At 39.4% G+C, this 59927-nt stretch overlaps 1 protein-coding gene across 1 annotated transcript; it reads left to right on the top strand.

The window, feature by feature from the left end:
- The first annotated feature begins 33263 nt into the window (after positions 1-33263).
- On the top strand, positions 33264-58847 carry LOC129692605 (cytochrome P450 2J3-like). The gene is made up of 9 exons (XM_055629099.1): positions 33264-33590; positions 39424-39586; positions 40770-40919; positions 41336-41496; positions 44128-44304; positions 46856-46994; positions 51059-51246; positions 52987-53125; positions 58379-58847. The coding sequence occupies exons 1-9, from the start codon at positions 33381-33383 to the stop codon at positions 58555-58557; spliced, it is 1506 nt and encodes a 501-aa protein (XP_055485074.1). The 5' UTR covers positions 33264-33380; the 3' UTR covers positions 58558-58847.
- Positions 58848-59927: the final 1080 nt, after the last annotated feature.

The following is a 59927-nucleotide window of genomic DNA, read 5'->3' as shown; positions in this document are numbered from 1 at the left end:
TGAGTGGTGATACATGCAGATAATCCCAACACTTGGGAGGTGGAAACTGGAGTTTTGAGAATTCAAAGTCAGTTTGGCCACATAGAAATTTCAGTGCTAGACTAGACCCTGCATGAGACAAAATACTTGTTTCGCGAGCCCAAAGTCTTGGATTCAATCACCACCACTCTCCTCTAATGAGAATATTTTAAATCACAAAGTGCACCCGCTTTCTGGAGGTCACTTGCTCTTAGCTTCTAGGAGATACAAAAGCCAAACCAAACGCTATTGTAGGACTCTTGGAAAATAGACTGTCAGTGGGGGTTGGGGAGCGAGTAAGGGGGAATCATACAAATGTTTCAGCTGGGCTTTGAGGATACAGAGATATCCTCTAAGAGAGGTGCTCACATCAGGCATTGACACCACAAGTCCTTATAATCAGGAGCTTAGAGAGCAGGAAACAGGTAGCTTTGTTTGGAGAATAGGACAGGAGGGAAGGGCCGGGAGTGCTGCACTAGCTAATGAATCCGTGCCTTATCCTGAAGACGTTTCAGATAATGTGTTTTTAATAAACACATTGATATGGGCCAACCCCTTAGATCTGGGGCACAGTGTTTGGAGGAAACTAAGTGATATGTGTTGCTCTGTGGTTTCACATAATGAACACGTTGCGCTGTAGTTTCACATAATGAACACAAGAGGGCGATGTGAAGCCGTCACATCTCAGATGTGCAGGGGCTTAATTCAAAATTTCAACCGGATATGCCCTGAATTTTCCAAATCACTGCCGCTTGGGTGCTGTTCTGTGCTGTCTGAATGCATTTAGAAACAATAACAGCTCTTACTATTTCCCACTTCACAGGGAACTTCCCAGAGACTCATACTACAACCAAGGACTATTCGTGGAGATGACCTGGAACCCCTGCACAGGTGTAGCCCATGGCAGTTCAGTGTCCAAGTGGGTTACATAGTAATGGGAAGAGGGACTGCCTCTGACATAATCTGATTGGCCTGCTCGTTGATCACTTCCCCCTGAGGGGGGAGCAGCCTTATCAGGCCACAGTAGAGGACAATGCAGCCACTTTTGATGAGAACTGATAGACTAAGATCAAAAAGAAGAGGAGAACCTCCCCTATCAGTGGACTTGGGGAGTGGCATGCCTGCAGAAAGGGGAGGGAGGGTGGGATCGGCAGGGGAGGAGGGAGGGGCTTATGGGGGGATACAAAATGAATAAAGTGTAATTAATAAAAAAAAAAACATAAAAAAAAGAAACAATAACAGAACTTTTACAGTTTACACTATGCCTTGGTCTTCTCCAGGTCCAATTCAAATGTGTTCTTCTAGTTTTCAACTACACGGATTATTCACAGAGATAACATTGCCCAGGGCTGGGCAGCAGCCACAAACATTTGTTTTACGAAATTCTTCATATCACCTAGCGTAACCCCACATCCTTTGTTTTACAGATAAGAAAATAATTCCTCAGAGAGACAGTGACCAGAGTGAACACAGTTGTGAAATAAAAATAGCTTGATAGCGTTTTATCGAAATCCTGTCTTTGCCACTGGTTGGGTAAATAACTTGGAAAAATACTTTTGACCACCATGCCTCAGTTTTCCCAAGCCATCTTTTTTACACCGAATTCGTTTTTAAATTTTATTTTGAAATGCTTCAAAGGATTTCAGCAGTAAATAAAAACCATGTGTCTCAGATACTATCATTATAATTTTAAAGGCTAAATTGTCATAGTTAGGGATTGTGTTGCGGCAATTGAGACTAACTATAAAGGACAATTTTGTTAGTATAGACTATTTCATTTTTGCCTTATAAACTTTTATTTATTAAAATCTTTCACATACTATTTCAGTTCTTGTTTTTGTATACTTGCTTCTTAGACTGGTTTTGTTTTTGTTTGTTTTATTTTGTGTTTTCAATTTATGGGCTTGGTCAGCAAAAAAAAAAAAAAAAAAAAAAAATGACTCCTGAGAATTTACTGTATACAATCAGTAACAATATCATCAGGACCCAAAGCTGCTCTTGAGGAGCTAAGTTCCTAATGGGGAGCAGAGAGCATGCAAATGTGTGCTGGACTGAGGGTGAGGTTTGTGCAAGAGACTAAAGAAACCTGTTAAGATGGTTTCTGAGCAAAGCCCCTGAGGAGAATTTGAACAAAGCCACAGAGCTGTCCAGCTCTGCCAGTGGGGAAAGGATTATGAGACAGGCACATGTTTCCTTCCTTCATTGAATGAGAATGACTACAGGTGAATGAACAGCAAGTACTGGAAAGGTCTGGAGGATTATAAAGGCTCAACTGTAGCCCATGGCAGCTCAGTAGCATTCTTTATAATAGCAATACTGTGAAATTATCAGAGCACTTGTTTGAGAAATATTAACAACATAAAATGATTGATAAACACTTAGCTCTCTTGATATATATTAGCATGGATGTCTTAGTTATTATTCTATTGCTGTGCTAACACACCATGATCGAGTCACCTCATGGAAGAAAGCATTTATTGGTCTTGAAGTGACAGAGGATGAGTCCACGACCATCATGGCAGGGAGCATGGCAGCAGGTGGACACACTCGGCGGCACTGGAGCAGTAGCTGAGAGCTTGCTTCCTGACCCAACTACATAGGAGACTCAGAGAAAGCGGTAACTGGATTCTAGCCCACCCACAGTGACACACGTCCTTCAATGAGGCTACACCTTTTTGTTTGTTTGTTTGTTTGTTTGTTTGTTTTGCATTTGGGGATAGCATTTTTCCGAGTTGCCTTGGCTGTCCTGGAACTTGATCAATAGAACCAAGGTGCCCTCAAACTCATAGAGAGACCCCTGCCTCTCCCTCCTGAGTACTTGGATTAAAGGCATGCACCACCACCCAGCTGAGGATATACCTTCTAATTCTTCCCCCAAAGTTTCACCAAACATCAAATACACAAGCCTTTTCAGGCCATTCTCATTCGAACCATCACATGACACAAATCAATAAGATAAGTATCAGCTACCCAGAAGAGAAAAATCTAGATATAAGAGATTTTTTATTAAAATAAATAATTGCAAGTGATTTTTTAAAAAAAAGTGATAACACTGAGGCGTTTCAAAATAACATAATTAAAATGAAAACAGAAATTAAAGTCAATGCCATAACTTTTCTTGGATTCACTCAGCAAATAATCACAAGGTTTAAACTGACAGCAGAAAAAGCACGCATCCTTGTAAATGGTGGTAGAGACTCTAATCTGGTGATCAGGTTATATTTATCAATACTTAAGTATATACACTCTTTCACCTAATTGCTCTACTTTGATGAATTTGCTCTAGAGATGTTTAAATTTTGAATAAAATTTAAATACAGATACTGTTGTAGTCTTGCTCTACAATCTTCTCACAAAGTTTATTCCTCCATTGAAGGTTTATTTCCCAACTGATGTCACTATTAGGAGCTAAAGGATTATTTGGATCACTGTTGAAGTAGGTAGGCTATTAGGAACACAACCTTTTAAAGATACGGTTTCCCTCTGAATGTTTTATCTCCGCTTTCTAATCAAAACAGAGGGAGAAATCTCCTCCAGTACCCGCTCCCGCTACTACATCATGCTCAACACGGTTTTCTAGGCAATGAAATCAGGTGACTGTGCACCAAAACCTCAGAAGACACAAGCCAACCTCTATCTCCCACCTTTTAAATGCTATTTAATCACCGCAATACAAAACTGACAGGACAGAAAACTGCTATCAAAAAATGGGGCTTCTCCTTTAGAACTGAACTGTAGAAGGAGCTTGGGAAAGTTTAAAAGCTCAGAATGCTGTAAATGGTGCCTCGTGGGTGATTCTTTAAGGAACTCAGGAAACCGGACTGCGGAGAAGAATGTGGGTATTGTAGACTGTGCTCAAGAGGTTCTACCTAGAAAGGAAAACTGCTGGATATTGGACTAGTGACCAACACGGTGTGCAGGGAATGTATCTTCACATACCCAGTGCTCTGAGAGTTACATGAGGCTGAGTTCACAAGTGGTGGACTAATAGATTAGATGGAGGAGAATGTCAAGGCAGCACATCAGTCAGGCTTCAGCATGAGTATTTCTATGTACCTTTAGCCAGGTTTGCACGGAGACTAAAGAGCAGAAATACACGTAAACTTGAGGTGGGGAAAGGAAGCTGTGGAAGCTAAAGAGATTGGTGACATTAAAAAGAAGCTACCCACTTTTCCCTGAAACAATAGGAATGATACAGGAATCAGCAAAAACGTATTCTCCACAGGATCGAGGATGTAAAGACAGAGGTTTGAAAGAGTTTTGCTTGGAAAATGAACACCGGACAACATGTAGTGCTGGATCATCTTGCTTGTACAGGGGTACCAAAGGGCATGGCTCCCGGGGATTCACTTCCTTGTGTTTATCTGCCCAACTATAGGAGCTCCTGTAGCATACACTAAGTGAGCCTAACTATTGTTCTCTTTACAAGGCCCCTCTTCACATGCCTCCTATGTGGTGCTGCTTTTGCAAGCAGGCAGAACACAAGAACTTTCCAGCCATGGAGGCTTCTGCTGCATTTTCAAAGACCAGGAGACCAGTATGCATGAAGCAGTGTCAGAGCCAGGAAGTAGGCCCATCCAGGGCAATGCATGGAGTTGCATTAGCGAAGCCAAAGCTAAGGAAACTCAAGAAAGTTGGAGATGCCAGGAATGTGGAAACCTTGCCAAAGAAATCTGTAGGCATCGATGAGATACATGCCAAGGTAACCAGGTGGCCTGCAGGTGGCAAGGCCAGAGACGCTGGGCATCCAAACCCCTTAGATATCAGAGAAGGCCATTCTGTGACCAAGATGTGAGACATAGAGATAAGAGTTTAATTAATATCCTGCTGGATTTGGGTGTTGTTTTGGCCTATTTTTTCTTCTTTTCATTTGCCATGAAAATGCTTAATTCATTTCATTAGACCTGGGAAATACGTACTTCTTTTTATTTTGTATGGGCTCATAACTAAGTTTGTCTTGACTGTCAGAGGAGACCTTACACTTGAACCTGTGAGCGATGCTGAATGTGTTCAGACTATGGAAAGTCTTGAAGATTCACTGAATCCATTTTGCACTGAGAATTTAGTATGTGGATCATGAGTCTTTAGGGGTTAGAAGTGAAATTCTTCACTAGGCACTTAAATGTTCCCTGTGTTGATTGCTTTGTCCCCAACAAAGCAATGCTTAGAAGCAGATCCTCTAGGAAGTAATTTTGTTGTGAAAGATCTGCCCTGCTCTGTTCTAATATGTTGTGGCTTAATATTTTACTGAGTGTACAGGAAGGGGTTTTGTTATAAAATTGAATTGTTGCTCTGCCTCACAATCACTGCAGCTTGTTACTCTCTGATGTGAGTCCACTGTGATATTATATCTTACTTTAGTCCGAGAGCAAAGATGAGACATAACGGTTAACAGTTAACTAAATCCCCCTAAGCTGTGGTCCAAAAAAAAATATTTCCTGCTTAAAAACTTCTCATCTTTTGCACTTTATTCCAGCGTGGTAGAGCAGGCTGGCATATATTTTCTTCTTCTTTACCCAGGTGAATATGCCACATTTTTATACTATCTAGCTCTTTTTCACGGAATCTGTCTCCTTCCCTTAACCTCAGCTAGCATTTCTGGATCCTTAAAATTCAAATAAGAATTACAGTTTGGGGTCAGAAAGACCTGTCTTGGCCACCAAACCTCTAGAGGTTGCCAGGAGAATTTGTCAAAACTTGCTTTATTTTTTTTTTCTCTCAATGTACTCAGGGTTGTCTAATTTTCATGTGTAATTTATTAGTTTATTGTGAGCTTCCTCCAACCTAGACATAAGTTTGAAAAGAGCCAGGACATTGTCCTCTTCCCTGTTATATCTACAGCTAAGAACATAAGGGTAAGATAGCCTTGCCCTTAATAAAGGCTCAATAAATGTCTGTGACAGAGGAAGAAAATATCCTTATCAGCTACAATTAACCCATTTATGATTTTGCCACTTACACTGATCTATGGCAAACTTAAAATAGCCTACACACCCGGTCACAAGGATTGTCTGTAGGTTACAGTTAGAGTTGCTGCAACAACCCATTTATTGACAAAAATTATCTTCTTACCTTTATTTGGACAAACACTGAGATAAACTACACCAGGACCTGCTCCTAGTCTTCCCTATATGCTTACCCACTATTCTGATTCCTATTGTCTCCATTCCCTTTCCACAGCTCTTATCAGGTCTAAGCTGGGATATTCGTGCAAAACAATATACATATGTACATACAAGTGAATATGTGTGTGCTCATAGTAAATTTGTATATGTGGTTGTGTAAATATACATATACATACATCTTTCGTATATTAGTCTGCATATGTAACATGCTTAATGTGTTGACATGGATGTAAATGTAATTTTAGATATGCTTGAGATACATACCTGACTACTTAGTCTCTTTCTTCATTCATATCCTAACAGTACCCTCGCTTTATTAAGAAGTTAACACATTTTCCACCGTGTGACTTTTTGCTGAGGTTACAAATCAAGCCATCTGTGATAGGTTGTTCTAATTGTCAACTGAATACAATTTAGAATGACCTGCAAAGAGAATCCTAATGAAGGGGTGTATAAATTAGTTTAGCTTACAGGGTGTCTTTGAGTGGTGATTTTTGATTATGTTAATTGTAAAGGAAAAATCTGGTCCTCTGGGTGGCACCATTTCCTAGGAAAGAGTTTCTAAACAAGATATGTGTGAAGGACACAAGCAGAACACTAGCATGCATGTCTTAATTCACTCCTCTCTGTGGATGTAATGTAACAAGTAGTTTCAAGTTCCTGTTACCTTGAATTTCCAAAAATGAATGACTGTACCCTGAAATTGTGAGCCACATAAGCCTTTTCTTCCTAAACGTGCTTTTGTCCAGGTAGTTTATCACAACCATAGGAAACAAAACTGACATCATCTATGTCTCCTGGCAGAGGAACAAACATGTAACCTATCCAGAAACTCCCTCCTCTCCTCTGATACCTGGAAACATTTCCTACTCTGGACTCCTGCTACTCACACTAGGCTGAGACTCAGGGAGGCAATTTTCACTATTATTCCTGTCCTCCAGTATGATCTCACCTGTCTCCAGGCCTGGCCTGAGCCCTGTAGCAACCTATTTGCTGGTACTTGTCCTCTCACACTACCACCATTCCCTGGGGACACTGTCATCCTTTTGTCTCTTGGTTCAAACCCAGCTTTGCTCCTCACAGTAGACCTTATCAGCTCTCCATTTTAGCCTATCCCCATTGCTTTTATTAGCCCCCAATACCTAGGAACACTGTCTACCTAAAGGCCCAGTGACCACACCAGGCTGTGAAACTGACTGCCATTGTCCTTCCTATCTTACATTTTGATCTCTCCTACCTCACTCCCAGTCCTGTAGAAGCCTGCTTAAAGGTTCCCCTCCACTCACTTCAATTCCATTCAATAGAGACTCCAGGTCTTGGTGTAGACCAAAGATCCCTCCAGCACTTATGTCCTTGTATCTCTAGACATAGTCTTTATCTCACCACACCTACATGCAGGAGCCCCTGTTACCAAAACTGCTACTCCCTAAGGACATACCCTCTTGCTGTGGACAAGATTGTCTTAGCCCTTTCCTGAAACCCCACTCAACTAGTCCATCTCCATTTCTCTTTGCTGCCAACCTGCAGAGGCATTCTTTACCAAAGACACATAAAGAGCAACAAAAAAATAAGGAATGGAATACCCACCCAACAAAGGCAAGACCAGATATCAACATCAAGAATCACCTCAATTATCGTAACTCCAGATACCTATACCCCAGCTCAAAACACCAAGCAGTAATAGCCAAGGCAATAACCTCCACTAGAATCCAGTAACTACCTCAGACAGTGAGAAATGCAGTATATCTGACACACAAGACAAGGATGTTAAAATGGCGATCGTGGACATGTTCAAGGATCTTAAAGAGGATGTGAAGCAATATCCTAATGAAGTTTATGAAGACAGAAAGAGTTGAATGAAATAAAAAAAAAAAACAGTTTAAGACGTAAAAGTATAATTTAAGAAGCAGAATCAATAAGGAAAATACAATGGATATCAACCACAACAGAAGTACATAAACTCATGGAAACTGAACAACTCGCTAATAAATAAAAACCGATTCAAGGCATAAATCAAGACGGAAATTAAAAAAAAGCATTTAGAATTGAATGATAATGACAACACAAAACATCCAAACCTTTGCCACATAATGAAGCAGTTCTAAGAGGGAAATTCTAAGCACTAAGTACCTACATTAAAAAAAAAAATTCCAAGAGATTTCATAACAACACATCTGTTAGCTCTAAAACAAAAAGAAAAAATAACAGCCACAAAGTGTTGATGGTGAAAAAAAGTCAAACTCAAACCTGAAATCAGTAAAAAAGAAAGAAAAGAAAATGAAGAGCTGGTTCTTTGAGACTGACAAACCTCTAGCTAAATTAACTAAAATATAGAGAAAGAAGATCCAAATTTTAAGAAATTAAACAGGAAAGGGAGATATCACAGCAGGCATGGAGGAAATGCTGAGAATCATAGGGACATATTTAAAAAATTTGTACTCCACTAAACTGAAAAACCTAAAAGAAACTGATGAGTTCTGTGATATACATGATATATCAAAGGTAAATCATGATGATGTAAGCAATTTAAAGTGACCTGAAACCCTAGTAAAACAGGAGTAAATGTGTCCCAACAAAAGCAAAACAAACAACAAACCAGGGCCAAAAGGATTCGGCAAAAAATTCTTCCAGACTTTCAAATGAGAACTAACACTAACATTCCTCAAATTATTCCACAAAGTAGAAGCTGAACATTTCTTAATTCTTTCTATGAGGCCACAATTATCCTTATACCTAAACCAAACAAGGACCCAACAAAGGAAGGCATTACAGACCAGTATCTCTTACAAACATACATAGGTGTAAACATTCTCAAAAAAATGCATGCAAACTGAATCCCTGAACACATCAAAAAATATTTCCACTATAATAAAATAGGCTTCATTCCAGAGTTGCATGGATGGTTAAATTTATATAAATTGATAAACATAATTTTCCACAAAAACAGACAAAAGAAAAATAAAACATGATCAGCTCATTATTTTCAGAAAAGCCTTTTGAGGAATATAATAACCCTTCATTATATAAGTTCTGGAGAGATTAGGGATATAAAGAAAATAACTCAACAAAATAAAGGCATTGTACAGCAAGCCTACAGCTAACATCAATGTAAACAGAAAGAAACTCAAAGCATTTTCACTAAAATTTGTAACAAGGTTGTCCATTTTTGCCATATCTATTCAATATAGTACTTGTCTAGAATAACAAGACAACTGAAGGAAATCAATGGGATATAAATATTAAAAAGAAGTCAAAGTATTTCTATTTATAGAGGATATAATTTTATACCTAAAAACCCTAAAACTATCCAGCCAGAAACTTCTATAGCTGATAAACACTTTCATCAAAGCAGTAGGATATAAATTCAACATGCAAAAAATCAGTAGCTTTCCTATATATATAAAAGACAATAAACTGAGAAAGGAATCAGGAAAACAGTACCTTACACAATAGCTTTAAAAAAAAATCTTAGAATAACTCTAACCAAGCAAGTAAAAGACTCATGTAATAAAAACTTTAAGATGTTAAAAAAAAAAAAAAACTAAACTGAAGCTATCAGAACATAGATCTCCAGATCGCCTTTTCTCATGGATCATAAAGGTTAACATAGTAAAAATGGCCATCCTACCAAAAACAATCTACAAATTCAATACAATCACCATCAAATTCCAACATAATTCTTCACAGAAATAAAAAAAAAGATAATCTTCAGTTTCATGTGAAAATACACAAAAAATAACACAAGGCAAGTTTAAAAAAATCTTGAGTGCTAAAAGTTATCCCTATTTCCAATTTCACTTTGTATAGCAGAGCTATAGTAATACAAAGAGGGTGCTATTGGCATTTAAAAAGATGCATTGACTAATGGAATGGAATTGAAGATCAGCACATTAATCTACGCACCTATGAACACCTGATTTTTGATGAAGAAACCAAAAATAAACACAGGGAAAAACAAAGTTTATTCAAAAATTGGTACTGATCAAACTGGATGGCTGCACATAGAAGGATGCAAATAGATCCATAGTAATCAACTTGCACAAAATTTAACTTCAAATGGATCAAAGGCCTCAATCTAAGGCCAGATATGCTGAACTTTCTAGAGGAGAAAGTGGGGAATAGGCTTGTACTCACTGGCACAAGAAAAGTCTTCCCGAGCAGGATGGGTACTTGCAGTCATTTATCTTCTAAATTACTTGTAGTTCATTGATTTTGTTTATTTGCTCTTAACTGTGTACTTTTTTGTTTTATTTTGATTGTTTATAAATTACAGTTTATTCATTTTTAATTCCAGCTCTGGCCCCCTCCCTCATCTCTTCCCTGTCCCACTCTTCCTCCCTCATTTCCTCCCATGTCCCTCTACAAGTCCACTGATAGGGGAGGGTCCTCCTCCCATTCTCTCTGACCCTAGCCTATCAAGTCTCATCAGGACTGGTTACATTGTCTTCTTCTGTGGCCTGGTAAAGAATCTACCCCATCAGGGGGAGATGATCAAAATCATGGAATTCATGTCAGGGACAGTCCCTGTTCCCATTACTAGGTAACCCACTTAGAGACTGAGCTGCCATGGGATACATCTGTGCAGGGGTTCTAGGTTATCTCCATGAATGGTTCTTGTTTGGAGTATCAATCTCAGAAAAGACCCCTCTGCCCAGATTATTTGGTTCTGTTGTTTCCTTCTGGAGCTCCTGTCCTCAACGGGTCTTTCTATCTCCCTCTTCTTTGATAAGGTTCCATGTAATCTGCTATTGGCTATGGATAAAGTTTGGCTATGGATCTCAATCTCTGCTTTGATAGCCTGCAGGGTAGGCCCTCTGTCGTAGGCTCCTGTCCTGTTGCTTGTCTTCTCCCTCTTCTGATGTCCATCCCATTTACTTTTCTGGGTCAGGATTGATCATCTTACCCAGGGTCCTCCTTCTTGCTTAGCTTCTTTATGTGTACAGATTTTAGGATGTTTATCCTATATTATATGTCTAATATTCACTTATAAGTGACTATATACCATCTGTGCCTTTCTGCTTCTGGTATAACTCAATCAGGATGATCTTTTCTAGATCCCACCATTTGCCTGAAAATCTCATGATTTCCTTGTTTTTAATTGCTGAGTAGCATTCCATTGTGTAAATGTGCCACAATTTTTGTATCCATTCCTCCACTGAGGGACATCAGGGTTGTTTCCAGTTTCTGGCTATTACAAATAAAGCTGCTATGAACATGGTTGAGCAAATGTCCTTGTTATATACTTGAGCATATTTCAGATAGGGTCCCTCTAACTAACTTGATTCTTAAAAAATAAAATAGTTAATTCTATTTATACATGTATCACATCTTATGTTTTTGTCTTTTTCCAGTTTTATCATTAAGTAATACCTTTTGTTCTCAGCATTCCTATCATTCTTGCTTATTTTGCTGTATTTGTTTTATATACTTATAATATCCACAGACAATGCCAACAGTAAACTGAACAAATAAAAAGCACTCTAGAATAAAAGGAAAACATAGGTAAGACTCTAACATATATATAATATAATCTCTTTTACTCTAGTGCATGTGTGTGTGCCTTTTGAACACCCAGCCTACTGCAGTTGAACACAGACAAGAAGATTAAATCTGTTTTTCTCCTACCATCTCTTTTTGATAGAGAGGGATAAAATACAATTGCCTGTCAATGAAGACCAATTAAATTGAGAAGAGGTGAAAATCTAAAATATCCAGTCTGTTAGCTTCAGCATTGTGCTGTCAGTTGTTAGGACTCTCTACCAAATGCACATGGCTACTTTTTTTTCTCACTTCCAATAGATTTGTCTCTGGAAGTGGAAATGCTCAAATTCTTACTTCTGTGTAATCAAGGCAGATTGAAAAGTCCCTCTTGATACTTCATGTCTTCTATATTCATAGACCAATGCAACCTGTAGCTTGAAGCTCAACAAGTGTCTTTTGCTCATTAGCAAATCAAATCACTGACTTACAAAAGCTTGGGAAGAATTTTGAGAGAAGCCTGAGGTAATCCATATGCATGTGCTGTTGCAGGGGTGTCTGCAAGCATCGGGGCCAGCAGGAAAACAATCCAAGTGAGGTAAAAATGAAACTTGGGTCAGCATGACTTAGCCAGTGTAAAAAACTTCTAGAGTATGACCAAGCATATTGTTTTTCTTACATATTTAAACACAGTAAATATTCAGGGAAAAGTTTCAAGGTGACAATTACCACAACGAAACTTCAGTCTGGGCCACATCTAAACCCCTACATCAGGGCTACATCTAAAAGTCCATCTCTTTAGTGAAGCACCTGTAACGATGATTTCAAGAATTGAGAGGTCCAAAAACTTAGAGTTAATTCCTGGAGCTGGGGCAAAATCACCAGACCACATTCCACTCAGAGCAGAAGGCCTGCAGCAGTCCCCCACCCAGATAAACCTCAGGGTGGGACTGGAGTTGCATAGTACCTAAGAAAGTCCACAGGATGTGCTAACCTGAACTTCAGATGTCCCCCAGGGAGCCAGGCCTGACCATTTGTGGTCTTAATGCCTAAAAACAGACCAATCCTTCTAAAGGTCAGCTTCCCTAGAGACCCTCTTACCCAATCCTGTCATGCCAAGGCTTGTACTTCCCCACTTATATTTTGTCCCTTTAAAAACCTTGTTCTCCTGGAGCACGGGTGGGGGGTCACTTGCCTCTTTGTCTTTGTAAAGGGCGGCCACTCAGCTTGAGCTTGTAATAAAAGACCCATGTGTTTTGCAACAGAGTCGATTCCTGTTGATCTTTTGGGGGCTCGCGAACTGGGTACAACAGAATGAATTCTACAGACTGATAACTGAGTGCAGGAGTCTACACCTCTGGAGAAAGGATTTGTTAAAACCTAAGGATGGCTTCTAATGACTGAGAGACAGTAGTCAGCATTCTGGGGATACAATGAAGGCTGGCTTTTCAGAAAGCAAAGATGACCGTGTGCAAACACATTCACAGCCTTTTGGTTTGAAAATAGACATGCACACTCCTTCTGTTGAGGAGGAAAGCTTGTGTATTTAACTACTCTGCTTTCAAAGTTGCTATCTGAAAGCCGTGTCCTCTGTGTTGTGATGAGAAATGGCCTGAGCACATCTTTTTTAATCCCTAATTAGAAATCGCCAATAAAATCCCTAATTAGAATGTCACAGCTGACAAATTTGTACTTTCAACTTTGGGTCAGATTTCTACTTAGTTGCTAAGTATTTAAGAAATTGTCTGACACTGGCACTGTAATAATGATTACTTCAGTTTACCTCATCCCTCTCCTCTCCTTTCAAAGCTGAGAGCACAAATGTATGAGTGGCCAAGAGATGTACAGCGGTTCCTCGGGCTGGAAACAGACATCTGTAATCCCAGATACTCAGAAGCCTATGACAGGAAGAGAGTGACTCAAAGGTTTCCAAGGGTTCCAAGATGAATTCAAGGGCATCCTAGGCAACTAAGCATGAATCTGCCACTAAAACAGCAGAGGTGAAGATCAGAATCAGGATATCACAGTGTATCATTTCTCCAGTTTGCTAAAGGTCCAGAGTTTCAGTTCCAACTTAACACTGAAAGAAAGAAAAAATTACAGAGGCAAGATGACCTATTGACTAACAAATACCCAATTTAATAACATTTTGTTATAGAACACCAGAACATACCAAAGTTTGCATATTCAATCTTTGCCTAAACTAAGCCCTGCCTCATTGCACCTTCTTTCTGGATATAGAGAAACAAAATAGAACAAAACAAACAAACAAACAAAAACAGGTCCCTGACTATCTGAAGTTAGGCTTTCAAAACTTTTCATTTTATTTAGTTGCTGGCTTTCCAAATACTTCTTTCAGTTTCCTAATAGTTAGTCCTCACTTCCTGGCCTTTTCAAAGCAGTGAGCAGATGAACTTAAATTCACTATGTGTGGTTAATGCTAGCCTGGATTTCCCTGAGCATCTTCTCAGAATTTTTAATGGTCTTTATCACATTGCTTTATTAATTAAATTAAAATTATGGTACAAAAATAAACATTTTAACTGTCCCAAAACATTATAGAAAAGTATTACTGTATTTCTCCAAACATTCTTCATCTATAATCATATACTGATATCTTCATTTTATATTAAAAACATTTTCATATATTATTTGAGAATCACTTGTAAGGTGTTTTCAACAAATTAACCTCTTACCATCCTCTTCTTAGATCCACATCCCCTTTTTATATCTACTCCATTTTGTGTTCTCATTTTTATTTATTATTTAAAAATATCAAATCCAGTTTGTACTGCTTGAGTAAACTTGGGTATGAAGCCATTCACTGCAGTATGTTTAAAGCAAATTTCAAGCCAAATCGTTAGAGAAAATTGTTTCTCTCTGTCTCTCCCACTCTCTTTCCCTCTCTTCCTCCCTCTATCCCTCCCTCCTTCCTTCCTCCCACACCACCCTCCCCCTGCCAGCAGCTATTAATTGCTATTATTCCTCAGAGAGAGTGTGATATTATGTCCACCTTCCCTCTCTATGCTGGAAATTTGACTGGCTTGAGTTTGTGCAGGATCGGAGCACATTGCCACACCTGTAAGTTAATACGTACAGCTGTATGTCCAGCTGCAATGCTTGTGTGCACACATTGCATCTGGCTCTGACCCTTTTCCACAATATTCTCTGAGCATTGCAAGACACGGCTTCATATAGGTTACCCATTTAGCGAGAACTCCGCAGTTTCTTATTCTCTGTATTCTCTCTTTATCTTTCCTCCCTTGAAAGCCATCCCCCCAAGTCCCCCGGGGTGGATCTAAGCAGTACATCACTTCAATACAGATGGCAAACCAATTGACAGAGGTTTTATTTCCTTTTTCTTGGGCTGTTTTTACATTGCTTCCCATAGATTTTCAACCATCAACATCTGCCTTTTTTAGGAAACCAAGGACTGAAGTTTGTAATTGCTTGTACAAAGTTACAGACTTTTGCTCTGATTTTTTTCTCTTTTAGATCTTAACAAATATATCAGTAGTTGTATAAAATGCATTGTCCCAGATGATGGAGAAGCATCCATATTAATTCCACTGTCTCATTTGAAGTATGGCTCCTTTGGTGAGAGGCCTTAATTTCCTAAATCCCTAATTTCTATTTAAAGAAGGAAGGGGAGGAAGACCTCCCCTATCAGTGGACTGGGGGCGGGGCATGGGTGGAGAAGAGGGAGGGAGGGTGGGATTGGGAGGGGAAGAGGGAGGCAACTACAGGAGGGATACAAAGTGAATAAATTGTAATTTAATAAAAATTAAAATTAAAAATGTATATTTGAAAAAAAAAGAAAAAAGAAAGTGGTTCCATTCACCTTAGACCTGGAACTTTATTAAGCACATGAAAAAGAGAATATTCGTGATTCCTCTGCTTTCTTGTGAAGTCATGCAGAAGATCCTTTTTCCCTAATGTTTGTTTCCTTTCAAGTTCGCTTCCCAGAATAAATATTCTCTGTGTATAAACAAACAAAACATTCTGGATAAATGATTACACACTGTCATTTCTAGTGCCCTGACAAGACTACGAGTTTCACTGAAGAAAACCTCCTCTGCAGGACTTTGAGCTTATTCTTTGCAGGAACAGATACAACATCCATGACACTGCTCTGGGCTCTGCTCTACATGGCCCTCTGCCCAGAAGTCCAAGGTGAGTCTGTGGCTTAACCTGTATGAGGGAGAGTGGTGCTCCTTCAATCAGTGTCTCAGCCGAAACCAGAAGACGGCAATGGTGCGGTGGGAAAAGTTGGAGCCGCTGTGATGCAAGGTGAACTTAGGAATAGACACATCCTGCACATGTCTTGTCAGGACGACGATGGCCCAGGGTACAGATATTACAGAGGCCTTTACCTTAAAATGCTTGGAGTCTAGGTGACACGGAAAAGTCAAGTGGCACAGTGGTGGGTTCCAGGTAAGAGTACCATTATCGAAAGAGCATCCACTGATGCCTTCCTTCCTTTTTAGTTATGCACTGGCATTTTCCCCTCAATACTGGGCAAACTCCCCAGCTTATTATCTGAAATCCTTATGAGGCAATTGCAATCCACTACTGCAATGTGTCATGTATTAAAGGGAAATAATGTGTGAATAATTCCAAGGACAGTTAAAAAGTGGATTGGTGAAAATGGAAAAGTTCAGGATGTGAAGAGTCTCGGCATGAGAAACTGAGAACCATTCTCATCTGAGTGTGTCCCAAACATCAAACTCTGATGCTTTGTTGCCTTCTCTAGGGAACCATGATTCTGACTAATTTGACTGCACTACACAGGGACCCAAAAGAGTGGGACACTCCAGATGTGTTCAATCCAGAGCATTTTTTTTTTTGAGAACGGACAGTTTAAGAAGAGAGAATCCTTTCTACCATTCTCAGTGGGTGAGTTGTGATGAGCAGGAGAGAGTTCTGAGCTCCTCCTTAGCTCTTCTGCCCTCTTCTCTCTGCAGTCCTCTGCTGCAGCTGTATTCACTCCACTGGCTGTTGCTGCTGCCAAACATTTTCTGAACAAGCACTGATCACCCTTATTTATCTCTGGCTTTATTTTGTACAATATGGGAAAGAAACCCAAACTCTGCCTCTGTTTCATAAAAACAAAATAAAAAGTAAAACAACAACAACAACAAAACCACTGGGTAACCTAACATGTTTATATAGTTTTTTTTAATTATTCAGGCTATTTTAAAAGAATGCTTTCCTACTTCTTCCTCAGAAACAGAGATGAGTATTAATAGCGAAATTGGATAAGGCTAGGGAGACAGACTCCCTACTTAACACAATGAACACATGAGACAGCAATTTTAAGTGGCACCTGCTGAACTGGGTCATGTTCTTTTTCATGCTTGCTGGTTATGGCATGAAATTCTAAGATTATTTTCTGATGTTTGCTGCAACAATGGTGAAAGGAATCTTGAACGCTTATGCCTTTAAATTTTTATGTATCTTCTGAGTTGAGTGGTACACACATGAGGGACCACACATACCACCACAGGAGTTTGAATTAAGAAGATAACATGCAGGAGCAGATTATCTCCCTCCATCTTGTGGTTGCCACATATTAATCTTATGTTCTTAGTCCTGGGGGCAAGAGCCTTTATCCACTGAGAAATTTTGCTGCCCCTTCTGATGAGGTACCTTTTAACATGAGGTAGAATATTTTGGGAAGAGAATATTAGGTTCTTTTTCTTCATATATTTAAAGTCTTTTTCTTATAGGTCCTTCTTTTCCCCTAATATATAAAGTTTTCCTCCATTCTCATAAGCTTTAAGATAAAAAGAAAAAATGAGCAGTGATTCACTGGTGTCATTTTACTCAGAACTGTGTTATATCTTTTGATTACATATTTATTTAAAAAGTGCATTCTCTTAGTTTGCTTTTAATACTTTAAAAAAAAACCATGACCGCAGAAACTTGGCTAATAATGGGTTTATTTCATCTTACATTTTATACTCCTTCACAAAGGAAAGTCACACCAAAAACTCAAGGTAAGAATCTGGAGACAGAAAATGACAACACATGCTGGAGAGGTTGTGGAGAAAGGGGAACCCTCCTCCACTGCTGGTGAAAATGTAAACTGGTACAACCACTTTGAAAATGTATCTGGCACTTTCTCAGACAATTAGGAATAGTGCTTCCTCAAGACCCAGCTATACCACTTCTAGGTATATACCCAAAATTTGCTCAAGTACACAAAAGAGATACTTGCTCAACCATGTTTATAGCAGCTTTATTTGTAATAGCCAGAACCTGGAAAAAACCCAGATGTCCATCAATGGAGGAATGGATACAGAAATTGTGATATTTTTACACAATGGGATACTACTCAGCAATCAAAAAGGAGGAAATCATGAAATTTTCAGGCAAATGGTGGGATCTAGAAAAGATCATCCTGAGTGAAATATCCCAGAAGGAGAAAGACAAACACGGTATATACTCGCTTATATAGACCTATACGATATGATAAACATAATGAAATCTATACACATAAAAAAGATAATCAAGAGGGCAGACATGGGGTAAGATGATCAATCCTCATATAGAAAGACAACTGGGATGTGCATTGAACATCCTGATTAAATAAATAGTAGACAGGAGCCTACTGAAAGCATCTGAAAGACTCTAACTAGCAGTGTTTTAAAAGCAGATACAAAGACTCATAACCAAACCTTTGGCAGAATACAGGGAATCATAAGAAAGAAGGGGAGTTAGTATGATGGGGAAAGGATAGTAGCTCCACAAGGACCAAATATATCTGGGCACAGGGTCTTTTCTGAGACTGACATTCAGCCAAGGACCATGTATGGATATAACCTAGAACCTCTGCTCAGATGTAGCCAGTGGTAGCTCAGTAACCAATTGGTTTCCCATAGTAAGGGGAACAAGGACTATTTCTAACAGGAACTCAATGACTGGCTCTTTGGCTTCCCCACCCCCCAAGAGAGGAGCAGTCCTGCTAGGCCACAGAGGAGCTTTGCAGCCAGTCCTGGAGATACCTGATCAAACAGGATCAGATGAATGGGGAGGAGGTCCCTCCCTATCAGTGGACTTGGAAAGGGGCAGGGTGGAGATGAGGGAGGGAGGGTGGGAGTGGGAGGGAATGAGGGAACAGGATACAGCTGGGATACGGAGTTAATAAAAGGTAACTGATAAGAAAAAAATAAAATTAAAAAAAACATTTGTTTTTGAAGAGTTTTAATGTATCTTAATATGGAAGAGTTTCTCTCAAAAGAAAAGCCTACCACATTAATAAATATAAGAACTGATATTCAAAAAAAAAAAAAAAAGAATCTGGAGACAGAATCTGAGCACAGACCATGGGGGAATGCTATTTTCTAGCTTGATCCTCATTATTGCTCAACCTGCTTTCTTATACAGCCCAGGACTACCTGCCAAGGAGTAGGACTACTGCATCAATCAATATTCAGGAAAATGCTGACAATCTTATGGAGACATTTCCTCAGTTGTGGTGCAATCTTGTGTCAAGTTAAAAAAAAAAACTAATCAGGACTCACACTATCTCATGTAATCTACTTCTTCATTACTGATTAAAGAGAAAATGGACTGGTACTTTCTCTCTTACTAAAGGCAAACTCCTAACATTCTAGGAATAGGTATTTTCATGACAGGGCTTAAGACTTGAGTTTTAACTTCTACTCTGCTTTTCTATTATAACCAGATTAAACGTGCCTGCCCATTTACAGATATTTTTATCTTTTTCACTGAGTTCGTATGTATCAGTTAGTACTTTTCTGTATAACAAGCAATCTAAAATAATATTACTCACAGTTCCTGTTTATAGCATACAGGTTAGTACAGTGGCTCTTACATGTGTAGAGAGTCAGCTATCTGACTGCTAGTTTATGTTACCCTCTGTGGAAAAACACTGTTCTTCTCTCATTGTCTTTATCCTTTCAGCAAACCAGCTGGTTCTTCATATGGTGCTAATGAAGTCTCAATTGGAGACCATAAACAAACAGTTGTGGTGAGGTCCAGGCTGGACAATGTAACACAATAACTTCCGCTGCATTCTGATGGCCTAGATAAGCCACCAGGTCAGCCACAACTCAAGGGGTAAGAAATTCTTACAGTCTTTAGTTGGAGTAGCATCAAAGTCTCAGTGCACATAAGTGAAACATAGGGAGGATGGTGACCAGATTTGTTTTGTTATCATCAACTCTGTTTTATATAGAGGAAGAAAATTTATTCGCTCAGGCAAGAGTAAAGACCAGTTGTATTGAGAAGAAATTAGAAATATAAAATGTCCATAGTTAGCATCGTGGAACAGTTGTCTGGATTTTCTACCTTTGGACCATAGCTACTTTTCCCATATTTTTTCTAGTCTTCCTACAAGCAACCTCCCTGGAAGAATGAAGTACAGCTAACAGATTCTTTTATCCTGACAGATATAAGTGGATATGTTTTTATTACCTCTACACTATCAGGGGGAACTGCAAAGTAATTCTTGAACTTTGCAGTTTCTATTTATAGCCCAAAGCAAAGGACAGTTTATGATATGCCAGACCTTCCTTCCTCATTAACAGATTAAAAATCCCTGCTTTACAGGGGCAAGGCCTGGGAAGAATGTTCAAAACCTGAGCCATTTCTCTTATTTCAGTAGTGAGGCAATTTATATGTATATTTTGGTTGTTGTTTTGTGAAGATGATCCAAGTATAGTTTTAATCAGGTCTTTCTACCATGCAACAAAATATATGATATAAGCAGTTGGAAAGAAGAAAAGAATTTTAGCCATTTAGACAATAATGATTTAGTAATTTAGACAATAACTTTGATATTGAGAATCCCTTGTTTTGTCAGTTACTTACTAAGAATATAGAATTTAGACATGACTTTGATATTAAGCATTCTTTGTTTTGTTAATTATTTATTAATAGTGAGTAACAGACATTCCACTCAGTAAAATTGGTGGAAGTATTTTGTCAGTTGAGATTCCTTCTTCCTAAGTGACTCTAGCTTCTATCAAATTGACATAAAATCTGATCAGCATAGACTTGTATCTGGATAACAATGAAAGGTGTGAAGATATGTTAACCACTTATGGGACACACAAGCACAAATTATGGCACAACATTATTGTGACACACAGTTAATGGACAGCTTTGCCAATAAAAACTAATTTTATTTCTTCAACAATTTATGGATGGTAGAGAACAAGATGGAAGCATAAATTCGTGGGCAACTTTGTCACATTATTTAATATCATGATTAAATACAAAGGTAAAAATCAGCTTTAGAGTTGACATAGTATAATGCCTGCCATGATGTTCAGGGGAATCCACACAAGAGCTCCGAAATTGCACTGAAAGAAATTAGCTTTTAAAGGAAAGCGAGGACTACTGTGAGTCTTTCCTCTCTAGGAGGGCTGGGAGTTTAAGAGCCTTTTGTGAAGTGGAATGGAGTCTTCTTCCCCTAACTTAGGATTGGCCAGGTGAGCAATGAATAAGTTGATGACCTCTCCACAGTTTGAAGTAAAAAGGCCCTGCTTATTTGACCGGTCAGGATCTGGAAGCCTGAAGGGGCAGAGGGCCTAACCAGTGGGATGAAAGCCATCCAGACCTTTATATAAAGCAGCCAGGCCTTTTTCTCTGGTCAGCAGTGTGCAGAAGCAGCTAAAAGTTTGGCATCTTTATTATCTGCTTGTGGCCTCTTTGTCTGTCTGCCTGTCAGGAATCTGTCTAACTTCTAGTCCTAATTCTCTCAGCTCAGAGAGCAATCACCTTAACTGCTGTCAGGGGTTTGGGGACAGACTCTAACTTCTACTCTAACTTCTTTGATCTGACAAAAGGAGAAACGAGGACAAGGGCTGCGGACAGAGTACCCTGGAAAAGGGTGATCTAAAAGGCCAGAATAAAGATTAACTCATGACAAAAATCCAAAACATGAGATAGCCACTTCTTGACCATATATGATGCTAGAGCATACTATGTGGGTGAGGCAGCAACTGTAGCATACAAAAACCAAGTTCATGTTATTATAATTCTAACTGAGAGGCTTTAAGAAAACTTAAGGACCTCTTACCCTATTATAGGAGCAGAACAGGCAACAATGCCATCCAAAGGACCCTTAGCAAGCTCAGTCATAGGTATCATCATGATTGACTCTTTTACCACCATTGTCTGCTGCAAGTATACAGCATGGAGGCTATTACTGTGAATGAAAATTTGAGAAGCTTCTTGTCAGCCAGTGGAAGTTAAGAAGTTAGCATCTAGGTTTCTGATATCATAGGTTCATTTAGTACATCCAGGGACAAAGTTAAGAAGAAAAACTCCTTACCTTTATAATTAATATAAATCGTGTTTATTAAGGTGAAATGCAGTGCTGTGGCTGGCTGAACCTTCCATCAGAGCCCAGTTAAAGAGTGAAGTCAGAGAAATGTTCTGCTTTATATCTACACTGACATAAATTTTGCTTGAGAGATCAAAGTGTAACTTTGTTGTGAAAATATTATAATAACATTTTCACATTTGGCCTTGGCATTCAAGGCCAAATTTATAGAATGGACACTGGCTAGTGGAGTCTCCATGGCCTCCCTGAACCAAACCACACCAAAACAAAACAGAACAAGTGACTCTCCACCACTCAAGATGTTTTGTATTGGTTTTCCTTTTAGAATATTATAAGAGGCAAGACACTTAATTTTATCTTATTTTTTATTTAATTTTGTTTATTTATTTACCTATTGCAATTTATTCACTTTGTATCCCCTCTGCAGCCCTCTCCCTCATCTCTTCCAGTCCCACCCACCCTTCTTCTTCTCCCTCTATTCCCTTTCCCTAGTCCCCTGATAGAGGAGGAGCTCCTCCCCTTCTATCTGACCCTAGCTTATCAGGTCCCATCAAGGCTGGCTGCATCATCTTTCTCTGTGTCCTGGCAAGGCTGCACCTTCCAGAGGGAGGTGATCAAAGAACAGGCCACTGAGTTCATGTCAGAGACAGCACCTATACTCCATACTAGGAAACCCCTTGGAAACTGAATAGCCAATGGGCTTCCTCTGAACAGGAGTTCTAGGTCCTCTCCATGCATGGTTCTTGGATGGAGTATCAGTCTCTGCATACCCTGGGCCTAAGTATTTTGACTCTGTTGTTCAGAAGAAGAGGAAGATAAAAAGACTTGGAGGGGACAAAACAATTTTAAAAGGTCATCCCCAATTTCTTTAAACTTTATAAGGTCATGGATGCATGGCAATTTCAATTAATGATTAAGTAATATGAAGCTGACACTGATATTTGTCACTTATTATTAGCTTATTGTGGGAAGGGTCTAAGTTCCCACAATAAACTTGGGGTAACCAGCTGCTGGAACATGTGTCTGAAATGAAGGCCAGTAACCTGAAACTTTGTAGATACGTTCTCGCCTATAAAGTGATCAAGTTGTTCACTTTTTCCTTGGCAAAGGGCCATTAGAGAAGTGTAACTAAGAGGGTTGATCTTGATTTTCATAAGGCCTCCCTTCCTCCTAGGCTCTACTAAAAAGGAGGCTCTGTGAACATGATTGGGAAAAAAATTCCTTTATCATCTCCTGCAAGAACAATCCCTCAGGGGATCATGTGGCCATTGCTTGTTGGCATAAAAACATTAGGTTATTTTCTTTTTTGTCTGCATGTCTGAGGACCTAATCTTCCCATTCTTTTTCATAATGAAAGCAATTAAGAAATGATCAGAGAAATTTTAGAGCCAGTTTGTCACAACTCAAAAAAAAGTAGGAAGAATGATAGAGGATTCTTGAGAAAAAGTCATCTCGTTTCCCACCTGTATCCTGCCTGTATGAAGGACAATTCCAGCCTTTTTATCAGTGGGAACAAGCTAGAGTGATCTATTCCATCCTAAAGAGAGGCCAGACAAATAAGAGCACTTACACACTCGCCCCATGGCTCAGCACCTTGTTCTGACTCAATTTCCTCCCATCAGTTCATTATCAGCCCACACTAAAGACAGATGGCGATCAATATCAATCAAGGTGGAAAAAGTCAGTGGGCATAAAAGAAAAATGACCTTTACTTTAGGCACACTTTGCTGACATACCTGTTTGTATTTCCCTTTATGGGTTGAAGAGCATTGATAATTGTGTCACTGAATCATGGTCTGTTGTATCAGTGATGTTTGTTAAATGAGTTCTGAAAGCTGTTAGGCTTCGTCAGTCACCTTTGGACTTCCATTTGCATCATGCTATACCCTGCTCTAGCCAACCACCTGTCCCCGTAGGCATTTGACTTGTAATTTTTTACTTTCTTATTCTGTGCTCTCAGGAACCAAGAAAGACGGCAGATATAAATAAGCAGTTGAACACAAAACAAAGGCTCAACTCAGAATTTGATAGATCCTTTAGATATCACTCCCCAGAGACACTAATACCAGCAGTAAAAGTGACTCACTTTCTGTTTCATTCCACAGGAAAGAGAGCTTTCTTGGAGAACAACTGGCCAGGTCTGATCTGTTCATTTTCTTCACTGCTCTTATGCAAAAATTTACCTTCAAGCTCCCAATCAATGAGAAACTGAGCATGAAGTTCAGAATTGGCCTCAAAGTTTTCCCATTCAGCTACTGGATCTGTGCTATTCCTAGACTATAATATCAGAGAAGGAAAGAGAAAGTGGAGCAGTGAAAACTGACATGTGCTCCTAAGCCACTGGGGCCTGCTCACATGGAGGGGGACAAGATGAAGGTGACTGAGAAATTATGAGAAGATGGTGACTAAAAAACTTGAGTACAGTTCCTAGACATTATTATCTCCATGTTGTCTGTGGGCGAGTCACTTATATGCCTAGTGAGATATCATCTAAAGGGTACAGAAAAGTGTTCTTTGCATAAGCAAAGTACTTATATGAGTCAGAGTCGGAAGAAATTGTTGACTAAAAACTCTCTGAATCATAAATACCATCATAGAAGCTATACCTTTATTTTTCTTTCTTTCAGTATGTCATAAGTGTGTACTTGCTTCTGGCCTATCAAAAATTTAAATTCATGAATGAGCTTATAATTTTTTAAAACAGAGAAGGCAAAAGAGGACACACAATGTCCTAGTGTTGCAAAGTATGTCCACTACTATACATTTAAAATTCATACAACATGGTGAGGTCCAGAATATGACAGACCTGAAGTGTGGTCTAGCCCAGTAACTAAGCATCAAAGATGGCTTCCTCTAATAGGAGTCAGCTCGTTACAACAGGAAACTCAAAAGCTCAACCCTTGTGGTACAGCCTTTGTCCTCTTGTCCTCACTCAAGCCTAATCATCTTTCCCCTTTTTTCACCAAAGGGGAAAGGTGAGGAACATTACAATGGAACACCCTGAGAAAAACACATGGGCCATTTGATTGCATGGAGACATCAAAAGCTTTGCTAGGCCACAGAGAAGAACATTGCAGCCAGCCCTGATTAGACCTGATAAACTAGGGTCAGAAGGAAGGGGAGGTCCAATATCAGTGGACATAGAGAGGGGCAGGGAGGAGATGAGGGAGGGAGGGTGGGATTGGGAAGGAATGAGGGAAGGGGCTACAGATGGAATACAAAATAACCTGTAATTAATATAAATAATAATAAATAATAATAAATAATAATAATAAAAAATAAAAATTATTAAAAAAAAAGCTGTAAAGTTCTGTTTCCTTCTTCTAGAATGGGATACAAGGGCTGAAATCTCACCCTTCAATAATAAAGGACAAGACTCATAGTATGAAATCTATAATGTGTTTGATTGAGCAACACTAAAGAGCAAGACAAAAGTTGCTCTATTTTGATTATCTCTGTCACGTGATATATCTGAAAAACCACAAGAAACACCTTTGTTTCTGAAACATCCAAGATAGAAAAGATACGAACAATCCACCATGGTGCATCTGTAAGCTTATCGCTGCTATGTACAGAAGGATGGAATATTCAGTGACAGCTTACCTTCAGGGAGTTCCTGCTTAATTGAAAGGCAATGTAGATAACATGAGGTCCTTGTGTTCACACATAAGCACTACAGCAAACAAAGATGTTAAGGAGCTAGTTTGACTCAAAAAAAAAGAGAGATAGATATCCTGTTTTCCATGAAGAAGGCTAGGTATGGATACAGTTAATAGTCTGCATACCTGACTCTCCCAGTCCCTTATGCTTACACAATCATTCTCCTTCAATTCTGTTCCTGAGCATTATTTCTCAGTCAGTAGAATCCATCTTTAAGAAAGCACTCACATGTTCTTTGCAAACAATTTGAATGTAGTCATTGTTAGGTCCGAAGATCCTTGAAAGAAGACTCCAGACTCACGTAGTATATAAAAACAAAGAGAATTTATTCTGCAGAGAAAACCAGCATGTTGGGTTGTTCACTCATACAAAATGACAATGACCCTAAAGGGTGCTCGTGGGACCCTTTTAAAGCTCAGAAGGGGAATTTTTACTATGGCTACATGATTTTGATTAGGATTGGCTAGCGTCCATGGAGGCTGCTTGACTCTGATTGGGACTGGCTGGTGCCTGTACAGACTATGTGACTGTGATTGGGACTGGATGGCTCCTTGGAATTAAGTCCTTTCATTTATCACCCTGCACAAAACTCAAGTCTAAGTTAATCAAATACCTCAGCATAAAACCAGATACATCAAATCTTATAGAAATGAAAGTGTGTGGGGGAGGGTAATTCTTGAACTATTTGGTACAAGAGACAACTTCCTGAAAAGAACTCCAACATCTCAGGCACTAAGATCAACAATTAATAAATGGGACCTCATGAAACTGAAAGGCTCTGTAAGGAAAATGACATCAATAGGACAAAACAGCAGCCAACTAAATGGGAAAAGCTCTTCACCAACCCTTCATTCCTTAGAGGGTTAATATTAAAAATATATAAAGAACTCAAGAAATTAGTCACCAACAAACCAAATAACCCAATTAAAAAATTGAATACAGAGCTAAAGAAAAATTCTCAACAGAGAAATCTCGAACAGCTGAGAAACACTTGAATTTTTTCAGTGGCTTTTGTCATCAGGGAAATGCAAATCAAAATGACTCTGAGATTCCATTTTACACCTGTCAGAATGACTATGATCAAAAACTCAAGAGACAGCACATGCTGGCTAAGTTCTGGAGAAAGGAAAACACTCCTCCATTGCTGGTAAGAGTGCAAACTTGTACAACCACTTTGGAAATCAATCTGGTGGTTTCTCAGAAAATTGGGAATAGTTCTGCTTCAAGAGCGAGATATAACATTCCTGGGCATATACTCAAAAGATGTTCCACCATACTACAGAGAAAGTTGCTCAGCTATGTTCACAGAAGCTTTATTCATAATGGCCAGTAACTGAAAGCAACCTAGATGTCTTTCAGTGAAAGAATGAATAAAGACAGTGTAGTGCATTTACACAATGGAATACCACTCTGTGATTAATAACTAGGACATCATGAAATTTGCAGGAAAATGGATGGAACTAGAAAATATCATCCTGAGTGAGGTAACTCAAACCCAAAACCAACAGGAGTAGTATGTACTCACTTATAAGTGGATATGAGCCACAAAATACAGGATAACCATACTACAATCCACAGATCCAAAAGAGCTAAGTAACAAATTGGGCCAAAGGGAAGATGCTTGAATCTCACTCAGAAAAGGAAATAAAATGGGCATTGGAGGTGAATAAAGAAAGGGAACTGGGTAGGAGAGGGGTTGTGAGGGCAGCAGGGGTGGGGGTTAGGAGAAAGGAGAGCAGAGGAGAAAGGGCTGGTCAAGAGAATGGAAATCAAAGATTGGGGGCATCTTTAGTATAGACGGGAGACCCCAGGAAGTCTATGTGGTCCAACTAGCTGAGACCCTTAGCAGTGGGAGACAAGGATCCTGAAGTGGCCATCTCCTGTATCCAGGCAGGAATTCCAATGGAGTGATAAGAACACAAAACCACCCACAAAACCTTAGATCCAAATTTTGCCCTGCTTACAAGATATGAAGGGACAAAGATGGAGCAAAGATTTAGGGAATGGTCAACCAAAGACTGGCACTACCTGAGACCCAGCTCATGGGAGAGAATCAATCCTTGGCATTATTAATGTTACCTTGCTATGCTTGTAGACAGGAGCCTAGCATAACATTCTGAGAAGCTTCATCCAACAGCTGGTGGAAATAGAATCAGAGACACCCAGCCAAACATTAGACAGTCCTTGGGATGTCCTAAAGAAGAATGGGGGAAATGATTGAGGGATCAGGAGGGATCAAGGAGTCCACAAGAAGACCTACAGAGTCAACTAACCTGGGCCCATGATGGCTCACAGAGACTGAACCACTATTAATCAAAAAGCACGCATGGACTAGTTTTTGGTCCCTTGCACATATGTAGTGTATGGGCAGCTTGGTCTTCATGTGGGTCTCCCAACAAAAGGAGAGGGGCCCTTCTCTGACTCTGACGCTTGACTTTGGATATTGTACCCTTAACTGAGCTGCCTGGTCTGGCCGTAGTGGGAGAGGATGTTCTTAGTTCTGCAGGACTAGGGAGGGTTATTACCCTTGGGAGACTTCCCCCTTCTCTGAAGAGAAGGAGAGGGGATGAAGGGAAAGGGGTGTGTGAGGAGGGACTTGGAAGAAAACAAGTTGGCTGTGATCAGGATGTAAACTGAATAAATAAGTAAGTTAATGGAGAAAAAAAAAACAAATAAAAGGGAGGAATTTTGTCTCTCACCCAAGTGTTAGCAACCATTAGAGAGAAATAAATATAGGTTTCAGTCAGTCCTTTGAGACAAATAATTTTATCCAATTATGGAGATACTTTTTAAGATCCAAAGAAGCAAAATATTTAGAGTAACACCTTTACAACTTTGGACAAGTAACTTTAAGTGGTAGAAGAGATGGAACAGGAACAACCTACTATAGAGGGTCCTCTGAAAGGCTCCACCCAACAGGGGATTGAAGCAGATGCTGAGACTCACAGCCAAACTTTGGGCAGAGCACAGGGAGTCTTATGGAAGAAGAAGGGATAGAAGGTCACAGAGGGGACCGTAGCCCAACAAAAAGACCAATGAAGCTAAAAAGTCTGAGCCCAGGAGGTCCTGCAAAGACTGATGCACCATACATGGAGGACCATACATCAAGGACCATACACAGAGAGGACAGAGACCCCCTGCTCAAATGTACCTGACTGGCAGCTCAGTCTCTATGTGGGTTCCTGAGTAAGGGGCGCATGAGCTGCCTTTGTCATGAACTCGGTTGCCTGCTCTTTGATAACTTTCCCCTGGCAGTGCGGCCTTGAGAGGCCACAGAGGAAGAGGATCCAGGCAGTCCTGATGAGACTTGATAAGCTATGGGCAGATGGCAAATGAGAACTCCTCCTTTCAGTCGACTAGGGAGGGAGGGTAAGACTGGGAGGAGTTGAGGGAGAGGGCTTCAATCGGTATATATAATAAACAAATTGTAAAAGAAAATAATTGAAAGTGTTTAAGAGATAATATGGAAGTAGCCCATGAAAAAAATGAATAAAAATACTTGTCAATCACTGTAGAAGCTTCTGGAGTTATTGATCATTCATTAAATAGATTCTCTTTGCTAGTTCATCCAGCCAATACTTAAGTGAGTACTTAACTTTCATGATCAATACACTAAAGAACAACATTTAAAAATCTGAGCCATGGCAGTTGGGTATACTCTTATCTTCCTATCACTATTGAGTAGACTTTCAGTCAAATTCAATAAGAAACATAACACTTGAAGAAGAGTGGTTGGTTAGCTTATTATATAATGCTCCTGCTTAATTGGTAGGATTAATTCCTTACTTCCTTATCAGTTACTTACCCTTCCTTCCTTTTCATTACCTACTGTAATTATACATCAACAGGATATTCATATTTTTCTCTTTTTAATTCACTTTACATTGCATTACAATTTACATTGTTGAAGCCCCGTCTCTCCTCCCCTCCAATTCCCATACTCCCTCCCTCCTTCCCTCCTCTCCCTTTCACCAGAAAAAGGAAGCTCCTTTTCCCATCCTCCCAGCTCATCAAGTTGCATCAAGACTGAACATGTCCTCTTCCCCTGTGGCCTAGCAAAGCAGTCCTGCCAGGGGAAAGTGACCAAAAAGCTGGCAACTGAGTCCTGTTCCATATAGTCCCCACTTCCCTTAACCAAAGACCATGTACAAATTGGACCTAGGCCCCTTACAAAGATTTAGCAGATGGTCAGCTTAATGTATTATATAAATTTATCCATGTCAAAATTCTCCACAATGATCTGTAACTACTTCTTTATAAGGAATTATAGACTTGATCATGATGGGAAAGGACATATTTTTGTGTGTTTTTGTTGTTGTTGTTTTTGTTTTTGTTTTTCAAGACAGGGTTTCTCTATGTAGCCCTGGCTATCCTGTATTCATTTTGTAGACCATGCTGGCCTCAAACTCACAGAGATCCACCTGCTTTTGCCTCACCGAGTGCTTGTATTACAGGTGTGTGTCAACACACCTGACAAAAGGACAAATCTTAAACAGCTTATTGGTCTGTGTGTGGGAGGGGAACAACTCATGGATCTCCCTGGGAAAAAGAAATGAAATAGATTTTATGGCAGATTGGGAAAAGGTAGGGGCAGGAAGCAGGACAGGAGGTGAGAGGACAATTTGTTGGAAGAAGAGAGTGCAAAGAGAGATGGAATTGGAGGTATCTGGAGGGTAGCATGGAAACCTGGGGCAGTGAAAACTTCCTGAAACCTATGAAGGTGATTTAATAGGAACTCATATTTATAGGGGATATGGTGTCTCAATTGGTCATCTCTTAGAGCTTGTTTTCTGCAGTACTAACCTAGAATAAACCATGTATGAGTAGATGGTCTGGATCTGAGGTTAAGAACGGGACCAACAGAGGGAAGGAGCAGATCTTAAGGGGGTTAGGGAAAGGGAAATGGAAAATATGCGCCCAAAATTCAGAAGGGAAAATCCTGGGAAAGGGCAGGACCTACAAGAGTAGTGTAGGAAAGGTGTGGAAGAGTGCCAAATATATATATATATTCATATATATATGAAAATAGAAAGACATGAAAGTGCTAAATGAAATCCATTAAATTACATACCAATCTTGAAAGTTAATAGGAAGGGAGAAAGCAAGAAAACAAATGGGTGGAAAGGTTGCCTAGCATGTTCAAGGGCAGAGTTCAGTTCACTAAGGGAAAGAACAAAAACAAACAAACAAACAAAAAAACAAGACCAGGATTTTTCTTCAGTGAATGTTAGCTAAGAATCTGTGGATTTACTTACTCACCTTGACTGGCAGAGCAAGTCAAGCAGGATTTACCTGAAAGAGAGAGTGGGAATGATTGGGGCAGAGACATGAAGAATGGAGTCAAGACAGGTCTCTGATCAAGACTCATTTATAAAGCACTCAAACAGGTGTTTTTTTTAATATTTATTTTTATTAATTACAATTTATTCACTTTGTATCGCCCCCGTAGCTCCCTCCCTTCCTCCCCTCCCAATCCCAAGCTCCTTCCTCTTCTCTACCCATGCCCATCCCCCAGTCCACTGATGGGGAGGTCTTCCTCCACTTCCTTCTCATCCCAGTCTATCAGGTCTCTTCAGGTGTGGCTGCATTGTCTTCTTCTGTGTCCTGGTAAGACTGCTCCCCGCTCAGGGGGAGGTGATCAAAGAGCAAGCCAATCAGTTCATGACAGAGACAGTCCCTGTTCCCCTATGGAACCCACTTGGACACTTAACTGCCATGGACTACATCTGTGCAGGGCTTCAAGGTTATCTCCATGCATGGTCCTTGGTTGGAGTATCAGTCTCAGAAAAGACCCCTGTGCCCAGATGTTTTGGTTCTGTTGCTCTTCTTGTGGAGCTCCTGTCCTCTCTATGTCTTACTATTTCCCACTTCTTTCATAAGATTTCCTACACTCTGCCCAAAAGTTGGCCATAAGTCTCAGCATCTGCTTTGATAGTCTGCAGGGCAGAGCCTTTCAGAGGCCCTCTGTCATAGGCTCCTGTCCTGTTCCCTGTTTTCTCCCTCTTCTGATGTCCATCCTCTCTGCCTTTCTGAATGGGGATTGAGAATTTTAGTCAGAGTCTTCCTTCTTGATTAGTTTCTTTAGGTGTACAGATTTTGGTATTTTTATCCTATATTATATGTCTAATATCCACTTATGAGTGAGTATATACCCTGTGTGTCTTTCTGCTTCTGGGATATCTCACTCAGGGTGATCTTTTCCAGTAAAGCAAAGTACACTGTCTCAAAACAAAACAACTGCCTACAGATTGGGAAAGGATTTTCACCAACCCTGTATCTGACAGAGGGCTAATATCCAGAATATATAAAGAACTAAAGAAGCTAAACAACAACAAATCAAGTAATCCAATTAAAAAATGGGGTACAGAGCTAAACAGGGAATTCTCAATAAAGGAATATTGAATGGTTGAAAAACACTTAAAGAAATACTCAGTGTCCTTAGTCATCAGGGAAATGAAAACCAAAACAACCCTGAGATTTCACATTACACCAGTCAAAATGGCTAAGATAAAAAACTCAAGTGACAACACATGCTAGAGAGGTTGTAGAGAAAGGGGAACCTTCCTCCACTGCTGGTGGGAATGTAAACTTGTACAACGACTCTGGAAATCAATCTGGTGCTTTCTCAGACAACTAGGAATAGCTTTCTCAAGATCCAGCCATACCACTCCTAGGCATATATCCAAAAGATGCTCAAGTACACAACAAGGACATTTGCTCAACCATGTTTCTAGCAGTTTTCTTTGTAATAAACAGAACCTGGAAACAACCCAGATGCCCATCAGTGGAGGAATGGATACAGAAATTATGGTACGTTTACACAATAAAAAACAAGGAAATCATGAAATTTGCAGGTAAATGGTGGAAACTGGAAAAGATCAAAAAGCTTTTTTTGAGGCAAAAAGCCACAAGCAAGTTTCTCATAGCAACAGCCCATTTGTGGCGCTTGACAAAACACCTAAGGATTCACACAAGGTTACAGGACGTTTATTACCTAGTTCTCAGGAACAGAGCACCCTGCAACTGGATCAAGTAAGGAGGTCAGTCTCTGAGAAACTGAACTTTAGATTAAACCAACATCTTCCAAGGCCAAGAGGCAAAATTCCATTACCAGACTCCTCCACCTTGCTTAGCACTGTCAGAGCAAGGTGAGCTGTTCTGAAGAGGCCAGAGTGCTCCCTGGGGTACAGTGCAGAAACATTGTGTGCAATGTTTTCGAAGACTGTAGTCCCTGGTGAAAGTCAGTTTATAAAATAGGAGTTCAGATACACGCGATGTTCTCTGGGATGCATCCAAATCACAAGCTGGATGAACAGAGGAAAATACCTTCTGAATGAGCCAGGCTTTCAGCCAGTAAGGACATTCTCAAGTGCCTTTTTCCTGGAATCCGCCCCAATGCCCCAACAGCAATAGGTGCCAAAGCCTGAGGACCGGACCTGGAACTTGGGAAGGGGCTCGACCAACCGTGTTGAGGCGGGGCCAGGGGCTTGTTTGGGTCCTTGAGAAGACTGGGTGAAAGTGAAGGGGCGAAGGGCAAAACGCTCTGCTGAAGCTTAGGGAGCAGATAGGCAAGTTTCAGGAGAGGTCACTGCCAAGCCTAAAGTGCGGAAGTGAAAGCAGATGGGCGGAGGAGTCCGCAGGGGGAGAGATGGGCGGGGCCATGAGGACTAGGATGGTTTAGCCAAGGGGCTGGCCCATTCTAGGAGCTGCAGACGCTGGCCCTTGGGACCAGCCCCAGCACAGACCATCATTTCCCAGGAAAGCCTGCTCAGGTACCAGCCATGCTCGCCGCAGGGGATTCCCTGCTGGCTGCCATCTGGGCAGCGTTCCATCTCCGGACTTTTCTGCTGGCTGCTGTCACCTTCCTGTTCCTGGCTGATTACCTCACAAACCGGCGCCCCAAGAACTACCCTCCAGGGCCATGGCGCCTGCCCTTCGTGGGCTGCTTGTTCCATTTAGGCTTTAAGCAACCCCACATAACCCTTCAAAAGGTAGGAAAGAGGCCAGGGTGCCTGGCTGTGTACTGGGTCGGGATATTGGTAGCAGGTACAGGAGGACGAGGCTGTAGGCTGATAGTGGCAGCCTGCTACCCCAGAAAAAAAGATGTTCAGATTCTAAAGAGTTTGAGATTTTCTTCCTATCTGTCGAGGAAAGAGTTCCAGCATGATTTTATAACCAGAAAACATATTGTGTGTAATTTTACTTCTTGTGGGTATGTCAAGATGGATTTGTTGACTTAATTTATCATCATAAATATGCCATTCTAGTTGAAGAAATGAGATGTCCTAGATGTTGGTTAGAGCACCTATCCAGTTTTAAAAAAAGACTATGCTTTCTTATTGACTTGCATCCATAGTTCTCTTATCTGCCTTATCGAGCCTCACTTGGTCCCTCTACATTCTTGCCATCTTCTCCCTTTCTGACTTTGTCAACTCCAGAGAAAGATTCACTGAAACTCCTGGCAGTCTGCCTTTTTCCACTCAGTTCTGGAAACTCTCCCCCTTGTATTAGAAAGATTGTTATGTGTACATAGGGCAGTAAAGAGACAAAAGACTGGCAGATCTTTCAGGTGAATGTCCATCTTCCTATGTAATGTTCCTCTTTATTAACAGTCATTTTCTCTGCTTAGATAGTAAATAATCTGGCCGTGTTTGATTATCCTTTTCCCTCTCCATTACAAATGAAGGTTGACTATGTCTGATTATTTACTGTTGTTTAAGCCATAATATTTTTTTTCCGTTTTCCCACCTATTTCTCTTTCATTTGCCCTTCCCATAGTGATTCTTGAACACTTTCCAAGTGATTGCTTTTGTCCATCTTCACTCTTTTGTTGCATCTCTTTTACCATCCTCGCTGTCACTGTTCCATGTTGCTCAATGCGCACAGGAAGCCTGTGAGACTTTGCTAACACCACTGTCGATGTGAAGAGAAGAACTGCAAGCATGGAGGACCCCTGTCTCCTTTCTATGACACAGCTGTCTCGGGTGTCGTCCTCCCTCACGCTGAGAACCAAAGGCAGAAGAGTCTGAGGCCTTCGCTCCTTCCTCATCCCTCATAATTCTGTCTTTCTTCTGACTCTTCAAGTTCAGTTTCCTTTCTGACCTCAAGCACTTTCCCCCATTCCTTAGAGGAGGCTATGGCACAAGGAAACTTCTTACCTTGGCCCCATCTCAGAATGCCTGTTCCTGCCATTCTCACACCAACTTTTCCCTGATGGTAGGACAGTAAGTTAACAAAATGTTGCACTTAACATTTTTTAGGTGTTCTCCCAGTTCATTCTGGCCTTTGTGGTTTCTGGTGAGAAATATTTGCAATCTCCCACACTGTGCTTTCAGTTTTTGTTGTTTTTAGTTTTCAACTTGACTATGATGTCTATTTTTTTCATTCATTGAGGATTTTTTTTGCAATTTGCATCTTTTTACATAGGGTTGTATTTTGCCACATTTGGAAGTGCTAGTTGTTAGTAATTCTTCACGTTTCTCATTGTCTACATCCCCACCCCTCAAATATTTCTCTGGAATAGTTGTTTTCTGTATACCCACCCCCTCTTTGTCTGGGACAACTGGACATTGATGGCTGTTCTAATTTTATTTTTGTTGCTGTAACAAAATATCCTGAAAATAAACAACATAAAGGAGGAAAGAATTTATTTGGCTTATTATTCCAGGGTGGAGTTTATCATGTGGAGATGTCAAGACAGGAACTGAGGTAGCTAGTCACATCATGTCCACAATTAGGGGATGAGAAAAAAAATGAATACTTTGCTGCCTTCATGCTTGCTGTGTTGCTTACAATCAGGAAGCTTTTATTCATTCTTAGACAGTTCAGGCCCGAGCTGTTAAAATAGTGTCTTCTGCTCACAATAGGCTGAGACTTCCTACAGCAATTAATAATCAAGACACCCCTCCATACTCATACACTATCCTGATCTAGGTATTTCCTCAATTGAGGTTCTTATCTAAAGTGATTCCATCTTATGACAATTTGATAATTCAAATCAATCAGTACAGTCCACCCTTTGACAACTTGTCACACAAATAACACTTTAAAGCCATAAGTTTTCACCCTTCCCCCCAAATTTCATTTTACTATCATTGTGTAAAATAAAGTTTTATTCCAAAAATAACTCAAATCCTCAAATGTTCAAATTATTTAAAATCTCCAAATCTCAGCCAGGTATAGTGGTGCACATCTTTAATCCCAGAACTCGGGAATACAGAGGCAGGGTAATCTCTGTGAGTTTGAGGTCAGCCTGGTCTACGTAGTGAGTTCCAGAGCTACATAGTGATGTCTTGTCTCAAAAACAAAAACAAAAAGACAAAATTTCTTACCTGAAAGTTCCTACAAGTAAAAATCAGGTTATATACTTCCAACTAATAGTACCCATCAGGAACTCATGTACAGCTCACTGCACAGTGTCTGTGAGAAACATTATTTTATGTATAAACCAAGAACAAAGACTAAACAAATTCTGTAGATGCGTAAGTTTTCCTGTGTGTGCATATTCATATACTGTGTGTAACTAATTAAAGAAGAGAAGGTCATGAATTTGAGAAAGAAATAGCAAGACAGTGAATACAGCTGTCTGTGTTGGAAGCAGGAGAAAGAAGTTTAGAAATGTAAATACATAATTACATAAATACATAATCATGTATGAGATCCTCAAACGCAATACAAATTTTGTATTTAAAAAAAGGAATTCAAATTAACAGATCTTGTCACCTCTACTGGTGGCAAGGTAAATTGGAACTCTCCTCCCTCCTCTTTCTGTGTATCTCTGTCACTTCTTAGGTTTAACAATGTAAAGTCAGTGGCATCTTTCAAAGTCAGGTCTCTTGGATTTCATGGCTCAATACCTTGTCTCACTAATCCTAGTTTTCTTACTTTCCTTCATTCTGAACATTCACTCTGCTGAATTTTGCCTCTTGAAATTTGTATGCTTATTACCACTGTTGCACTTCCTGTTTTCTACTGATTTTTGCTACATCTTGCACCCTCTTTTTCAATCTGTTGCTATTTTTTGTGTTATTATCGCCAATTCATACTTTATTTTACCTGTCTGGGCTTTCTTATTTTTAATCTGTTTACATTTTTAAATGACTAATGCACAGTGTAAGGCACAGTGAAAAGTATGCTCTGCCTTAAAATGTCTCCTGAGATCTTCCGGGCCATTTAATCCACATGAAGCAGTTGCAGACAGACCTGACTCACTTGAGAATCAAAGGTTAGAGCACCAGGAGACTTGGTGAGCTGACTATCTTGATTAAAAACAAACACACAAACAAACAAAAAACAACTTACTGTCTTATTTTTTTCTGAGCTAGGAATATACATGAGCAGAGAGCTTATATAGGTAGAAAGAAGACATTCACCTCAATACCTCATCTAGGTCAGTGGTTCTCAGCCTTCCACATGCTGCGACCCTTTAATAGAGTTTCACACATTGTGCTGATCCCCAACTATAATATTATTGTTGTAGTTACTTCATCTTTGTAATTTTGCTACTATTGTGAATCGTAATGTAAATATCTGTGTTCCCCAGTGGTCTAAGGAGCCCTTGTGAAAGAGTCCCTTGACTCCCAAACGGTTGAAGCCCTCAGGTTGAGAACCACTCTCTTAGATGCTGGAATCTCTCTCAAGAACAAGCATAGAATTCAGGTGACATTCATTGCCATTTAGGAGTCACTTAACTTAAACCGTATTTTCAGTTGTTTCTAGAACTTGTTTATTTGTCAATATGATAAATGAGTCAACATAGCTTTCTTGAAAGGCCTAAAAACTCATACAGACATTTATGAAGATAAACTTAAAAACTATCTATATTGCCACATGAACATTACTTCTATGTTCTAAAAGAAAGGACATGCAATTATGGAATCTTTCCTTACTAGAAACACTGCACAGGTTGTAGAGACAAAATGAAGTTAAAATAGGACTCTTGATTAAGAATTAAGGAAGATATGCATATAATCTCTGTCTTGCCTTGCAAGATTTCAGGATGAAACCAAAACATTACATTTGCTTTGACATGGGTCACACAAGTCTAGGGCTCTGTGTCCCGTTCTGTAGGTTTACATGCACAAACATGACAGAGTATGAGTTAAGCCCTTCTGTTTGATATACTGTTGAAGCTAGACATGATTCAGAAGTACAGAAGGCAGAAGTGGAGTCTTTAAAGGTGAACTCTTGAGCATATAGAGGGAAGAAACTTGGATATTGCCCACTCACTGTCATTCAACTCAATTTGCAAAAAATTTCACATTGTACATCACCATGAACGTTTTTCTTACATTTTCTCTGTTTCCCTCCTCTCTTTCACTCAAACTGTCCACCCCTCATGCTCTTGCCTACTTCCCACTCTGTAACTCTCATTAAACTCTGAGGTCATTGGGACATCTCAAGGTCATGTCTTTTTTTTTTCCCCCTCAAAACTTACATAATGTCTGGAGATTCCCTTTGCAGGCAACATCTTTGTCTTCTTGGCTACACTACTTCACATACAACTTTTTTGCCTTCTTAGGAAGATGAAAAATGCTCATTATGGTGAGAAGTTTTCAGGATGATGTGATAAAACATGAAAAAAAATGCCAATCCTTTACTAAGTGAATACTGTCCATGACCAGAGAGATTTAAGCTGCTCTTTTCTCCTCATCCTCATGATTTTATGCCTCACACACATTAAATATACAGCTTGCTAATTTTCCAGATATGCAGAGGGAGGAAGAGTGCCTACAATGGAAAAAACAAAGTGACTTTCACGTTTTTACTTTCATTCTTACGTATGGAACCCAACGTAGGAGGGTTTTGCTTTTGTTGTTGTTGTTGTGGTTGTTTGTTTGTTTTACCTTTCATAACTAAAGTTCAAAATTTCAAAAGATAGAGCAATTTCCCCAAGACTTCATAGACAGTGAATCTTAGAACATATATGCTTACATTGCTCTAGAACTACAGGGAAGTTTCCACTCCAACCTCCACCTTTTATTGTATTCTCTGATCTGGCAAGGTATGGGGAAGGGACAATCACCTCTAATTAAACAAATACTTTTACTTATTAATAGATCCATGGTTGGTACAATAGACTTTGAACACATACTTTCAGACCTTGGTAGGTTAGGAACATCTGCCTTCACTGGCCTCTGGGATGCTTCAGATTAAAAATGTTGATTCTTTAAAACACTTATAACCTCATAACCTAGTCTAGGGACACATTGGTACTTATTCAATTTATATTAACTGAATACATGAAGTTTTCCGAGGAAATTCTCACAGAGGAGAGGAGAAAAAATCAGAAACATTCCCATCACACCAAAATACCACCTTCACACACAAATGCCCACACTTCGCTCAGTGTTTGCAAGAGTAGTTACACATGAATCTATAATACATAGCAGATGTTGAAGGCATTATTTTCTGCATAAACACCAAAAGAGTACAGACCTTATTTGCCTTTCAGCTGTCATATATACTGTTTTCTCTGCCTTTATTGGAATTCAGGATACTTCAAGTTAGAGAACTTGCTTATTTGTTTATATATATATATTCTCATGCCTTCTGCTAGGGACACAAGGTGGCTGCATACCTACAAATTCACTGGAGATTTTCTGTAGAGAAATGTCTACTCTTACTGTGCTTTGAAATTTTGCATAATGTGTAAGAAAAGAAAAAAAACATTAAAACATTTCCACGGAGTAAGATGCTTGCTCCCATCTACGCACACATGGCCCTCACAGTCAACCTTTTGTCCCATCGGCTACATGCATGCCTGCCATATCTGGACACACAGACATGGGTTCACTCAATTGTGACTACTGAAATATTTTTCAGTTTGTGAAGAAATATGGGAATGTTTTAAGCCTGGATTTCGCTAACATCCCCTCTGTGGTTGTAACTGGCATGCCCTTAATCAAAGAAGTCTTTACTCAAAATGAGCAAAATTTTCTGAGTCGCCCAGTCATTCCTCTTCGAAAACATCTCTTTGATAAAAATGGTAAGTATATTCCTTGAGCAGTCTGTGGAGTGTATTTTAACTTTCATGATATGTTAAAGGTTACTATTACTTGCCAACACTCCCATAAACCAACCCTATCAATTGTAAAAGAAGCAGTATGCCACATTTCCTGAAAAAAAGCACGCATCAGAGGACTTACAGTGTTTTCTTTCTAGATTGGGAGACATCACATGTCCTGTACAGCAGCTCCTGATGCTTTAATAATGAGTCCAGCCGGGCACAGTGTGCTCTCACTTCCACTTTCCCACTCCAATCCTCTGCCCTAGGCAAATAGATGTGAATCGGCTTCTTCTTGCTGCTGCTCTTCTTGTTTATAACTTCTCATAGTCCATCATTAAAGTGATGTCATCATGGGTCTTTAGCCTTCTGGCCCATCATATAACAGTACTTATGTGAATACTTTCTATTATCCTGTCAAAAGTAACAATAAAAAAAGTTGAAATCCGAATTCCAGTGTATCAATCAATATCATGGGGATGGTGAAAGCTAAGTATTATATGAAAAGGGTTTGAGGATTTCTCAGAAAGTTAGAAAATTGACAGAAGCATGAGAGTCCAGATGCCATGATAGCTGGTGAATGCTGAGTATACCAGAATGTTCTTCATCCTTGCTTCTAAGTTCTCTGTGTGTGGGATACTCATCCTTTCTATCTTCTTGAGTCATTTCTTCATTCTCTACTATATGCTTTGGCTAGAACCTCCTCTCTAAAACTTTCTTACCTCATATGTCTTGTCTTCTCCATGAGTGCATTCCTGTTGTTCACCTTAACATGAATTATTAGACTTGGGTGATCAGAGAGTGGACTTTGGAACTGGAGAGACTGAAATAGAAAGTTGCTATGTACTGACTATATTTCTTTATAAAGCATACTTTATTCTCATGTCTTAGCTTTTGCATGGGATGGAATGGGCCCAGGGTTAATTGTTAAAAGTTTATGGAATTTCTAAAAGTACTAAATCACATAATACACAAGGAAGGCTAAATTGTATGATGCTCAAAGTAACCAGTGAACGTTAGTTCCTTTGCTTTGGGATTGTCTCTCTAGAGAACTGCCAAGAGACTTTTCAACCCTTCTCCCTTCCATCAGACACATGCCCATCCAATTTTCCAGGTAACTTTAGACCAAACTAACAATGCAATAATGCTGAATCTCCTTTTCTAGGATTGATCTTCTCCAGTGGCCAGACATGGAAGGAACAAAGAAGATTCACTCTGATGACACTGAGGAACTTTGGATTAGGAAAAAAGAGCTTAGAGCAGCGCATACAGGAGGAGGCTCACTATCTTGTGGAAGCCATAAGAGAGGAGGGAGGTGGGCATTTCACAGGGCAGGTGCAGGTGCTCTGGCTGTAGTTTTTTTTTTTTTTAACGGATTCTTATTATGTACCTAAGTGTTTATCAGCTGCCTGCTCTGGGATATGTCCTGAAGACTGAACAGTGAACTTTTAACTATGAGCTTGCCCTAGAGGGCCGTAACCTAACAAACAAAATGAGTTATTAAGCACTGTTGAATTTAAATCCCGGTCATCAATCTGACAGCCATTGTCAGAACTGGTTAATGTCAGCCACATACGTATGCTGTGGCCAGAGCCCATTATTCCATTCTCTGCATTCTCTAATATTTTTGGGGGGTGGGAGGGGAGAGTGCAGCTGTAGAATTGTTTTATTTATAGACAATAGAAGCATAAATACCTTTAATGCCCCAGCTCTCTCTTTTCCCCCCTCCAGGACATCCTTTTGACCCTCATTTCAATATCAACAATGCAGTTTCCAATATCATTTGCTCAGTCACCTTTGGGGAGCGCTTTGAGTACCATGACAGTCACTTTCAGGAGATGTTGAAGACACTGGATGCAGCCATATGTTTGGAGTCATCAGTTATGTGCCAGGTTAGCCCTCTACCTTCTCAGACCTCGGGGAGGGTATTGGAATGGGATTAATTCAAACAGACAAGCTCCTTCTTTGTGTGTTTTAGGGCTTTTGATGTTAAAATATAATATCCAATGTATTTAACATGAATGTAATCAAATCTCTCTTTTGTGTTCAGGGTTTTGGTAATATGCAAAACTCTCACATGAAAAAAAATATATGTCTAATATTTAAAAGAAGTACCAATATTTGCAGGACGCCTGCCTGTAGATGGGTGAATGCTGTTGCTGTTGCTGGTGTTGTTGTTGTTGTTGCTGAATAATCCCATCTCCAGCTAATCTTCCTTGACATTTCCTCTGTGTATGCTGATTTTTGTTAACTGCGACTAGGCTTTGCAAGATATGTGACTTTAGCAAACATTTCTCCACATTTGGGTTTTTGAGTTGGTTCCAGACTTGTGATGTCATAAATAATGTTGCAGTGGCTGTTCTGGTACAGGTGTTCATCTGAAACCAGTCACTCATTCTTTCTGAATTTGTATCTGCACATAAAAGATAACTAAAGGTTCAGAACTGGTTCCTACTTTCAATGCAGTTAATATTTGATGCTGTGAATCTTGTAGTACCATAACATAAAGTTTGATCTTCAAACTTCACCCCCAGCTGGGAAACCTATGTCCAAATTCTCATTCCTTCAATTCTTAGAGTCTCCCAAATATTTTCCACTGCTTACTGGCCTCTCAGCCATACTCCAATATATGAAAGACAGTTTTAAAGAAAAATTAACTACTAAGGTTACTCACCTTTGATAGAGTCTGCTTTTCCTGTCTAGACTGTGTTTGATACTGGTTCTCAAGAGCAATTGCTAGCATATCTTGTTACTCCATCTTTGTATTTTTTTTACAACATCCTTAGATAAATTTTAATGTTCTCTCTTCCTAGTTACAAGTGATATTTTTGTCTATAATTCTTTTCCTCCTTCAAGACTCTCATCTAATATGCATGGGCTGCTCTGCTCTCCTTCAGTCTTAATCTGTAAAACAACTTTCTGTGTCTTATTTTTAAACTCTCATGTGCTTCTATTTTAGAAGATTTTCTTTAAACCAACATCAATTAGCTGTAAATGCTGTGCCAAATTTGGTAATTGTTGCCTTTTTTATTAGTATGCTTATATTCCTTTATTATAAGTATTAAGGCATGGAGAGGTTAGAGAGATGGATTAGCAATTAAAATCATAGACTACTTTTGCAGAAGTCCCAAGTTTGGTTTCCAGCACCCATGTTGGGTAGCCACAACATCTGTGATTCCAAGGAGCCCAATGTCTTTGGCCTCTGTAGGTACCTGAGCTCGTGAGTTAATTTGCCTCCAATACACACAATTAAAAATAAAATAAATATTTTAAATTATTAAATTAGGAGAACTAATTTGTGATTATTTTGTGTAAAAATAATTTTGTGTAAAATAAATTATTTTATTTATATGAGTTTTCTTGTGTTTTAAGTTATTATTAAATGTTCTTATTTAACACCCCCAAGTATTAATTGAAAGGACTTGTATAATTTTCTATTACTTTAGTCTTTACCTTAAAATTTGACAATTATATGGAATGAGGAGATGGCCTAGTAGTTATGAGTATTAGTTGCTCTTGTGTAGGACCAGAGTTCAGTTCCCAGCATCTAAACAGTAACTCCCAGCTATCCATAACTCCAGTTTGAGGGAATCCAATACTCCTTCTGGCTTCTGTAGACACCAGACATGCAAATGATGCAGATGCATATTCAGGAAAAACATGCATACACATAAAATACAACAGCAAACCTAATAAAATGGACAGTTTTAAATATCCAGCATGTGGGATAAATAGTTTTATCCTTTCTGAAATAATGGAAGATCTTTAGCTCACTACTTCTGAGCTCTTCTCTACCTTCGTCCTCATGCATTTTAGTTTATTTCTATTTCAACAAGGATTTATACAGCTAACTGGTTTATATGTTCTCTTTTAATCATCCTCTCTTGTAATTAGAGCCTTTTCTACAATTAAATTTAAGGAGTTAAAGTCTTTACATGGAAGAATTGAAATGTCTGTGGAGGGTGGGAATATGGAGTAAGAGTGAAACAGGAATCAAGCTGTCTCCATTACCCCACTGTAAGAAAATAAGGGATAGACTAGGATCAGAAGGAACGAGAGGAAGACCTCCCCTATCAGTGTACTTGGGGATTGGCATGTGTGGAGAGGGGACAGGGAAGGTGGGATTGGGAGGGGTGGAGGGAGGGGGCCACAGGGGATACAAAGTGAATAAAGTATAATTAATAAAAATTAAAATAAAAAATGGAAAAAAGAAAAAAAAGGATGTTCAAATTCATCTGGATTCAATGTGATATGTGATATTTAGTAAGGTTTGTAGGTCAGATAACAGTATTTTTATCAGTGCTGAATTTATTGAGTATCACCATAATTTTACTGGTTGTTTAGAAGGGTGTCTTGATAAGAAAAGAACATGTAATCAGAATATATTATATGAAAAAATCTATTTTCAATAAAACAAAAAATTTAAAGATAAAAAAAAGGAAAAAGAAACAAAGGGAAAGACAAGGCTGTTTTGGAATGTGGCACCATGGAGTCTTCATGACTGTCTTATTTTTCCCAATCAGCTCTACAATGTCTTTCCAAGGATACTTCAGTATCTTCCTGGGTCACACCAAACATTCTTCAGAAATTGGGGAAAACTGAAACTGTTTGTTGCTAATATTATTGACAAGCACCGGAAAGACTGGGATCCTGATGAGCCAAGAGACTTCATTGACGCTTTCCTCAAGGAAATGACAAAGGTGGGGAGAACAACTGCTGTTTTGTCTTCTTGCAGCAGTTTAATGGTTTGACATGGCACAGATGTGTCCCCTCAGAGTACTGTATGATCTCCGTATGCCTGTTAGCCAGGAAAGCTTCGTATGGAAATAGTGAGGACTCATTATTTTGCCTGTTTTAGATTCTGCTGGACACAGATACCTTTTGTTATGTCTCCTTTCTTCATTTTCTATGCAATACTGTAGCATCTATTTCTCCCTGATCACTGCTTTCATCTTTATATTTCATCTCTTTGATTCTGAACCTTGAGCCATCTAATATATGAATAATTCAGCATAGTCTTCCTTTTTAAAATTAATCACAGGGTTTATTATAAAGTATCAAGCAATATGCGCAGAGATGAATAGAATGACATCTCTGTGGATCATTACTTAACACACTACAGGGAAACTAAATGAAAAGGGGATAATACTTATGAGGTATAGGATAGCATTAATTCAGAATTATTAGAGTCATTATAAATAGAGTTCATAGCCATTTCGTAGGAGTCCATGATGATGCCAGATATTATCTTGCTGTGTCTGTCTCTTAGCTTTTGTCCATATGTGAGTGAGCAGTATCATAATTGAAAGTAGCAGTTAAACTTCAGAATCCCATTTTGTTACAACTGGTTTAGGGCCAGTTACTGACTGCATTTAATCCAATGCTGCAGTACTTGAGCAATGTACAGCTGGATGATAAAGTTTAACTATAATATTAGATGAAGTCTTCTAACTCCACACAAAAACATCCAGTGATACACAAGAGGCTAGACAGCATCCTGTTGGATGTGTTTGTTCCTTTAACATCATTATAATAATACCTGGGAAAAATAACACAAGAGAAATTCATTTTGGCTTGCAGTTTTAGGAAGTTTGGTCCTCCACTGCAGAGAAGGAATGACAGAAAGCTAAGCTCATGGTAGCAAAACCCTGTGGTGACATCTGTTCACATAATGATGCATTAACAATCAGAAACTAAAGCAAACCCAGGGCCTTGATATAACCTTCAGAGTCCTGCCCCCTATGACTAGCTTCCTCCAGCTTGGTCCTCCTTCCCCCCAGTATTATATAACCTCCAAAAATAATTTATAAAACTAACATCCAAGCATTCAAAACATGAATCTGTTGTAATTCTGAAATTTCATTTCAGATAAAATTAAAAAAATAAAAACATATTGCAAATATATAGCCTGATCTCACTGTGCCTTTGACAGATAAACGTCATGGGATCAGTGGCATAAACTTGAATAAACTGGATTATGGGTTCCTCCTCTAAGCAGAGGAAGAATTGCAATATTTTTCCATCTTCTCTATTTTTTCCTTTTTCTTGGATAATATTGACAAAAGTAATACTTTTAAATTTTCTTTCAGGAAGAAATGAATAATTACTTATCATATACAGGTATTAGACCATCAATATCAAGAGCAATCTTAACAAACTTATGCTTCCAGAGGAAGCTAGTAAAGATGATGTTGTATCATAAAAAATAACTGATAGAATCATAAAAGTCTTGGCTAGGAAAGATGACTGGTGAGATCAGGAAATCAGTGAACAAAGAGGGATCACTTGATTCTTTCTGGTATCAGCAAAATAATTTGTTGAGTATTGACTGTTCCTGTAGTATATCACATAATTGATAATGACATGTTATGGTGCATTTCTTATTATCATTTTATAAAACTAAAGAAAAGAAATGTTAAGTGAGTGACTTAGGCCATTCAGTAACTTAGCGAGGTAGCTGATACTAAAAGCCAAATATAATTTTATCTCATTTTCTTATCACGGACAAAAGGTTTTCTAAAGTATAATTAGAAGACAATAGTTGTAGTGATTTTCATCCACCCAAGAGCCATAAGGTTTTGGTCAGTGTATAGCATTTGAGACAGGAGGTCAAAGAGAATATTACTTTATATGAATCTTTTCAAATTCCTACTCCAAAGTTGTTGTTGATTATTAATATTTATTATTGATTTAGCTTTTAAAGAGTGGTTATTCCTAAACCAGCTGTATACCCAAAACCACACAGAGACTAGGATGTTTTTAGTTAACCAAGAGCACAATGCTGGGCAATGAGTACTCCATCCTAAGCCTCCAAGCCCGCATAACTTCCTCCCATTCAGATTTATCACATTATGCTTGCTTCTAGTCATATATTAGGTCCGGTTCATTTCTCCTCCCGTGGTGGTTCCAAGTCCTCTCCTCCCATCTCTCCTCTCCAACTCCTTTCCCTTGCTTCCTTCTCCTTCCTTCTGGACTACAATGTCCCACCCTATTCTCTCCATTGCTCAGCATTGACTGGTTGTTTTATTGACAATACAGAGAACAAATGGTGGCATGTTTACACACAGGAGACAGGTGATGTTTAACATAAACATAACAATGCAATGTCTGGATTGAAGCCAGATAGTGGGGTAGAGAAATCAGCATTTAAATGAACAAGTGTAAATTGTATACATTCCACAAGAACATTATACCAACACAAGGTCTTAACTGAAACCATATGAATAAATAAGTACACACTTTCTTTTTCAGTACCCAGATAACACTACAAGTTTCAATGAAGAAAACCTCATCTGCAGCACTCTGGACCTCTTTCTTGCTGGAACAGAGACAACATCCACGACACTGCGCTGGGCTCTGCTCTATATGGCCCTCTACCCAGAAGTCCAAGGTGAGCATATGCTGAATGTACCCTGTACAATGTGGATGCTTCTGGAATCTGTGGTTCACAGGGGATCAGAACATGGCATGGAGAGTTGGGAAAGGGTAGAATGTATGTGAGGTGATGTGCACTTGGGAAGGGATACATCCTCCACATGTTCGGTCAGAATTGTGATGGGTTCATCAGTACCAACAATATAACATCTGTGTACTGACAAAGCATAGAGCCTGCGACAAAGTAGAGAAGGGAAGTGGCACTGTGGTCAGGTCCAGCAGAGTGGTTTTACCCTAGGAGCACCCAGAGACACCTGCTTTCCTTTTTAGCAATACACTCATATTTCCCCTGGATACTTGTGAAAACGTCTTCGTCTGGTTTCTGGAGTCATGTGATAATCTCCTCTCTGCCCATTCTCAACTCCACCCATCTTGCATGGTAGTCATCCTTTGTTACATGCCCTCTCTTGTCACTGTCTTTATTCGTGCATCTAAGTCATGACATCAAGACTTCCCTGAACCAAGAGTATACTGTTTGAATTTCTGCCACATCTAGAAGGATCTTCCAAGACCCCACCTTTCTAGGGTATTTCAAATTTCTCTAGGAATTTTCTGACTGGAGATTTGCTGTTGCTTTCTTCCTCCAGAGATGAAAACTCCTTCACTGAGCTTTGTATATTTCTTTTATGTCTCTCCACTGTCAGTTGAGATTTCTTTTCCTCCACATCCTAGAAGAGTTTAGCAGGTGCTGGTTAGGACCATTTTTCATACCATGGAACTTTGTTTTCAAATTGTGGATAACAGTTTATTCATTTATAAAGTCAAGTTAGTACATTTAGAAAACCAAAAAGACAAAGAGTTCTGCCAATGTGGTGAAGTCAGATTTGTCCATTATCTTTGTTTCATGTTTGTGTGAGTGACTCTCTGTGCATGTATGTATATGTGTATGTTTACATACACATTGAGTTCACAAAACAACTTCAGACCCTCTTCCTCAAGCACAGTTCATTTTTTTTAAGATAAGTTCTGTCATTATCCTAGAGCTCAACAAACAACCATTGAATCTCAGAGGGCCCACTTGTCTCTGCACCTCCAACATGCTAGTACTGCAAGCATTTGCCATCACACCTGACATTTTTACATGCATTCTAAGGACCAAACTTAGTTCCTCATGCTTACAAAGCAAGCATTTTACCAACAGAGCTATCTCCCAAGGGTGACCTTTATTTATTTATTAAATTGAAATGTATATTTAATGTGTACCTATTTTTACCTGTATGCATCCTGAATCACCATTTAAAATGCATTTTTATCTGAAGATTACATTTAAAATTTTGTTATATTCAAAGAGGTGTGGGAGAATGCCATGGTACAAGTGTGGAGGTCATAGGAAAACTTCTAGGAATCAGCTGTCTCCTTCATCATGTAGACCCTAAGGTTTTATTTCAGGTCAGCAGATTTCAACAATGTCAGCCATCTGCTGTCCCCAAACTAAATTATTTTTTAACTTTAAATCAACTCACTTAGGATATAGATTTGACTTCTGAAAATAAGACTCCAAACATATCAGTAGATTATAAATAATACAATCACAATTGTTTTTTGTTTCACAACACAATGGTAAAAAACCAGAGTGCCTGTGGGCCATGAATACATAAAATGTAGAATATACATGAGATCAAAAGAAAGTTTAGCCAGAGATAAGAAGTTCTTTTTGAGAGGATTCAAGATGGCGTCACCGATTGCACGATTGCACACCGTGCAATGCAGCAGGGCATCAGGGACTACACAGCAAACAACAAACCAAACTGTGGGCCCCAAGACACTAGTGACTGTGCTCTCCAGGTAAAAGAAAACTCCCATGGTGAGGGAAACAATTGAGTTCGACCTTAAATCATCCACCTAACCCCTTGAAAAGTTGCTGGGTTCCTGCAGAAGCCAGGTCTTGAGCACTTAGGCACATACCTGCATGCTTTGCTCACCTTTCCAGACTGAATGTGGGGTCCAAAACACCAGAGATTCATCTCCCAGTCCAGAGGAAACCCGATGGTGAAGGAAACAATCCAGTCTGACCTCTGGGCATCCAGTTAATCCACTCCACAGGGGATCAAAACAGATGCAGAGACTCAAGGCCAAATTTTGGGCAAAGCATAGGGAGTCTTATTAAAGAAGAGGAAGGGGATAGAAGAACCCATAGTGTGCAGGAGCTCTACAAGAAGCCCAACAAAGCCAGAAAATCTGGGCCCAGGAAGACCTACAGAGACTGATATACCAACCACTGACCATGCATGGAGAGGACCTAGACCTCCTGCTCAGATGTAGCTCATAAGTAGCTCAGTTTCCATGTGGAAACCCAAGTAAGAGGAGCAGGAGCTGTCTCTGACATGAACTAGGTTGTCTGCCCTTTGATCACTGAGGAGACTTGATAGGCTAAGGCCAGATGGCCAGGGAGGAGGACTCCCCCTTTCAGTGGACTAAGGGAGATGTTTGGGGGTGAGAGATTGATAGAGGGTGGGACTGGGAAGAGTTGAGGGAGTTGCTACAATTGATATACAATGTGAATAAATTGTAAAAACATTAAAAATACTCTGATTTTTTAATGTCATGTGTGTGAGTTCTTTGCTTGTATGTGTGTGCTTTGCCTATGTGTATGAGTACTATATACTTGTCTCCTACCTGCAGAAGTCAGAAGAAAGCATCAGAGTCCCTGGAACTGCCTTAAGCTACCATGTGTGTACTGGGAACCAAGTTCAAGGTCCTCTGCAAGAGCAACAAGCAGTCTTAACCCTTGAGCCATCTTCCAGCCTCAGAAAAGGAATTCCAATGTTACACTAATTCAGAATTCTGTGCTAAGTTAAAGCAGATGGTCCCAAAAGTACAAACACTGTACTATCAAACTGAAATAAGAGTCAAATCAAATGCAGGTAGAAGGAAAATAGTACTTTTCACACGTACCTAGAATTTTTTGCAAGGTGAAGTTCCAGCAATAACATGTACAACATGTAAAAATGGTGAGATCTGTGATTGGTCTCGCACACCATTAATCTCAACTCTTGACAGATATGAAACTGGAGTGTTGAAAGCTCGAGGAGACCTTTGCCATGTAGGGAGAACTCTGCCTGAAACTCTTTTCCACCATGGAAATAGTCATAGATTTTATATTATATACATTTCATATAAAATTAATTTGTAGAGTAATAATAAAGGGATTGGAGTTCCAAATTTATTTCCAGTGAAATGTGTAGTCAGATGATAAGATGAAATTAGTTCAACCTCTATTACTCTTGAGAAAGAGGAGCCATATTGGCAGAAAGCTTGTACAATTAATCATTTATTACTGTAACAGTTTGTGTAGACCTCAAAACATCCTCAAGATAAAGTAGACTTATTCCCACTAATCACAGGAGAAAATTCATACATAAAGAATGTAAGCACCTTCACCTGGATTCTGTCCGGCAACACATTGCTGTCTAAGCCCACACAGATATATGTCTGTAAGAAATTAGTTTACAGATGTGTGGTAGTTTGAACATTTGTGTCCTCCTTGCCAAACCCATGTTCAAATCCAATTATTAATTATAATTATGCAGAAGGTGTGAAGAAAAGTAGTGCCTTTCTAGAAGAGGTATCAGAGAAATTTCTTTCTCCTTATGGCGCCCATGAGACAGAAAATTGTCTACGCAGGCAAGAAAACTGGTAGTGCCTTGATCTCAGAAGTTCCAGGCTCTAAATCTATGAAGAATACACTCGTGTTTTTTTTTAACCCACTCATGAATGATGCTTGTTTGTAGAAGCCTGCTATGAGCTCACCTGTGGTGATCTGAAATATTCAGTTCAGAATATATGGAAATTTATGATTATGTTGTAAGCTCAAAGAAAGTTATTTGAATTGACAGTTTTATTATAAAACAGCCATTTGAAGGGTTGAGGAAAGTTTTACTTTTTTATAACCAAGACACTAAGATGAAATAAAAGCAAGTTCTCAGAGACAGCTTCTATATTGTTATGGGGAAAAAAGCAAAACATTTTAAAATTAATAGAATTTCTGTGAGTTTTTGTTTTGTTTTGTTTCTATTCTAGAAAAAGTACAGGCTGAGATTGACAGAGTGATTGGCCAAGGAAGACTTCCCAGCCTGGCTGACCGAGATGCCATGTCCTACACCAATGCTGTCATCCACGAGGTGCTGAGGATGGGCAACATCATCCCTTTTAATGTTCCCAGGGAAGTGGCAGTTGACACCAAGTTTGCTGGATTTGACCTGGTAAAGGTAAACATTTTCCCATCCTCAGATTCTCTAGTCCATTTCTGGCATCATTTTGGGGGTCAAAACTTAAAAAGTGACATGTATTCCTGACTTAAGAAATCATTTCAATGGGAAGAGAAGTATATTTGTGCTAAAAATCCTTTATGTGTCTTAGTAGATATTCATATGTATTATGAGGAGTCTAGAAGGGAAGATTCTTAGATCAGGTGTGTTTAGGCCAAACCTGGCTCTCTTTGCTATGGGACACCTTAGCAAAACTTTCTGTTCTAATGGTGGCAGAGGACCTTTGCTGCAGAGTCAGGGAGCAGTCTCTGTGTTTACTGTCCCCTTTATCATTGAACAGCTCATGGCTTGAAGTTAGGTCTGAATTTTTTAAGTGTTGCTTGCATTCTTTTTCTGTGCATTCCTTCATCTTTAGACAACCAAACCATCCTTTTCCACAGATTATAATAACATCAGCTCTCTGGGTACTGAGAATTGTAAATGACTATGTCCAATAGAGGCAGAGAACCATGGCCTTGAAGAAGATAGCTCTGCTCCATGCTGATTTCACATTCCACCACTGTACAAGCACATTATCTAACCAACCACAACTTCAGCCTCTACAAAATACATTGTACCCAGTTCATAGGCTCTTTATGGAAATATGAAGAGGTTACATATACATAATTTTATACTCATAATTGAAGTTATTATTTATTAATCAAGGGAATGTTCATTAAATGCCCACAAACTTCGGGTCTGGAATAGGGATACCTATATAAGAGGAGCTCCTGCTTATAAACCATGAGTACTGCTGGAAGGAAAGAATTCTGTTTCTCTGTGATGCTGACAAACAGGGGTGAGGAGCATCAGCTAAAGAAATCAGTAGAAATCTGGAGGAAGAGGCATTGGAGCTAAGGATTGGAGGAGAGTTAAGAATTTTATCTGCCAAAATGGGAAGGAATATTCCTTTCAAAACAAGAAGCATTGGAAACGTGGCCAGGTTGAGATCATAAAGGAAGAGGACTATGGTCAGAGCACAGTGAGAAGGGAAGAATGAACAGTGACTCTGGTGGTACAGAGCCTTGGATTTAAGAGTATAAGAAGCCGGCTTTCCAAGTTTTAATGAGTGGTTGGGCATTCAAACTGTGAAACAGAGTCATAGCTATTGGGTGATTTCCAGAGCCTAGAAAGAAAGGATGACAGCCTGCACTAAGGTTGCAGTTTGAAACTGGAATAGAGACAATGGAATCAGGAGATATTTGAAGAGTGGACCAGCTTTGATGATTAAGTAACAAGAGGGAAAGATTCACTTTGGTGACATTGGTTAATGCGGCATATATCTGCCTTGACAAGGGTGCTTTCTGATACATCCCTGTGTCTTTGACTAACTGTAGTGAGCTAGGTTGGCATCTCTTTGTTAATGTACAGGGAAAATGTAGAATCAGAGGTGAAGAAGACATTCAGTCATACAGCTGCTTTGGTCCTAATTGCAAAGAGCAACAGGTTCATTATCTTCCTATGGATGCTTTTAAGTCCCCTAATCAGACCTATACTAACCACTTTTAGTAAGGTAGATATATTCTTTAATAAAGCATGGTCTACCTACCTTTCTGGCTGGGATATGTCAGGCAATGACAAATCAATTGAGCAGAATGGGAAAGTTCAGGATGTCAAGATCCTTGGGCGTGGGAGGTTAAGAATTATCATCTGTCTGTGTGAGAGTTTTCATTAAGTCTTTACTTTCTGCTGCTTTTTTAGGGATCCATGTTTCTGACAAACCTAACTGCACTACACAGGGACCCCAAAGAGTGGGCCACTCCAGATGTGTTTAACCCAGAGCACTTTTTGGAGAATGGACAATTTAAGAAGAGAGAATCTTTCCTGCCTTTCTCAATGGGTGAGTTGTGATGAGCAGAAGAGAGTTTGAAGCTCTTACTTAGCCTTTCCCTCCTCTCCTTCCCACAATTATGTGTTCTATCTGGGATGTCTTCAGATAAGCATGTCCATTGTGGCTCCACCTTTCTTTTTACATTATATACACTATATTAAGATCATAGTGTCTTCTCTTGCAATTCCTCCCATGTCCTCCCCACCTTCTCACCCACTTTATGCCCTTTGTCTTACTCTTTAGAAAATAAGCAAACAGGAAAAGGTTCTCTCTTTCTCTCTCTCTCTCATACACACACATACACACACCACCCCAAACCCAATAAAAATTGGAAATCATAATGTACAAGCAAAAGACTTACACAAGTCAAAGACCAGTAATTAAAAAAAACCAAACAAAGCAATATGAAATAAAAATGTCGACAAAAATAGATTTGAGCTCATTTTATGTTGACCACCTACTTTTGAGCATGGAGTCTACCACTAGATTTGATTAATATACCCAATGAGACTTCATTGGAACAAACTAATTTTTTTCTTTGTGAAAGGTTGTCATTGGAGATAGCTTTCTGTTTAGAGCTGAGAGCACATGCCAGATTCTCCCTCTCAGTGCTGGGATCCAGTCTGGATTAAACTTGTGCAGGCCCTAAACATGCTTGCCAATCTCTGTGAGTTCATATGTATATCAGTCTTCTTATCTGGAAGACACTTTTTTTCTTTGGCGTCATCTATCCTCTCTGGCTCTTATAATCTTTCCACCTCCTCTTCCACATAGCTCCCTGAGCCCTGAGGGAAGGGGTTTGATGAAAACATTCTATTTAAGACCAAGTATTCCAAAATGTTTTATTTTATCTACTTTGTCCCATTGTGAATTTCTATGTTAGTTGCCATCTACAGCAAGAGAAAACTTCTCTTATGATGGTTCAGTAAGGCACTTGTCTATAGGGATAACAGAATATCATAAGACATCATTTTATTGTTCGGTTCCTTTAGCAAAATAGTAGCATTTGCTTTTTGTTTTGTTTTTTTTAGTTGTTGTTGTTGTTGTTGTTGTTTGTTTTTTGTTTTTTTCTGAGATGGGGTTATTCTTGTAGCCTTAGCTGTCCTGAACTCGCTTTGTAGACTAGGCTGGCCTCAAACTCAGAGAGATCCACCTGCCTCTCCCTCTCCAAGTGCTGGGATTACAGGTATGCCTCACCATTCCAACCCATTCTCTTTTTCTTATAATCTATGGCCTATCCACTCGTGGCCAACCAATCAGTGTCAGCTATGGGTTCCATATCATGGAGTTGGCCTTAAATCTAATCAGGTAGTGGTTGGTTACGTCTACAACATTTATGCCACTATTACACAAGCATATGTTGTAGGCAGGTCACCATTGTAGAGTGCAGCTGGTGCAGCTGGGTTGGTGATTATCTCCTGTTCAGTTAGCCTATGTTTGAATCCCAGAATACTTTGTACCAACATAGATTCAGACTATCACTATTACAGATAGTCATCTTAATTTCTAATGAAGTTTTCAGGTCCTCTTGATACATTTATCACAACAGTGATAACAGAGACTCGGACACTTGCTTCTTGTTAAAAAAAAAAAATGGATGGCTGCCATCTTTACTAAGTTTTTTAATTTCCCATGCTATTTTAAAGGAGTACTCACTCACATGAAAATAGACTTTACTAAGGACGTGGGAGGATGCTAGACAGAGGGGCTCCCTACTTATCAAAATGCACACATAAGATAATTGTTCAAAATGGCATCTTTTTAACTAACTGAGCTTTTGCTCTATGCACAATCCCTTTCAAGGTCTTCTATCGTTATAATGTTAATTTCCTATTTATAATCCAATAGATGAATTTATGTGGTAAAAACACAAAAATCCTCACCTGCTGTAACTCCCCCACAGAACAGGTGGTACAAGGTATAGAAACACCTCAGTCTTTCCAGTTAAATGATTCCAGCTTTTGTTTCACAGCACACAGTTTCTGGCATGTTGTTCCCATTAATAAAACTTTTCTTGTTTCTTGTTTCTGACATGACATTCTGAAATTATGGAACAGTATCTCTCTGCACACTCCACAAGATGTTTTATTTGGTGATTGCTGTGGTGAGAGGGATTATAAGACACTCATGACTAAAAAAGGGAGAAGAAACCTCTGGGGAAAGAGACAGTGAGAAAGATTGTTTTCTTCATAGTTTAAATATCTCTTTTCCATAGGTGCTTTACTTCTCCCCTGATTTGAAAATATTTCCTCATCTTTATTAGCTTTAGAATAAAAAGGGCAACACAAAATGACTTACTGGTGCTTTGTTATTGGGACTTAGTTTATACCCTCTTAATTACAGACTTCATTAGTAAGCACACTATCTCATTCAGTCTACTTGTTCACTCGTAACTGAAGAGAAAATGGATTGATATCTTATTTCTTCCTATAGGCAAACTCAACATATTCCAAGAATATGGTTTAGCACAATTGGGCCTAAAGCTAAGTGGCCTACTTCTAGACCAGTTCTCTTTTACAACTAGAATGTAATTCTCCTCCCTAAGTTACAGTTCCTTCTACTATAAGATTCACTGACTTCATATGTATCACTGTCTTGCTGCATAAGTAGTGGCCCCAATCTATTAGTTTATAGGTATCATTCACACGGATATGAGATAAGTGATCTTATACATGTGAGAGGTGAGCTGGTTGAATGAAGACCTACCATGAACTCATCTAAAAAAAGTAGTGTTATTCCATGTTACCTATTCCTCTTTGGCAAATCAGCTGTCTGTTCATAAGGTAGTGATAATATCTCAAAAGGGATGACAGAAACACACAGGCCTGGTATGGTCCAGGCTGCGAATAGTGACATCATGATTTCCACTGCATTCTGGTGTTCTATTCAAGTCACAAGGCCAGCCACAACTCAGGGGAGAGGGAAACTATTGGAGTCTTTGATTGGAATAGCATGGAAGACTAGTACACATAATATGAAACTCATGGAAGATGGTGGTGAGATCTCTCTTACTTCCAGCATCTCTCTCTGGTGGAGGGGAATAAAATTTAATTGCTTAAGGATACTCACACTAGTATGGTGTAATGAAAACAAGTTAAATGAGCAGAATATAGAAACCTAAAATGTCTCTTGGATTAGCATTATGTCAACAGCTGTTAGTATTTTCTGCCTCAGTGCTACTGTTGGCATACACCTACTTTTCCGCATACTTCCTCTTGACTTCCTATGTGCATCCTCCCTGAATGAAGGAGACTCAGAAATCAGCTTCTTTCTTCTTGGCAAAGATAAGTAGGCATAGGGTTATTATCTGTGTAATATTATTACAGATGACACAATCCTTCTTAAACCTTCAAATCCTGCCTGTTTAGAGACCAATGCACAGTAAGATTTATGCTAGTAAAGAGTCTTTTGCTTCTTAATGCATCAAATCACTAACTTATAGGATTTATGCTTGGGAAGAATTCTGGCAAAGGCCTGGGTCATTTTTCTCCTTTTAGTACTAAGGCAAAGTAAAGTATTTTGGGATGTGAAATGGCCCAAGCACAGTCTTAACCAGGTAGTGCTGGTCAGTTGTCTATCACTACAACAATGCAACTGACATAAAGAGTTTGAAAGGAGAAAAGGTTTATTTTGACCCTTGATCTTGGGCCTAGTCTCTGATTTATAATAAAGCGCTTTCAATTTGAGTATCCCTTGTTTTCATCCTTTTGAAAGTATGTTCATTCCTGTGGGCTAATTGTGATGACTGCCAGCCATGGAGTCTGTTTGCACGTTTGTCAAGTGAGAAAAATTTAGCCCTAAAAAACGAGTGTTAGTTAGTCACAGTCACACAGTGCTCCCCGATGAAGCCTGTCCCTGAGCATGGGTTTCTGACTTAACAGGTCAGCCTTTGTCCTGACAGAGATGTTCTTCTGGAAGACTCTGGGGAATTGACAGCAGAGTTGATTTGGGTTCTGTTTTAAGTTAACAGTCATATTCCTAGGCATACTTAACAGGATGAAGATGAAAGGAGCAGGGACAAGTTAGACACAATGATGGGACACACAGACACAAACTATGACATCAGTATTATTACCACACACAAGTGAACAGTTTTGCCCTGCTTTTGTTTTTTGAGCAAGCTGTACAAGGTAGAGGGAAAAACAGAAGCATGAATTGACAATCGGTTCAGAATATTAATTAGTCTCCCTAGTAAAAGTAACAGATGCAACTTAGAGAGTTGAGTAAGACAGTGGCTGTTATAACGTTCATCAGAATCCCTGTGACAACACTGACATGCATGTCATCATGCTTATGGTTCTGTCTGGACTGCGGAATTATAGATAGCTTCTACTGTCTTCATTATATGTTTCCTTTTTGCTGACTTTATAGTGAGTACCCAGTACCTAAGTGCTTGTTTTTCCTATCCTGGCTTGTTTTTCTTTCATCTTATTTTATTATCATTACTACTTTTAGACACCTGCTCCTATGCTAATGAGAGAAAGAGAGTGTTTTGATTTGGGTAGCTGGGTAAGTAGGGAGGAGCTGGAGGAAGGTAAATCACAATCAGAACATAATACATGAAAAAAAATCTATTTTCAATTAAAAAATCATGGAACCAAAAATAAAAAAAAATAAAGGTACTAGCGATGCACAGAAGAGAGATGATAATAGTGGCTGAATGCGGCACTGCACACACTGGGTTAGAAGTGGATCCTCCCTCAAGAAATGGAGCAACCATAGCCTAGAGAGATGTTTGAGTAACGCCTAGCATGAGTTTCTGTGTAGATTCAGATATTCAGAGAGCTGTGGAGCCCATTTGTTGCTGAGATCAATCAAGGTGAAGGTGGACAGTGGGCTTAGGTGAAAGATGACTTGTGCCTTAGGAACCCTGCTCAGATACTTGCCTATTCTTTTCTTTTCCCTTTTAAAGGTTGAAAATCACCTCATGGGTTTTAATTGTATCGTTATCTGCTCTATCACTTATGTTTGTTAAGTGAGTTTGGAAAGTGTTCACGCTAGTCACACACTCCCAGTCAGCCCCGGCTCCCATTGTCCTATGCTCTACTCTCCTGGCACTGCCAGATCCCTGAGAGCATTTGATTTGTGATCCTGGACTCTCAACTTCTGTGTTTTGGGGAGGCAGGGCAGATGCCAGATAAAAATGAGCAGTTGGACTCCAATTCCCAGGTCCACTCAAACTCTGCAGAAGGTACTTGGGGACACTAGTCCCTGGGCAGTCTGGCAGCAGCTGAGTAAATTAGTTTTGTTTTTGTCTTATAGGAAAGCGAGCTTGTCTTGGAGAACAACTGGCCAAATCTGAGCTCTTCATTTTTATGACTTCTCTTATCCAAAAATTTACCCTCAAACCCCCAGCCAATGAGAAGCTGAGGCAGCAATTCAGAGTGTCTATCACCATTGCACCAGTCAGCTACCGCATCTGTGCGGTTCCTAGGTGGTGATGTTGATGAGGGAAGTACGAGGAAATGGCATCTGCTTGGAACACACTGCTGCCTGTTCACATTTAAGGGGACAGGATTAAGGTGACTGCATAAATGGGTGTAGTGAGACTAAAAAAAAAATAGAATCAAGTTATGGGTTCATAAGTGGAAAGCCATTTATGAGCTCAGTGACACAGTTTTTCATTCAAGACTTGCAGAGAAGAGGGATTCCTCCAGTAAAGAAAATGTTTGCATGGATCATGGGAAATAGTGGATTAAATTGATAAGTAAATAAAAAATGTATAACTTTACTTTGCCTCCTACTTTTCTCCTTTTGTTGACATCCATTTGAGACTGTAGACGTATTTTTCTGTAAGTACTACAGAGTACTTAAATAAGAGTTAAATAAGAGTAAATAAGAGTTACAACTGATTCCCCAAGAAAGGATGCCAAGAGTTCCCTCACTGGCCAGGTCTGCAGCTGCCTTACCTTGCTGTGCCATTGAGTGGCCCTCTTGAATGTTAGCAGGGCAGGATGACTCCTAACAGGTAGGCTAAGCAGTTGCTGTGGAAGCAATTTCTATGATTCATATATATGATTCATATATAGCAGTTGGACCTTGACCTTGGACCCAGGCCAAGCAGATTTTGAGAGAAAACAGAAGAGATTTCTCATTCTATAGTAACCTTTTTTACCTAGAGTCCTCCATTAAACATTTCTCTGGAGTCATTTTCACATGGGATTTGGTTATGCTGGGTGTGAGTATCACTCACTACTGGCCTTTAAGATTTAGTGGTTTATATTACTAGCCTGAACTTACTAGGTCCTGGCAAACCATTTTTTCAGCAGGGCATCGTAAATGGCAGGGCAGTCCTTTCTGGGTATGATCAGTGAGGACAATTAATAATGATAAAGTAGGTCTACTAACTGCCAGGAAACTTTGACCTTTTTATGATTAAAATGACAAGTAAATCTGCCTAATAAAGTAGACATCACCCCAAAATCTTTTGGCCCTCAAGAAGCTAAGCCCCTGGGATTTAAATACCTCAGAGACAAATAGGCCAAAGACTGATGATTTTGTAATTTAGAGAAACGCTGACTCATGCAACACCTTGAGAAAGAGCAGCACAAGCCATGGAAACACTTGCCTGGGAGAGCCTGAGGTTCCCAAGGACAGAATATCTACAGGAGATTGCTAATGCTAACTCTCAGATCACACATTTCACAACATACAGCATATGTATTTCTGTATGTGTCCCTAATAGAGTAATACAAAAGGCTAAGAGGCAGCAAGGTTCAGGGAATTTCAGAAAGGACTGGGAAGCCAAAACTTGAGATCTGACAGGCATGTGAGGCCCTGTGTTGCTATAACAAACCAAATGGAGTCAGGA

This window comes from Psammomys obesus, unplaced genomic scaffold, assembly GCF_907164565.1.
Source record: "Psammomys obesus unplaced genomic scaffold, mPsaObe1.curated_primary_1811, whole genome shotgun sequence".
Classification (NCBI taxonomy): Eukaryota; Metazoa; Chordata; class Mammalia; order Rodentia; family Muridae; genus Psammomys; species Psammomys obesus.
The sequence above is the reverse complement of the archived record's forward strand: the minus strand, read 5'-3'. Positions and strand labels throughout refer to the sequence as shown.

Bases quoted from the DNA above. Each gene is read 5' to 3' on its own strand.
- LOC129692605 (XM_055629099.1), top strand. From the start codon at position 33,381: ATGCTCGCCGCAGGGGATTCCCTGCTGGCTGCCATCTGGGCAGCGTTC. The intron at 41,497-44,127 runs GTTAGCCCTCTA...TTTCCCAATCAG, and splicing joins AGTCATCAGTTATGTGCCAG to CTCTACAATGTCTTTCCAAG. The intron at 53,126-58,378 runs GTGAGTTGTGAT...TTTGTCTTATAG, and splicing joins TTTCCTGCCTTTCTCAATGG to GAAAGCGAGCTTGTCTTGGA.